The 72,089-nt window shown below is 34.6% G+C and overlaps 3 protein-coding genes across 3 annotated transcripts in view; 2 read left to right on the forward strand and 1 right to left on the reverse strand.

Annotated features, from left to right (window-relative positions):
• Positions 1-12,143, forward strand: part of LOC147398347 (putative alpha-mannosidase At5g13980) — a 15,312-nt gene extending 3,169 nt beyond the window's left edge. Inside the window, exons 9-29 of the mRNA XM_086447507.1 lie at positions 306-406; positions 485-578; positions 666-833; positions 929-1,015; positions 2,492-2,557; positions 2,651-2,707; positions 4,200-4,419; positions 4,540-4,679; positions 4,864-4,932; positions 5,064-5,123; positions 5,301-5,372; positions 6,268-6,315; positions 6,443-6,562; positions 6,765-6,830; positions 7,188-7,300; positions 7,469-7,553; positions 9,768-9,878; positions 9,963-10,058; positions 10,345-10,392; positions 11,160-11,228; positions 11,331-12,143. Coding sequence (XP_086303633.1) covers positions 306-406; positions 485-578; positions 666-833; positions 929-1,015; positions 2,492-2,557; positions 2,651-2,707; positions 4,200-4,419; positions 4,540-4,679; positions 4,864-4,932; positions 5,064-5,123; positions 5,301-5,372; positions 6,268-6,315; positions 6,443-6,562; positions 6,765-6,830; positions 7,188-7,300; positions 7,469-7,553; positions 9,768-9,878; positions 9,963-10,058; positions 10,345-10,392; positions 11,160-11,228; positions 11,331-11,537 — 2,097 coding nt within the window. The 3' untranslated portion in view covers positions 11,538-12,143. The remainder of the gene's footprint in view (positions 1-305; positions 407-484; positions 579-665; positions 834-928; positions 1,016-2,491; positions 2,558-2,650; positions 2,708-4,199; positions 4,420-4,539; positions 4,680-4,863; positions 4,933-5,063; positions 5,124-5,300; positions 5,373-6,267; positions 6,316-6,442; positions 6,563-6,764; positions 6,831-7,187; positions 7,301-7,468; positions 7,554-9,767; positions 9,879-9,962; positions 10,059-10,344; positions 10,393-11,159; positions 11,229-11,330) is intronic.
• Positions 12,144-22,197: 10,054 nt separating this feature from the next.
• On the forward strand, positions 22,198-47,793 carry LOC147398348 (alpha-mannosidase At3g26720-like). Its single transcript, XM_086447508.1, has 29 exons — positions 22,198-22,611; positions 22,731-22,814; positions 22,908-22,996; positions 23,132-23,306; positions 25,230-25,349; positions 25,522-25,605; positions 25,691-25,762; positions 26,245-26,358; positions 28,832-28,932; positions 29,028-29,121; positions 29,479-29,646; positions 29,735-29,824; positions 30,676-30,741; positions 30,871-30,927; positions 39,899-40,118; positions 40,237-40,376; positions 41,074-41,142; positions 41,292-41,351; positions 41,739-41,810; positions 42,909-42,956; positions 43,086-43,205; positions 43,491-43,556; positions 44,282-44,394; positions 44,538-44,622; positions 44,901-45,011; positions 45,092-45,187; positions 46,463-46,510; positions 47,300-47,368; positions 47,446-47,793. Exons 1-29 carry the CDS (start codon positions 22,417-22,419, stop codon positions 47,674-47,676), a joined length of 3,057 nt encoding a protein of 1,018 aa, XP_086303634.1. The 5' UTR covers positions 22,198-22,416; the 3' UTR covers positions 47,677-47,793.
• Positions 47,794-50,495: 2,702 nt separating this feature from the next.
• LOC147398349 (uncharacterized) lies at positions 50,496-53,798 on the reverse strand. Its single transcript, XM_086447509.1, has 2 exons — positions 53,710-53,798; positions 50,496-53,040 (listed from the first exon to the last, which is right to left on the reverse strand). The coding sequence occupies exon 2, from the start codon at positions 52,776-52,778 to the stop codon at positions 50,748-50,750; it is 2,031 nt and encodes a 676-aa protein (XP_086303635.1). The 5' UTR covers positions 52,779-53,040; positions 53,710-53,798; the 3' UTR covers positions 50,496-50,747.
• Positions 53,799-72,089: the final 18,291 nt, after the last annotated feature.

The following is a 72,089-nucleotide window of genomic DNA, read 5'->3' on the forward strand; positions in this document are numbered from 1 at the left end:
ATGGTTGCCGATAATGGCTGCAATGGGTAGAATATGATAAAACCATGTTCGATTTACTTAAACAGGCCTGGGTTGCATTGAAAATCTGTGTTTCCTCGTTTCAAAATGTACATGAAAACTGTATTAGTAGAGATTACAGAGGAAGGGTCGAGAGTCACAGTTAAATGGGTTGTGCTGTGCATGACCCCAACACAATGACAATGAGGATGGAGCGATGGACTTGACACACACACACACTTGGACAGTTAAGGAACTCTAATATTTCTTCATCGTTGTTAAAATCATTTGGTTTGTAATGCTTATAGGATGGGCGTGTTAATGCCCTTTATTCTACCCCATCCATTTACACCGATGCAAAATATGCAACAAACCAATCCTGGCCAATCAAGACAGATGACTTCTTCCCGTGAGTTGAATATTTTGAAAGTTGGAACCAGTTGTTTACCTATTTATTTTGTCATTTTACTAAGCATGCGTTCATCAGATATGCAGATCGTGCAAATGCATACTGGACAGGATACTTTACAAGTAGGCCATCCATCAAACGTTATGTTAGAATGATGAGTGGTTACTATTTGGTAAGGTTTTTATGCATCTTTAGTTTAACAAAAAGTACATTATCTCTTTGAAATCTTTGTTGCTCATGATTTTCTGTTTTTAATCAGGCAGCAAGGCAATTGGAATATTTTAAAGGGAGGAGTAATTTGAGGCCCAATACAGACACTTTGGCCGATGCATTAGCAATCGCTCAACATCACGATGCTGTTAGTGGAACAGAAAAACAACATGTAGCGAATGATTATGCAAAAAGACTATCAATAGGTTATGTTGAGGTGAAGCTTTACTTGTTCCATCTCAATATTCTTCTATTTTATTGTTATTGTTCTTTGGTTCGAAATGGTCACTCTATTTCACTATTTCTTTGCAGGCTGAGGCGTTGGTTGCATCTTCAATTGCCTGCTTGGCAGAGTCAAAAAATCGAAGTTGCGTGAAACCAATAACTAAATTTGAACAGGCAAGAATAAACAACCATTTCCTTAGTGATTTGTCTGTACATTCTAGTTTGAACATCAATATCACACCTGTGCTTCCAATCATATATGCTACTAGGAAATATAGGTTGGAACTCTGACATGATTTCATACTCAAATTAGTGCATTTATATTCATTTTAATTTATTGCATTATTATCTCTAACCATCACAAAAGCCCTAGCCCAATTATCTAGGTTTGGTCGAACTTGCTTCCACTCAATTCTATCCAAAATCTTCTCTTCTGTCAATTTCAAGCACCTTCCATATCTAATCTCAATACTTCGATCCACGTCCTTTTTGTCATTTTGGAGCATTCTTCTTTTTTTCTTTTTCTTTTTTTGGCTTATCGTGGGTATCCCCACCCTTAGGGTGAGACTAATCCCCAGGTCACACACACCGCCCCCTGAAAAGTTCTACATGCAACTGGTTGAGTCAAAGGTCAACCAGACCCTGGAGGGTGGCCCCAAGGAATTCATTGCTTCGTGGGGTTTTGAACACTTGACCTACCCTTCCTGAGGAGCTTATCAAGGCTCAGCTTGCCATTAAGCCAACCCCTTGGGGTTTCGTTTTGGAGCCTTCAATCCCACACATTCCTGTTAATTGGTGTTGCCAATGGTCTTTGTTGCACATAACCAAGCCATCTAATCGACTCTCCCTTAGTTATTACCTTTTGAGGCTACCACATTTTCACGAATCTGTTCATTTCTGATCTTATCGTTCCTTGTCTGTCCATTCATTCATCTCAACATCATAATCTCTGCTACACTCATTCTCTGACATATGTTGTTTCTCGATTGCCAACATCTTGCTCTATAATATGTACGGGTTTGGCTTCTTACTGCAGTCTTAACAAAAAAATAATCATTTGATTGTTATGCACTTGTTGTATGGCACTTAGAAGCATGCCTTCATTTCAATTCAGATCTAATTCTATATGCGATCACCTCATCAGTTTTTTTCATCCTTATAGATAATAAAACAAGACGATGGAAATAGTTGCTTCAGAGTATTTTCTAGACATGAACTTTTACTATAGCATCCTTCCGAGAAAACTTTTCTCACTGTTCTGTTTGTTGCGTTCACTTCCCTTCCCATAACAAGGTGACCTATGTCGAATAAGACAGATCAGCACTTTGTTCCATGTGATAATTATATTCCAGACTTAATTTCTTGGTCAACCATTTCTTACATTTTCTTATTAATATTATAATTTTGCAGAAACTACAAGGCAAAATAACACAAGTTTTTAGAAACCACAAGGGAAAATATAAAAAAGAATTCTGAAACTTGCTATTGGGTTGTTACTTGAGATGTAGACCAATAAAAAATGGATTTGGGTTTTCTCTTGATGTTGAATTTTGTTTCATTTTAAGCAAAAGTTTGGGACCAAGCAGCATATTCTCATTAATTTTGAATAAAAAAACACAGCTGGATTTTGACACGACTTTTCATTTTCAGTGTCCTCTTTTGAATATAAGTTATTGTCCTCCATCTGAAGTTGGTCTGCCTCCTGGTAAAAGCTTGGTAAGGCTAACATATCATTTCTTTTGTATTAAACAGAAACTCAGTAAGCTTGGTAAGACTTTTCTTTATCAAACTGCTTCTCCTCTTATGTAGGTTATTGTTGTCTACAATCCTCTTGGGTGGAAGAGGGAGGATGTAGTTCGAATTCCTGTAAGTCCTACTATTATGGTTTAATCTTTACCGAGTGCATAGCTAACCTCAAAAAGTTACCACATAATGTCTTTAGGTGGTGTTCCTGTTAACCAACCAACTACTCCAAAAGACCAATCTGTTGGAGAGGGAAAGAAAAATGAATATAAGAGGGGTCATGGAGCTTAACTGGGGTATGACACACCCAAAAGTGGAGAAAAATATACACTCAACACTCCCCCTCACCCATGAGGGTGGAAAGAATCAAACCCGTGACCTATACAAACCTAGCTCTCTAATACCACTCCAAAAGACCGATTTGTTGGAGAGGGAAAGAACTATGAATATAAGAGGGTCATGGGGATTAATTGGGGTATGACACAACCAAGAGTGGAGGGAAATAAGCACTAAACAGTTCCTTCTAATGTTCCAAATGTCCATAGATAATGCTGCGGATTTAAATTGAAGGTTCTTGTATGCTATGTTTACCCAGTCAACATAAAAAATGCTAGAAACCACATGCATAAAAGCTTTTAATTCAAGAATTCATGAAAAACTTGGAAGTAAAAAATATAGAGCATACTCTCTTCAAAACACCCCTTTAAGGAAATATTAAGCATTGGAAGAGAAACAGGAAATTACTTGCACAGAAACACCTAATTCAATTTCAAGAAAATAAAACATTAAAAAGCTGATGTAGATTCGCAAGCATACCTTCTTCAAACATAAATTTTTAAAATAAAACATATGCCACAGAAAATTCCTTTTATGAAGTGAGAAAACCATCTTCCAGTCCCTCTCTCAACACCTACTTGACAAATGAGAGTGATATACGGGCAAGGAGACTAAGAGTTTTCATGAGCTTTGCAAATAACTGATTTGATAGCCGAATTTGTGTATGTAGATCTTGGTTGGACACAGGGAACTCTACACCATTAGTTTTTTTACCTTTGGAGATCTACCCCTTAATCTTAATGCATTCCACCATTACGATCTGGATGTTACTTATGGTCTTCTACTATGCTCATTTCCTATGAGCGTAAACTGATTATAACTTGTCTTAAATAAACTTGGTGACAAAAAAAAGACATCAACCATTAGTACATTATGCAAATTTTATTAGCAAGCCCGCTGGGAAAGTAGGATATCAAACAACAAGAGGAAGTTATGTTATAGAGCTTGTCACTCTATAAAGAAGTTCATCCTTTTTTATTAGTACCTAACAAATGAAGAGTAATCCTTCAAATTAGGCATATGCTTCTATAATAACCCAACTCAATGGTTAGGTTGCATTTAGGTTCAGGTTTAGACATTCTCTTTCGATAAATCAACTTCAGACATTCTTGGTCCCATGCATGATCATCCTTTCGATGATCTTTGGATTTGATAAAACCTTTACAGGGAAACTAAAATATTAACGATAGCTTCTGCTGCTGCTTAAAATGTTTTTTTTTTTTTTCTGAAATGTTTTATCTATAAATTTATGTTTCTACTTACAAGGTCAAACTGACAGGTTATCAGTGAATCAGTTACTGTTCAGGATTCTAGTGGGAGGGAAATTGAATCGCAGCTCTTACCTCTCACTAATGCCTCTGTGGGCATAAGAAATTATTATGTTAAGGCATACTTGGGTAAATCCCCAAGTGATACGCCTAAGTATTGGCTCGCATTTTTGGCATCTGTACCCCCTCTTGGCTTCAGCACTTACATTGTCTCTGGTTCAAAAACGGCAGGTTCATCCATCTATTTTTCTTGTCTAATGCTTACATTCATGCAGAGCGGACAATACACTATTTTTCCAAGTTTACTAACTTTGAATTTTATGTTCTATTGCTTGTATGTTTATATTGAAGGTGCTAGTTCATCCATATCATCAGTATACACAACACAAGGAAGTGAGAACGGTACCATAGAAGTTGGGCAAGGAAATTTGAAGCTTATTTATGATGTAGATGAAGGAAAACTTACTCAATACATTAATAAGAGAAGCTTGGTGAGTTGTGTAATTGATTCTTTGTTTGTGTGATTTATTACTTCATTTTATTTTTGTGTATAATTATTCCTTTTTTATTATTTGTGTCTTCTTTTTGAACAATGTTTTTGCTTTGTTCTTATTCTTTATTTTTTTTAATGGATTTCTTCTATATGTCTTAGCTCTTTCATGTTTATTATTGAAGGTCAAAGCATTTGTAGAACAATCGTATAGTTTTTATGCTGGAAATGACGGAAGTGATCAAGACCCTCAGGTGGGTGGTCAGGGTTTTCTTTAGAAAAAATTCTCTTATATTGTAGCTTTTCTGCATCTCTATGGTATTTTTTTTTTCATTAATTTTTTATATTTATGATCGGTAATCATGTATATCTTTTGCTATTGAAGGCCTCTGGAGCATATATCTTTCGTCCAAATGGTACATATCCCATAAAATCTGAAGGACAGGTACTTATGTCCTCTCGTCATTGCATTCATAAGGGAAACTTAGTAGTTTCCTTGGGACCTTAAGAGGGGCACCTGACTTATGAAAATTAGGTGGTGTTCCAATCATTCCCCGTAGCTTGTTGATTGTCTAAGTTATGATGGTGTCCAAAAGTCTAAAATAATGTTCTATTGTTCCAGGTTCCTTTCACTGTTCTGCGGGGACCAGTACTAGATGAAGTGCATCAATGGATCAGTCCATGGATATATCAGGTGCTTTACCCAATCACAAGAATCTTGCAGCCTGTGTGCATAAACATAATTAGAGTCGTGATACTGACTCAAAAAAGACATAATCAACTGACGAGGCATGTGCACAGAACCATAGATTTTTCCTCTAGATGCACAAGGAAAAAAGATACATCAATTTTTTGCAATTCAATGTTTATATAAATTTTAATTTTTCAATGAATCAGGCCCAACAATGTATTATAACACTCGGTTAACATGTTTGACCCAAACTTTTTTCTCTATAGGGTCATGGCTATCATCCTATCTATAATGTCTTATGTGGGTTAGCCTAGAAGGACCAAAATAGATTAAGAAATGTACTTTCATCCCATGATGTATGATTTTATGGGTGAGTGGCAAAGCAGATTATTCAGACACTGGTCATGGATTATGGAACTCCGATTTCTGGGCACCTTGCAGATATAATTGCAAAATTCTACCACATGATACATGTATAACTCTGTTTTAGTTAAGAAGCCAAAACATTTCTACTATTCTTCTTATTGAGATCATTATATGGGATCCTTCAACTAATTTCCCCTACCCACATTTTCAGAAATGTTTCATGCAGAGTTTTCAACAAGAGAATCACGATAGAAATATTCCATGTCAGTTGCATGGGACTTGTGCAATGTAACAGACAAAAAGCATATTTGATTGCAAAAATTTTGTTTGACAAACTGTATTTAGTCTCTTTCTCTTGTCCAAGAATGAAATTTCTCATAGAAGACTCCAAAAAGCAGGTAGGGCCATTTCTCATAGTTCTCTAATTTTTTATTCAGAGGGAATAACAACCTGTATGTTGTTTCTTTGGGTTTTGTCTTACCTAGATTCGTGATAATTCTTTTCAGTAACACAATACTGCAAACATGTGCAGATCACTAGAGTGTACAAGGAAAAGGAGCATGCTGAAGTTGAGTTCACTGTAAGCCCTTCTTGTACATTTATCTCTATACTAACATATTCTTGTCAAATGTCAATGATACTTATTACTTGTATGTTGGCAATTTCATGTTGGAGCACTGTTTTATTGACGATAGCCTCAATTTTAGGTTGGGCCCATACCTGTCGAAGATGGAATAGGGAAAGAAATCACTACAAAAATTACAACTCCCATGAAGACTAATAAAACATTCTATACAGATTCAAATGGGCGGGACTTCATTAAAAGGGTAAGTTACATAGATGCCATTCAACATTATATTTGTATCCAATAATTTTATGACATTGATATTCAATGCAATGGCAAGGTCAAAATATTGAACTATTTTATCTTATTAGTGACAAGTTGTTTTACACACTTCAGTACTTAATAACTTAATTGTTTGATTATTTTTATCTTTTTTATGTTTAAACATTTTATTCGATTTGCAGATCCGAGACTATAGAACAGACTGGGACCTGCAAGTGAACCAACCTGTTGCCGGAAATTATTACCCAGTATGTTTGCGTTATAAGTTAAATTATTGTGCATTATGAATTCTGTTACAATTGACATTCTAGTTTCTACAATATTGTTGCCAACATGTTAGCCTTTGCATCAAACAAACAATATTTCTCAAAAACGAAACTTTTCCTACTTCAGCGCTCTACTTCACACAGCCTTCAATTGGAGGAGAAAAAAATGGTTGTTCAAAGATGAAACTTTGCTTCAAATATTGTAGTATTCTTTTTGTTCTGCACTCTTGTCACTCTTTCCTCTAACAAATCTACCATCCCAGAGGATTTTAATTTGATATCATTCATTTAAAAATAGTTGAAGCTCGATGAACATTATAACAAAGTTTATTCTGCCAGATTAACCTTGGAATCTATATGGAAGATAACTCGACAGAGCTCTCAGTTTTGGTAGACCGATCTGTGGGTGGATCCAGCATACTGGATGGAGAAATAGAGCTGATGCTCCATAGGTTTGTTCTTCCCTTTCCAATGCCATATTTTCTTCATGAATTACTTATAATCTACAAGCAGAAAATTCATAATAGTTTACTCTTAATAATTTTTTTTTCCTTTTTTTAGTGAGTTACTTTATGGATGATTTCTTAGATTTCTAACTTGGTTGTCCTTCTATCATATAGGAGGTTGCTTTATGATGATTCTAGAGGTGTTGCAGAATCACTAGATGAAACAGTCTGTGTACTTGACCAATGCACAGGGCTCACAGTAAGCACATATTACCTAGATCTTGTTCACAAACTCATGTGTGTCCATTTTCCAATATCCATCTTCTTATTTAAAGCTAGATGTGTAGTTATTGATAAAATCTAGGCTTGAATTAGTTGCATTTATATCTATTTTACTCTCTACGAACCATTCATACCAACTATGAATATAAGAAACATCCCATATGCAACCATGACAACTTGGAATTTTTCAAGCATCGTCTTGGTTCTTAATGATATTGAAACATATCTGCATGAGAGCTTGCAAGTTTTTGACTATGAGAACGCTTTTTTTTTGTTCAACCTTTCACTGATTAACCAATTTATTGTTTCCTATTGTTAACAAACTAACAACTCCAAAGGACCGATCTGTTGGAGAGTGGGGAGAACTACTAATATAAGAGGGTCATGGAACTTAACTGGTGTATGACACACCCAAGAGTGGAGGAAAGTGTACACTCAACACTTATTGGCACTAGAGTACTGACATGCCCCGTGTTAAAAAAAAAGAAGAAGAAGAAAAGGTATTCCAATTACAATGTTATTGTAAAGTAGGGCCATTAGCTTGAGAATCAGCTATAAGATAATGACAATCAAAGAATTTAGGCTGGCCTTGGGAACACACCTCATACATGTGTTTGGGTACTCTCCAATATACAACCAAAGATCTGGAAATGTTAACCTACTGATCCAATATCAGGACAATATATGTTACGAGTGTACAGTGCAAAACATCTTAAAAGCACACATTATTCTCGCAGCACTTGGTGAAAGTTTAGGCCAAATTTGATTAGGAAGTGATGTGCCTCCCAATTGATTCTGGAATCTGCAACCTTATAGATCTAAAATCTAGGTTTTGTAGTAGCTAACTTCCATGTTGTGCAGATTTCCAGCATCTAGGTCCATTTGGACCTAATAATTTGCATCACCATTTCAGACCATGAAACACGAATGGTTTTTTTTGGATAGCTGGAGATTTTTCAGAGTATAGTTCTTTGCTGACCTTTAATATCTCTGAAGTGTGCATCTTGTTCTGTACTGCTGAAAGTTAACTCTGAATCATTCTTATCATTTATTGAAAGTGTTCAATTGACAACTGTGGGAGGGATTTAGGTTTCTTATATGTCTAAAGGAAAATTCAGTCACTCTCTTATTTATTTTGTTGGAAATAAATAGTCCTGTTAGGACTTGGGAGACTTCTGAAAAGTGAACTTCAATCACAGAACTACAATAAAACCAATGAGGAGTTGGGAAGAGAGATGAAGTTAGTGGGAATTGAGAGGTCAAATAGAGATGAGTTTGGTATGACAAGACTCTCATGGAATTATTGTAGCCAATAAGCATTAAGACTTGACTGAAGGTGAAGTGAGAGATCTACTTAAAGAGGTCCTGACATGTATCAATCACATTTTCCTCGTAGCAATATATATATATATATATATATATATATTATATATATATATATATATATATATATATATATGGGTCACGTTCAAGGGCCAACTTTTTGGCAAAACATTTTTCAAAACATGAGTTAGAAGTTTTGGAATGGGCTGATTTTTGGTGAGGATGATCTCTACGGTGAGAAGATTATCCTCACCAAAAATCAGCCCATTCCAAAACTTCTAACCCATGTTTACAAGTTGAAAAATCGTGGACCGTCCATTTTTTGTAAACTATTTTTGATGGGGTTAGAAGTTTTGGAATGGGCTGATTTTTGGTGAGGATGATCTCCTCACCGTAGAGATCATCCTCACCAAAAATCAGCCCATTCCAAAACTTCTAACTCATGTTTTGAAAAATGTTTTGCCAAAAAGTTGGCCCTTGAACACCACCCTATATATATATTGCATCTGACAGGACCTTGGATACTTGCTAATACCATGAATGATATTGTATTTATTGAAAGTTGTATTATATTGACATTTTTGTATATCCGAAGCCCTTCCTAGCTTCCTCTTCCCTCATCATACTTGTCAAAGGAAGAAACTTTGCACTTTCTAACTCCATTTTATTCTCTACAATTCTTGGAAAACCTCATTAGTGCTTGTTAAACACGAGCTGCCACCAACCACAAGAGGCAGTGTGCATCTTTTGGTTTTAAAGCCAAATTTTGTTAATGAGAGTTAATTATATCTGCAGAGTTCTCAACATATAAAGGGTAGGCTGTTGTAGCAGTCACCTCTTATTGACTTAAATATGATTTCTTTTCCAGATTCAAGGAAACTTTTATCTCAGAATCAATCCTCTAGGTGAAGGTGCTAAGTGGCGTCGTTCATTTGGCCAAGAGATATATTCACCATTTCTCTTAGCATTCACTGAACAGGTGAAGGGGTAAAAAACCTTAAATTTGACTTGATCAAGTGTTGTGGATCTGTGAATTTTAGAGATGATTGCTTCTGCTTATCAGGACAGCGACAAATGGATGAGTGCTCATGTCACCACTTTTTCAGGGGTAGATCCCTCATACATTTTACCCGATAACATTGCAATAATAACCCTCCAGGTATGGGATTGGCCTTGCAATGAACACTAATTATATTGTCTTTTAAACTTGATTTGTTAAAGATATATAAATAAATAAAAAATGTTTCAAGTTTCTTGAACCACCATCATTAATTGCATTCTGGCTTGAAACAGTGCTATTCATATTTATAATTTCAAATATCTGTAAAATCTTGGCTCCCCGTAACATCCCAAATGAGCACTAGATTGAGTTCTATAAAATTTCTTGGTAACTTCTATTCCTTTAGCTTCTGATTAAAATTGTTCTTCTTTCCTGAACTCCACAGGAGCTCGAAGATGGAAAAGTTCTCCTTCGGTTAGCACACCTATATGAGGTCTTACTTCATCTCCTTTCTCAATTAGCCTTTGAACAATGCAATATCCTATTTGAGTGGATGCTGACTTAAAGTGTTCGTATTATCCCTCATTATATTCAAAAGTTCCTTTTTGATATAAATTTTTCCTCAGCATCTTTGTTTTTTTACTTATGTTAGACATTGGTTCTTACATTATGGATTTTGGGGGCTAATGGTTACTGTGAAGTTATTCACTTCCAATAAATCAAGTGCATTACTCCCTTTCTTGGCGGAGAAGGGATAAGTAAACTAGATGAAGTTATTGGTACCATTTTCTTTGTTCAAGGTGGTTTCAAATGGTTCTCTTTCTGGGAGAGTTGGGTGTTCTGGTGAATTTTTAGTTTGAAACTCAGAAGTGTGGTCATTGTTTGAATATTGTTTAGATATTTATTTTCCATATTTACTTCGAAGAGCTGAAATCTGCAAGAATTTTAGAGCTGAAAGTAGCAACAATGCATTATTCATCTGCTATTTTGAGTAATACAAAACTTATGATATAAATTCTAAGACCAAAAACTTTCTTAGCTACTCTTGAACAATAAAAGATATAAGGACCCGACATTCTTTGATGAGCATCATATTATTGCAAATCAAGTGTTGATTAACCATATAAGTGTTCTCATCCTTCATTAACAAATCTTAGATCCAATGGTGTTGGAGCCTTGAACGGTTCATTTGCCCAGTTTCATACTTCAAGAATCTATCTTATTAATCTGTTTTTTATTGTTTTGACTGAAATATGCAAGATGGGAGAGGACAAGGACCTTTCAGTAATGGCAACTGTGGAACTTAAGAAGCTATTCCCAGAAAAGAAGGTAAGAAAGCGAAGAGTCTTCTGCTTAAGACTAAACTTCCATGTTTATAATTTACCATTTGATCATTCTTATATTGTTTCATTATATTTTTATTATCTTCAGATCAGCAAAGTAACAGAGATGAGCCTATCTGCTAATCAAGAAAGAGCTGAAATGGAGAAAAAGAGACTTGTTTGGAAAGTAGAAGGTACTCCAAAGGAAGAAGGTAGTGTGGTGAGAGGAGGACCTATTGATTCAGGGAAACTGGTGGTGGAGTTGGGGCCAATGGAAATCCGTACCTTTGTCATTGATTTTGATCACATGTTCTAATTTCAAATGGTTCATCCATAAAAGCGAAAAAAAAGGAAAAAAAATTCATGGTTTGCTTATAAAACTCAGAAGGCATTGTTTTTTCTTGCGTCTGTAATGCCTTCTAAAATAATGTACAAGCCTCATCATCCCATTGAGATCGTAATTATTCTCTACTCTTCATTTGTTTGAATTCCATAAACTGGAAAACATGTAGGCAACATGATATTGGTTCGTTCGCTTAGTTCTTTTAGTTAAAATCAAAATGTTTTAGTACCTTTCTTATCCCAACACCACCACCACCACCACAAAACCTTTTATCCCAAAGATTTGGGTCGGCTAAACGAATCATGTTCCTCATTTTCATTTTATCCAGAGCCAAGTCTTTTGTTATTGAAAGAGAGTTCATAACTGCTTTCATCATCTGCATCCACCTTCTTTCAAATTGCTTCTCATTTTTTTAAGGACCTTCATCTTAAACATTTCTTCTAAATGGAGTTGTAATCAATCTTCTTTGAACATGCCAAAACCATCTAAATTGTCTTTCTATTAGTTAATTGCCTTTTGGAACTACTATATTTTTTGAATGCTTTCATTTCTAATTTTGTCTTTCCATTCTTGCCACTCATCCCTCTCAAAATCTTTATCTCTTCTAAGCTTCATTTATTAACATGGTGCTTCTTGACCATACGTCCAACATCCAGCTCCATAAATTAATCATAATTGGTTTTTTTTTTTTTTTTTAATGAAGGGTGGTCCAGAGCCGTAGGCCCGACTAGTAGGGGTGAGGCAACTGGCCTCTTAGAGCACCATTCTTGGCCTTACTATTGTATTATAATTTTTTTTCCTTTTAGTCCAATTGCTATGTGCTTGTCACATAGCATTGCAAAACCACACCTTCACTTAATATTCCAGATCTAATTCCATGGGAAACACCTTCATCAATCTCTCTGTCCTCATGTGTAACAGCATGTTAACGGGGTATTTGTAGGCCATCAACTTTTATTGGACATTCCTCATCTTGAGTTCTAGTACTAAATTTATACTCCACAAACTTGGTTTTGATTCTATTTATTATAAAGTTCTTGGACTCAAACATCTCTTTTTATAGTTTTGTACGGCTCTTTCTCTAGTCTCATCAACTAATAAAACATCATCCATAAATGACACAACCAAGGTACGTGCTCTTGGGTATGAATAGTTACTTCAGCCATAACAAGAGCAAAAAAATATAGACTCAAAGTTAATCCCTAATGTAAACAAATTGTAAGTGAGAATCATTCATCTCCACTCCATTTGCTCTCACAATAGTCATAACACATATACACACGCCCTTAATTATGTCAATGTATCCTTTCAAGACTCTTTTCTTTCCCAATACCCATCAAATTTTGCTCTCTAGGTATTTTATCCTATGTTTTTTCTAAGTCGATAAAAATCATATGGATGTCCTCTTTCTCTATACATCTCTATTGTTTTTCTGAGTAAAAAAAAAAAAAAAAAAAAACAAGATTGTCTCAGTGGTTATATACCTTGTAAACAATCAAATTGATTATTTAACATATTTGTTTTTTTGTCTTAACATTAGCTTAATCACTCTTCCCCATAATTTCATAGTGAGTCCCATTAGTTTAATACCCCAATAATTGGTGCAACCCTAAATATTTTATTATATATATAAGTACTACTGTAATATCCAAAAAAATAATTAAGTGTATAAATATAATAGTAGATGAATACAGGTGTGTTTGGTTAAATATAATTGATAATATATAAATATTTTATTCAAGAAACATTCGGAGGCCCTAAAAAAAGTAAAACATTTTTCAAAACATAGGTTGGAAGCTTCGGAATGGGCTGATTTTTTGTGAGGATGGTCTATGTGGTGAAGAGATCATCCTCACCAACAATCAGCTCATTCTAAAAATTCCCTAGTTTACAAGTTGAAGAATTGTGGACCATTTGATTTTTGAAAATCACTTTTGATGGGGTTAGCATTTTTAGAATAGACTGGTTTTTGGTGAATATGATCTCTTCGTCATAGATATCATCCTCACAAAAACTCAACCCATTCCGAAAGTTCTTACTTATACATTGAAAAATGTTTGGCTCTTTTTTAAGCCTCTGAATGCTACTCATCTTTTTATATCATTTTCTACACTTATAATCTTCTTCTTTTTTTCTCTTTAAGGGTAAGAAGGTAATTTCACCCCAGGGTAATTTAGTCACTTTGAAAATATCATTATGAGAAAAATATTTTGTCACATCCTTGATTTTGGAAGTTTGTAACTATCACCCATGGTTTATATCATGATCTGAAATCCAGGGGTGAGAAATTTTTTGAGATCTACCATTATAGTTTGATGGTAATTTTGGATACTCAAATTTTAATTTATCTTTTAAAAAAAGCGTAAAACAAAAGTTTTCACAGCTTGTTATATAATTGAGTTGAAAGTATATAGGAAAAATAATCAAGACCATTCAAAATATAAATTTTAAGTTATGGATTTTAGAGTAATCAAAGGTCAAGTTGTGAAAATTTATGTTTAGCGTTTTTTTTTTTTTTAAAGAGAAATTAAAATTTGAGTATCCAGAACTTCCATCGAATTATAATAATAGATCTCACAATATTTCTCTCACCCTTGGATTTTGGATTGTGATATAGATCATGGGTGACGGTTATGAACTTCCAGAATCAAGGGTGTGACAAATGATATCAAAGTCGAGGACGACTCTTCTTATTTGGTGGGGAGATTGTCACGGCCTCGCCGATGCACCATTAGTTGGATGTGGAAAGGGCTACGAAGATCAAAAGGGTTGAAGTGGAGTCGTCACTTGGCAAGGTGTAATGGTAGGAAAGAGTGTGATTAATCCCACATCGGTCAGGAAAATGTTCAAATCCTAGTCTATAAAATCAAACTAGACCCTACATATAATAACGCGTTTTAAAACAGTGCGAGCTTCAGCCCAAAATGAACAATATTGTATTATTGTGGATCTGAGGCATTATATATTTATTCTTTGACATGAGTTTGATAAACCCTTACAGTCAGAAAATCATAACTTAGTTTAAAAATAGGAATCTCTTTATATTAGGGACGTAACCATCATTTCCATTTGAGTAATTTGTATTTTTGGGAACCCCAATGTCAAAATTTTACATCGAAAAAAATATGAAAAATGCTTAGAATATAATTTTACAAAATATATCATATTTTCTTAATTTTAGGAGGTATAAAAGTTTTGGACTATTTTGTTCTTCACGTATTTTGTATGTCTTATATGTTTTCTATATAATTTACTTTATGATGATATTATATTTTATATGATATTTATATAATATTTGATGATATTGATAGCCATATTGGTTAAAAGTTGATCAATTTTGAAAAATGATATATTGATTTTTTTACACAAGGTCCAATGAAAAAGGATTTTTCTGGAATTTTCAAAAGTCAAAAGATCCCTCAAAATATTCTTTTTTGAAATTTAAATTATTGTTAAATTGTGAGAGAGAAAATGGGATGGTTAATTGATGTTTACTCCATAAATTTGAGAATTTTTTAATATGTAAAACTCTCTTTTGCCACGTGTCGCTTTTTATTGCATCAAATTTTATTTATTTCGATAAAAAATGTTACATGTGTTTTAATCTTTTTTTATATTATATTAAACTTTAAAATGTTTCATGTGGCTCAAAAATAAAAAATCAATGGCCATGATGAGGTAGAAAATATTTTAGCCTAAGTGGGTGTAAAGTATAGAATCAAGGTCATACTAATTTGTTAGGATCCTAGACTATTATTAGGGAATTAACAAAACAAACTTTTGAGGTTTTAAAAGCCCTAGAGGTCTCCCCAAATTCGTGCTCACTTTACCCCAATTCATAATACTTAAAAAACGATAATTATTTACTAGAAAAATATTATCAGAGAAGCACCTAAAACTTCTATTTGTTAAAGTCGTTTGCTCTCAGAAGAAACACAAAAATTCTTCATTTAATCAATGTCTTAAACATGCTTCATTTACAGACTAAATTATTAGGTAAGTACACACCTATACTTTTTCTTAATCTTTTTGTTATCATATTTTTTAAAGATTTTTGTGTATACTTTTTTGAAAAAAAAAAAAAAAAAATCAATGTGTTTCTATTTATAAATCATTTATAGAGAAGAATTTGTTAACGATAAATGGATCATGATAATGATGTTTGAAAAATGATATTTTGGCATTGGACTAATGGATCGATAAAAAACCCTAATTGTGCAAGTAAGAGCAAGAGTGCCTTAGGGTGAAATGTCTCAAACGTCCCGCAGAAGGCCTCGCGTTAGTGGGTTTATGACTTAATATTGCATTCTCCGTATTATGTGGGTGAGTCATTTTCTTGAACTATCTTTGCATGATATATTTTATTTATTTATTTATTCAATTTTTTTTTATATCAATTACACAATCGATAATTTACAAGATTATTCATTTACTCTATATGATTATTATCTCAATTAAGTCATGGGTAAGTATAATAGTACTATTGAGATTTTTCTCATATTATTTATTCAAAATTTTCAGATGCTCATCTCGAGGAGGTGTCTTAGTCAGATTTAAAAAAAATCATTTTTATATTTCAATCTTCGATTTTTTTAAAAATAAACTATGTGAAATAATAAACTATGTTGGGAATCTATTTATTTATTTATTTTTTTCTTTAACCTATGTATTAGATTATCATGAAGGAAGGTTTAGGTTGTTTTATTAAATTCTTTGAATAATGATTGATTGTTATTTTATTCTGAACATTGAGTAGATTAGGTCTTATTTGTATTGTACCTAATAAATTATTAGTTGTAGAATATTCTACTATAGTGGTTAGATAGATGACACAAATATTTTTTATAAAATCGGCAAAATTATTGAAATTGAATGAGTATTGAATTTTATATGTTTTTTTTTTTAAATAAACCATAGAAATTTGGATTTCTGCAATCTTTGCAAATAGACTCTATTTCAGCCCATTTTTCTCAATATATATATATATATATTAAATAGTCAAAATATAAAACTTTTAGGTTTATGTGTTAGTAGGGTTTAAAAATACGAGTTGGATATGAGTGTGTCCTCATCCATGTCCGAATTTTTTTATCTAGATTTATATGCTAATATGAATCTGACTCGAATCATACTAATTAAGACTATATTCGAACCATTTTACTTTAGATTCAATTCGATCAAATTAATTTATTTGATTCGGTTGGGTTGGATAATGTCAACTCGTTTAAGATTATTTCAAATAAAATTACTAAGATGTGACCAAATGGTGATTTGAACTTAATACCTCTCCATTTTGAAGAGAGGCTTTGACTACTACACCCAACTATTGTTAGTTGATGAAAGATGGTTTAAAAAATATAAAAATACATTTTGAAAAGTAATATATCATTTGGATCCTGGTGGTACAGGATTAAATCGTATCCGACCCTGTTCAAGGGACATCAACCCATATCCGAACCATATTTTAAATTGGATATACTTGATGAAACCAAACCTGCTAAATTCATATTTAAATCACTAGGATTTTGGATAAAATCTATACTATTTTAAGCCCTATGTGTTAGTTTTCCAACCCCACTGACGTTTGTAAAAGTATTGAGTATGTAATTCGTAACGATCATTTCTTTAAAATGTGTATATTATGTCCACAATGGGACAACACACATCTGTTAACTTTTCTGGATTTTCTCTCGTATTATCTTTTTTGACGTGTAACTATTATCTTTTTTTTTTTTTATATATTAAAAATACATTGAATTAAGAATCTAAATATTAGAGAATGCACCATTTCGAGGTGTATCAATGATCGAATAAAATCATTCATTTTCGATTGTCGATATTTACTTTTAGTATTGACTGTTATAAAAGGTATTTAAGTGTTAACCATGAAATTCCTTTTACTAAAATCATACAAATTTTTTTAGATAGTAAATAATTTATAATTTTTTGACCCTCAGTATTTGGATCTAAATCTTGACTTATGGATTATGGATCGGGTCGTGGACCCAGACTTTGGGGCATCACAACTATAATGTTTTTTCATCATTTGTCGGACATATTTTTAGTCTTTACAATATTATTGAATAGTTTAGTTAGTCAGGATAATCCAAAATTTCTTGTGCATTTCCATATTTTTATCAAAATACCATTTGCTAGACCCAAGTATATTTGGTGTCATCGTTTTAATAATTTATGAAAACAACCTCTGCTCCTTTTTCATAATCTCTTCATCTCTTACTGACACTCTCTCATCTTCGCTTTTAGTGCACTTAACTTTATTCATATCTCTTCTTTTTTTCTTCTAATTCAAGCCAACTTGTTGATATTTATCACCATCGTTATCACAACTTGTCGTATAGATCATTATATGCCCCATGCTTAGCTTCACTTACAACTCACTTCGCTCTTTTGATAGTTTCATATTTGTTTTAAAAAATTCTCAAATTTATACAACTTGTAATTAATCTTCTTTTATTTGATGAGCACTAGTACACCAACATTCAATTATTAAAAATGCTTATATTTGTGACTTTTTCCCATATACTCCCAAGGAACTATTTGACTACTCCATTAATGCATTTTCCTACCTCATCCCACATCATTGTGCTATCAACTTCTAAGTTCCACATTTCTTCCTTTCTCAATTATTTGAAAAGCCAAACTCTTTTCTCATTTTAGCTTCCTCCACCTTATTCTTCAACATCCATTATTTACTTATCTCTCTTCTGATTTTTTGATGTAAAATCTAAAACTACTAGCCTATCCTATGTAGTTAGACTCTCTCTCCGGAATAACTTTACAATTTTACATATTAATTGTTCATTCTCCTACATAGAAAAAAAAATGTATATTTGACGTTTTCTCCTAGTTAATCCAACCTAGGTTGCATGTGCACTAATTATGTTAATCATCTCTTTCTTTCTTATTAGTTTTATAACTATTAGTCGATCACCTATTCTCCTAACACCTACTAGTTTATCTTTCAAATCACTATCTACCATTATAGCTACACTAATCTAGTTCTAATTATGTTAATTTTTGTTTTATTCGGTGTATCCACTAATTATAAGCTCTTCCTTGTCAAAATCTCATGATCCAAGTGGTGAGACGAATCCTACAATCTTGGACTAACTTCTTTACTCACATTCATTTAGTCTAATGTGAGAAACTTAGTTTATTTCTCACCGCAATTAGGCATCGTAGCAATGTGTTATTTCCAAAGGTCTTAACTAACCATTGCCCACTTCCCACTATAGTCGGGCTTTGCTACAACATGTCGTTTCGGGAGAACATCTTATAATCATGAATAAAATGAGATGTCATATAAAAAATTCATGCAAAGGGGATGACATATTTTTACACCAACTACACTTGCGGGTTAAGAATGAAAACAAGTTAGAGCTAAGTAGAATTGTTTATGACCTACAGAAAAAAAAATATAATAATCATTTGTTTTTCTAGTTTATGAGCTAGTAACATTTTCAAGGAATATTATTAAGAGGGTGTTTGCCTGCAAACTTTTTTTATTATTAGAATTCTCCCAATCACCATAGTCATTCTATGTTTGGATTGCAGTGGTAACTAAGGGAGAACAAATGTCTCAAATTGTACTATCAAGTACCTATCTAATGTTGCTTAAAGTTAGCTCATGCCCACACATTTGAGCCCATCCACTATAGCACCAAATGATCACACCATACCCAATACTTCTTAACAAAGAAAACATAATTGTTCATCATCACTTTGGCCCCCCACCCATCTTATACACATAAGGGCCCACCAACTCATTCAATCCAAACAATTCAATGGTGGACCACTAATCGAATCTTGTGGGTTAGCACTACAATTAGGGCTATAAATGGATTGAACTAAAACTGAAATCTAATCCATTCCCATTTGAAAACTTTCGGATTTAGGTTTTAATAAGGCCCAATTTAATAATGTATCAAGTGGATTCGGATCACCCGTGTCCCAATTTGATAAGATGTGAGAAATATGAAAATTGTATCTTATATTTTGTGGGTCAGGATTAGTGGACTCATGAAATAGACGCATCCATTGCATTTATCCCACCATAGAGGGATTGGGATTTAATTGCACTAACAGGGGAATTTTAATTTTATTATCCTTCCAATATACTATTTCAACTTTTTTGTCTTTTCACTTCTATCCCATTTAGGAATACACTTTTAACTTTAATGCATTTCCTTTTCTCCCATTTTCTTCAATAATACTTTCCAATTTTACTATCTTTTCTCTACTAGCCCTCCAAATTTATCGCCTTCTTTTTCTTACCCCCTTACCCCAAAAGAGAATGTATATTACAAACTAAAATATATAAACACACGATCCCAACTATTCAAATATAAAATCCAGTTATAAGAGATATATTCCACAGATTTGTCATTTATGTTAAGGATACATATTAATTGTTTAACAATTGGGATTTGCCGCTTGTATATGCTAGAAGGTGGCATTTGCAAATGCACACTTATCAAAAGGGCTTAATTATAATAAAAACATTGATTAAAAGGTTTTTGAATATTACATAGTAAAAAAAGATTTTTTTTTTTTTTTTTTTGTAATTTTAAAAACTAACAACATGATTCTTAGGATTGTACGATGCAAGTTTTTTGACTTTTGACTAAAATGATTATAATTATATTAAATTTAAATGTCAAGGTGGGGGATTGGTGGGATCCAAAATTTGGTGGCCTACCACTTCTACTCCGCCTCCTGTCATTATAATTATAAGGAAGTTTAAGATGCCAACCTGTGTTTAATTATATATTTCAAAGGGTGCCAATATATGAAGTTTAGTATGCAACCACTCGTTGAAGGATGGTTTTGAAGATTTCATAGTATAAAGGGTTTTCATATTTATAATTAACTCTGAAAGCTACCTAAAGTGATTTTAGCAATGTGGGATTGTAATTTTCTTGATTATTAACTAAAATGACCCTCATTATATGAAGCTTAAATATAAAAGTAGGAGCATTTATGACTGCTAAAATTTTGGTATCAAACCACTTCAACTCCACCTTCTCTCATTATAATAGTAAGGAAGAAATTTAGGATTCCATGTGTTTAAACATATGAAGTTTACTTATATTTTGAATCATGTTACCAAGGGGGAAGCTAGGATTTTCTTTTCGTGGGGGCAAATTTATAGTTAATTGGAGGAAGATGAGGGAGTAGGGGCAACAGGGTCAAACGAGGCATGTCAGTAGTTCGAAATATAGCGGTATCTCAAATTTAAGCATAAATTCAAGGGTATCTTAAATACTCAAAAAAGTTGAGTGGGGGCAATTGCCCCCAATGTCTTCTTACTAGCTCTGCCCCTACGTGTTATACTGCCTGCGTTGGACACTGTTAAATATTAAGTTGACTTGGGATCCTTGTTAGCAATTCAGAATATGACAAAAATTTGATTCGTGAAAGATTCGAGTTCTATTCAATTTTGAATTACAAAAATCCAATCTAAAATTTGGTCAAACTTTCAATAAATGGAAAATATGTGGCATATGCTTCATACGTGTATTATCCATTTCGTTTCAAAAATTTGGAAACAAAAAATTCGGCCATATGATAGTGATGTTAATAGTGATAGTGATGATGAAATTGTTGATGGTAATAATGATGGTGGTGATAATGAGGACATTGAGATTTTTTTTTCTTTGACTAAGAGGGCATTGAGGTTATCGTTCCATTGATTTTTAAAAGAAGACTAAAGTCAAGAGACAATCATCAATTTGAAAAATTTAGGTGTAACTCAGACAAATGTAGAGGGCCATGTCATTATTTTTTTAAAAATAAAAGAGACATTTGTCACGTAAAAGGGTGGATTCCTCCAAAATTTTCAAACATGACAACTTCAAAGTCGACTTGTATCACACGTCACAACACTGCAACATGCAATAAGATATAGTAGCATTTTTTTTTCCCATTGAGTTTTATAAAAATTAACAAGAAATGATTTTTATTCTTTTCAAACTTAAAATCTATGAATTATTCAGAATAATTCGAATAATACTCTCATTTAAAAAAATAAAGATTTGTGAAATTTTGAAGAATTAAACGGGAGATTGCTAACAAGGCTTGGGATCACATAGATAACTAAAAATTTATTTCCTTGAGATACAACTTAAAAAATATACAGTTCTTTATACACTACCTCGTCAGTGTAGTATCGAACACAATGTCGCAGTCAAGCATTTTTCTTATATTTTATTTATCAAAGTGGATTTGATCATAATATTGAGATTTGATAAAAAGAAAAATCTGTCTAGCTTCGGATCCTTATCATATGAATTTGGATCCAATCCAATCCAATCCTTATCGGATTAATCTCAAATTAACCCTGATCCGATCCAGACCCAACCCATTGAAAGACATAGCTACAACCATGTGTTTGGGTGTCTTTCGGCCAATTGATAAGAACATCACAGAACCAGCTTAAATCATACAGGGCCCACCTTTTCATTGATTGTTAGATAAAAGGGTTAGGGCGCATTGAGGATGGTGAACCTGAGGTGTTGCAATTGTGGAGCCAATATTTTATTTAAATTTCTCCTTAAAATAGACAATTATGGATAAGATTTGTCTATAAATGTGATCGTTTTGTCCATGTTCCGAAGAGCCGAAGTCAGACAGTCATAGTCAGCTAGAGCCTGGAAGTACTAAGCTAACAAATTGAAAAAAAAAAAAAAAATTCCCATTTTCCGAAACAAATGTAACTCCTGTAAAACCCTAATGTGATTTCTTCATTGATTCATCCTCATCGATCTCATTTCATTCGAAATGGTTCAACTTCTTTGACTGATTCGAGCTTCGAAGTTGACCTGCAACATTAATGGCGATCTCAGTATTCTTTCTGCTATTTTTCGTGGGATTTTTCTCTGTAGAATCAAACTATATCGCTTACAACACTTCTCAGAAGATCGTTCCTGGAAAAGTTAATGTTCATTTGGTTCCTCACACTCACGATGATGTTGGATGGTTGAAGACAGTCGATCAGTACTACGTTGGCGCGAATAATTCGATTCGGGTATCTTTGATTATCTCACTCGTATTTATTGTTGTTCTGTTACTTTACTGTTTGCTTATCTAGTTTGAATTTCATGCAATTTAAATTTAAAATGCTTAATTGTTTAATTCGATTCGTAGGTAGCTTGTGTTCAGAATGTTTTGGATTCTGTAGTTTCGGCATTGTTGGCTGATAAGAATCGGAAATTCATTTATGTAGAGCAGGTAAGAATCAGATCGGTTTTTTTTTTTTTTTGGGTTCTGTTTTTGAATGAGTTGTGGTGCAATTTTTGTTTTGTTCAAATTCGATATATGCAGGCGTTTTTTCAGCGATGGTGGAGACAGCAGAGTGAGACAATCCAGGGTATAGTCAAGCAGCTCGTCAAATCGGGTCAACTAGAGTTCATGTAACAAATTATTTATTTGCATCACAGTTAGCTTAATAGAATTTTATTTATTTATTTTATGAATGAAAGCATTTTAGTTAATCTTTTATTTCAAATAGTATGGAAAATTGGGTTTTTGTTTGAGTGGTTTTGCAGAAATGGGGGGATGTGCATGCACGATGAGGCAACACCACATTACATTGATATGATCGATCAGACAACTCTTGGTCACCGATTTATCAAACAGGAGTTTGATCAAATTCCAAGAATTGGTTGGCAGATTGATCCATTCGGACATTCTGCTGTTCAAGCTTACTTGCTTGGTGCGGAGGTATTTCTTTCCATATTTTTTTTATGTTGTGGAAATTGTAATTTTATTTGAATAAAGAAGTTATGTGCAATAAATAATTCAATGTAGTTCACTATAAGTTGTGTAATCTTGGGATGTTCTGTCAGTGTCTAGTTGGAAATCGTGTAAAGGTGAAATGAAACAACCAAATCATAGCCAGGCAATTTGAGTGTAACCAAACTTGAGTTGAATGAAGTATCAGCAAGTAAAATATTCACAAAATTTCTCATACTCACCCTAGCAAAGAAAACAGTAGTTAAAATAGATTTATTGGTTTGTTGGTGACTTGGGAAAAAGTTTAGATAGATTTATCGATTTATTAAACAAAGGAACACAAATTAGGGGCAATCCAAGGGCTAGGATTGGACAAGTCATGGGGTTAGATTGATATAAGACCCAATTTTAGGGAATGAGTGTTAGGTGATTTTTTCCCCCAAGTTATTGATTCCAATGTTTTCAGACGCTAGGGTGTGAGGTGAGGCGTTGGGATCTCCAGTGCCTTGAGGTGTAAGCCTCAAAGCGTAAGGCGTAAGCCTCATGTGAATGATTTTTAACAAAAAATAAATAATATAAAATATATAAATAATTTAAATTAAAAATAAAAAAATAAGATAACCAACGTATACTTTTAATTTTAAAATTCCAAGTTTCAATCCCCATACTCAAATTCAAGTTTCAATCCCCTATAATTAAGAGTTGATAGCCAATATTCAATACTAAGCATGCTCATGATCCACCACTATAATGTATAAAATTAAAAAGTCCACGTCCACCACTAAAAAATAATCTCAAGAGCCAATCACTTTCTATCTTCTACCATATGAAATGCTTCTACATCATCCGTATCATCTTCTTCTTGATTTGATCATGTGGTATCATTTTCTAAAACATCCATAACAACCTATTTAGTGGTAATATAGGTATATAAAAATACTTACATGAAATTAATAGTAAATTAAAAAAAAAAATTGATTTACATCTGAGGCTTATGCCTCAACAAAATTACTTGCTCCTCAGTTGAGGTGTATGCCTTTTATACATCTCAACCATGCCTTATATGTTTGGTTGCCGCGCCTCGAGGCTTACGACTCAAGCACCTTTGAAAACACTGATTGATTCCATTGAGAGAGAGATAACATTCTAGCTCTTCTTCATTGGGTTAATGGAGTATGCTAATGATCACAAGTTGGATCGTGTGAGGAGTTCCTGCCAACGTCCACCACCATTTATCATAATCCGCCGATTCGACTCACTTGAATTCCCACCATTTTTTATGTTCAATATCATATTCTCTCTCACACTTACTCTCTCAGTCACTTTCTATCATCTTCTTGTTTTTTTGCTTGTTATCCCTACAGTAACTTTTATCCATTGAGTGATGGCCCTTCCACTAGACATCGTCGGTTCATTAAGCTGACTTTTGTCTCTACCTTGATGGGTGGGTCTTGCAATTAGGCTCCCTTCTACCTTAAAATTTTAGGGATTTTCAAGTTAGAGTCATAGTAGAATTCTCCAGATACATCACTAGCATTGGATGCTTTTTTTCTTAATGTAGAATTCACCAAGGAAGTATGACACGCTCTTGCTACCGCCATGTTACTAGTGCACACTATCTCATCCCACCCCACCCAACTCAACCTGAGCCACTTGTGTGTATCTAAAAAATTTCTCCCTAAATAGCCACTATCCTTCGAAGGGTTTTGATCCACAGAACAACCTTCTTACACAACCCCTCGGAAGATTTGCAACATAGGAAAACAAAAGAAAAACTCAGAGTAGAAAAGAATTTAACTAAAAAATTTTCATTTGCACAAATTAAGTTGTGAATTCAAGGAACATGTGAAATAATGCCTGAAACTTTATAAAATCAATTTCCATATTCTCAAGTGCTTTATAAAATTTCAGTTGGGTTTCGACTCTCTTTTCTTTGCTCGGATTGATTACCAAGACAGACAAAAGCGGAAAGATGATAAGACTCTTGAGGTTGTTTGGCGGGGATCAAAGTCCCTTGGTTCATCTTCACAGGTGGGTATGTTTGTCTAGCCTTTCAATATCTCAAATGTTATTCCTATATCTTCGCAGGTGGGATCAATCTCTTTACACTGCAATTTATGTTCTGTTTTCTGTTTTTTCACCTTGTCATTTCTATTTGAACTTTTCTTTTTTGCTATCTATTTTACACTAAACGCTTTTGCAGATTTTTACCGGTGTATTCCCCAAGCATTATGACCCTCCTGACGGTTTCTCATTTGAATTTAATGATGAAGACCCTCCTGTTCAGGTAGATCTTGTGTTAAGATCTTCAATATGCTTGAGTATCTTCTAGGGAATTCCTTTTTTATGTTTTATTTTCTCTTGTGTTGAAGGATGACATTTCCCTGTTTGACTACAACGTTCAAGAGAGGGTGAACGACTTTGTAGCTGCTGCTGTAGCACAGGTATGCAGGGAAATATTGTTGTCTCACTCTACATGTTTAGAATGATGATGGGGCTTGAGTTGCTATTATCTTACAGGTCACCTGCCATTGCAACATAACCTTTTGCATGGTTTCACGTATTTATGCGTATTTATTTTATCATGTTACTACTTACTACCAATGCCATAACCACATTGGTATATACTATTGCTGTATGTATTGTTTTGCCAACCCACCAATATATATCACGTTACCAATATTTTAACCTTGGCCTTAGTTTCTCATCATAAAAAAGTGATAGTAACCCAATATTGGCAGCCTTAAACCTTATTCCTTTTGGACCATGTTTTGATGATTAAAAGGAATCATTATTCATATTTGCTCAATCAACTCTTTATATGCAAGTCGCTATGGCTCAAAGCTGGGTTTCCTTTTAAAGTAAAATACTCACTTCAATGCATTTTCATATGGAATTGGAGCAAGCATTTCCTGTTCTTTTTCAGGCTAACGTAACCCGGACAAATCACATAATGTGGACCATGGGGACAGATTTTAAATATCAGTATGCAACTACATGGTTCAGGCAAATGGACAAGCTCATTCACTATGTCAACAAGGTATTAATGCTTTAGAAGCCTTCCCACAGACATGAAACATTTTGATAGATGCATAAATTGAGGTTAATCTATAAATTCTTAGGTTTAGGATTTGTATGTATGTATGTGTGCCCATTTATGTGCCTGTAGAGTCATATACTTAAACCCCGCCTTTGCCTCGCGCCCTCAAATTGAAGACTAATAAACCAGTTGAGGCTTAAGCCTTAAGATCAGAACACCCCCCCCCCCCCCCCCCTTGGGGAGTAAGCCTCAAACACCTCAAGACTTTTTTTTTTTAACAATGCTCATCTTATTACTTTATTCCAAAACTTTAAATTTTTTTTGCTGTTATGGTTTAAGAATAGTTATAAATCCATTAAAATGGTATCTTCACTCTACAGTAATGTTATTTGCTAGATAACAGGCCATAATATCATTATCTAAGTCTTATCCCAAAGGTTTGGGGGTTGCTGAATGAATCTTTCTCCACCATTCAATTCCATCTTGAGCAATATCTTCTGTTATTAAATATGTGTTCATATCACCTTTCACTACCTCAATTTCCACGCTCTTCTAGGTCATTCTCTCACTCTTTTATTATCTTCAACTTGCATATTCCTTTTAACTGGAGGTGTAATTGACCTTCATTGAAAGTGTCCAAACCATTTCAATTTACTTTCTCTTAGTTTCTTGTTTGATGGAGCTCCTCCAACATTTTCTCGAATGCATTCATTACTAATTTTATCTTTTTTAGAGTTTCAAGTTATCCACCTCAGCAGTCTCATCTCTACCATACTCAATATGTTAACATGATTCTTCTTGGTTACTCAACATTCAACTCCGTAAGGCATAGCTGGTTTTACTGTTGTCTTATTAAATGTTCCTTTAATTTAATTGGTACGCATTGGTCACATATCATTCCAGAAGTGCACTCCATTTTAACCATCTAGCTCTGATTTTACAGGGAACATCTTCCTTAGTCTCTCCACCCTTAAGAATAATAGACCCAAGACAATGAAAATGGTCTCTTCATGTTATTTCTAGACCAAAATATTTTCTTGGACATATCTCTTCAAGGATGTTAATATTAAATTTGCACTCCAAATACTAAGTCTTGGTTGTACTTATACTAAAGCCCTAGGACCCCAAAAGCTATCTAGATCAATAAAGATGTAGCTTTTTCCTCTTTTTTTCCTGAACTTCTCTATCATTTGTCCAAGTAGCAAGGTATTATATTTTGATTTCAGTGTATCTCAGTCAACCTGGAAATTGAAATATTGAGATTAGTGTGGAAATTAATAGTCTTAAAAAAATGATGGAAATGTTGTGGCAATTATGGAAATATTGATGAAATTTTATTAAAATTGTTGGAAAAGACAAAACAGACATTAAACGTACTCATAAGCATGGTTCAAAGTTCTGTTCCATTTCAGAATATTAGAAACATTGTGGTTTTGGTCAAGGCCAGAACAAAACATTGACCCTAAAGCGTTGAATGTTTCGGTTATGGCTTTTTTTTCCCCCTAACCAAAACATTGCCTCAAGAGTCGAGACAAGATTTTAAACATTGCTCTTAAGTCATAAAAAACAATAAAGATCAACTGCATTCCACTACCCATATGTGCAAGTTTTGAGGGTCCGGGAGTGAAAGACAATAATATTCTACATGGAAATGAGAATACTATTGTCACAGTAACTACATACACCTTAACATGGAAACAATTAGTTAATGGATAAATTATTAAGTATTATAATCTTGCATTATTATATTTTTATTTCTTAAATATGTATAAAGAAAATACTAATATGTTCAACTAATTAGAACATAGAAGAATAGCATGTGCGTGATCATATGAACATAATAATATGATTGTAATGCATCAAAAACAGATTATATATAGATGTCTAACTAACTCTAATTCATTTATAATAATAATTGAATATTATGTGCAATTTTTGTTTTGTGACTATTATTATTATGTATAGTTCACAAGTAAAAGGCAACATGTAAGTTCTGTTATTTTTACAAATTTATTTAAAATAGTTTTTCAATCAAAAAAATATATTTCAGTTGAGGTTTACTGTTGTTGAAATATTCTACTAAATTGCATTTTACCTAACTAGGAATATGGCCTTGATGTATGATCTACATGGCATAAAATCCAACTGGTTACCCATTTTATTGTTTGTAATGGACACTATTTTCAATATAACCTCCATTATAACAATTTTTCTAAATGTTATTTTAGCAAAATTTCAGAATTAATGGTTTTAAATTCATTGTAACTGTGTTAATTTTACACTGGAAAATAATGGCTATTATAACACCGTGAGAACTGTTATTATTATTATCATTGGAAATTTTTTATTTCCATTTCAGTTTTAAAATATTTTTGACATAATGGCTACAACAGCCCACTGTTAAACTGTTTTAGAGGATCCATTTAAACCTTCTCTGCTGCTACTAATACCATTTTATGTGAAATGCTGCCAGGATGGGCGTGTCAATGCTCTGTATTCAACCCCATCCATTTACACTGATGCAAAATACGCAACAAATGAGTCCTGGCCTGTCAAGACTGATGACTTCTTCCCGTGAGTCGAGTATTTTGAAAATGCAGTTGCTGTCATCTGTTCCCTTAGTTATTTATGTAATTACGCCGTGCTTAAGAATTATATTGCAATTGCAGATATGCAGATCATCCGCATGCTTATTGGACTGGATACTTTACCAGTAGGCCAGCCTTCAAAGGCTATGTCAGAATGATGAGTGGTTACTATTTGGTAAGGCTTTCATCCCTATTTTACTTAAAATTTAGGGTATTTTAGAAACACCCCGCTGTAAAATTGGTGATATTACGTTTACCCCCTTGCAAAATGCAAGATTAGGAATTTCCCCCTTGACCATAGGTCAATGTTACGGTTTCATGATGATTTAGAAAATATCAAAGTTTCACTGTTAAATCATCAAGAAAAAGGAATGTTGACTTACGGTCAAGGGGAAAATACCTAATCTTGCATTTTGCAAGGGGGTAAACCTAATATCAATTTTACAGAGGGGTGTTTCTAAAATACCCTTTTCTCAAGTTCTTCTAGCAATTTTAAATCTGTATTACTTATGAGTTTCTGGTTTATATTCAGGCGGCAAGGCAATTGGAATTTTTTACAGGGAGGAATAAGTTGGGGTCCAACACAGACAAATTGGCTGATGCTTTGGCAATTGCTCAACATCATGATGCAGTTACTGGTACAGAAAAGCAACATGTAGCTGATGATTATGCAAAGCGACTGTCAATGGGATATGTGGAGGTTAAATAATATTTTATTTGACCACTTTTCTGTATTGCTTTCTTTTGTTGTTTAAGCTCAAAAACTCTGCTTCACCATTTCATTGCAGGCGGAGGAGTTGGTTTCATCTTCGCTTGCGTGCTTAGCCGAGTTAACAACGAAAACTAGATGTGGGAACCCAGTGACAAAGCTTGAACAGGCAAAAAAACTATGAGCCTTTGCATTAAAGAGTTGTTTGTAATTCATGACATTCTGCAGTTTCATTTTTGTTTCAAGTTGCATTATAAGGATCCAATTATACGTCTAAGAAATATAAATTAGACATGAAATAATACTCGATGTGGGCTAATTTAAGATATTAATTGTTTGGTTATAGTAGAGATTGTTACTTCAACTTAGGTTGTGAAATAAGTTAAGCCCCTTTCCATAATACCTGAATGGAGTTTTTATTGGTAAGATTCAGACTCTTTACCTTTTGTTGTGGATCATATATACGAGTTTGTATATAAATTCTAGAAATGCAAGCTGGCACAAGTTTGTATGTGCCTTTTTGTTTACTAATGCTTATGATATAGAAATTGTAATGTGTCGAGTGATGTTATGGCCTCATGTGATAATTGACTTGGATCTAAGCTATGATCTAGATCAAGTTCGTCTTTGTCATTCTAATTTCTTAGTAATATAAATCTTTGAGAAAAACTTGAAGGAGGGGGGAGGGGGGCAAACAAGAGTTCTGAAACCTGCGGCCTTGAGACTTAGAGACCAATGAATTGAATCTTACAACATATTCTCTTTATCAGTTTTGAATTGAATATTTGAATGGAGGAATAGGATCTGTTCAACTGACTCTGTATAGTTGAGATTAGGCTTCTTATGATGGTCACGATATGATAATGGTCATTTTGATGAATTGAAAAATATAAGTTTGTTCATATCACTAAAATTAGGCCCGAACAATGTGCCTCTGCTTGCATAGACATCTATATATATATTTTTAAGTTCAAGTTGAAAGAACAGCTGAATCCCGATATATGAATTTTTGTCTTGCAGTGTCCCCTCTTGAATATAAGTTACTGTCCTCCATCAGAAGTTAATTTGTCTCCCGGGAAAAGCTTGGTAGGCCTAATAGTTATTCTCATATTTCTTTACGCTGTGTGTTGCCGCAGCCCGGGGGGGTTGAGATGGGTTTAACTCAGATACCTATGTATTTTGAAATTTATAACACATCTGTCCTCCCTTTTGTAGGTGGTTGTTGTATACAATCCTTTAGGATGGAAGAGAGTGGATATAATTCAAATTCCGGTAAGTATTTCATTCTGCTCCATGCCATCATCTTCTTTGGAGTACAGTTCCTCGTTAACTTTATAAACGTACTATGGAATGGTTTTAGTTCCTGTTCCTTCTAATTTTTATAGGGTGGATCCCTATGTTACTTGCTATGAATGAGACAAGGCTAGGGTATATATGCACATGGAATTTTCAAAGTGTCTAAGTAATACAAATGGGGAGGCTGTATATCCTATATAGAAGTATCAATACATAGTTGAGTTGAATTTATTCTGCATATGTTCTTCACCGAACTTCATCCTCATTTTAGATTTTTTTAGACTAGTTTAACCTTCTAATCTGCTGATTCACATCCATTGGTTCAAATGCATAGTAATGAAGCTATACTTTTCTATGCTATGACATAGAAAGCATAGTACACCTGCAAAAATGATTCTTCTTGTATCTGGACTAAAAAGCACCCTCGGTTTTTGTCTGAGTGTATAGAGGAGGAATTTTTATGGGTCTTTTTTTCTTGATTGGTGGAAATGTTCGCAAAAAGAAAAAAAAAACAAAAAATAGAAACTAAAAAGGAAACAAAAAATAAATTGAAATGAAACATATGAAAGTGTTTTTTTTTTTGTAAGTTTTACAATAAGATGGAATACAGGTACAGAATTCATTTTATTTTGGCCAAACGTGATCCCCTGCCAGTCTTTTGGCTTCATTTTGTCTGTCTGTTTTTCGGTAATGGTTGAATAAAACCATAGTAGGAGGATAAGAGAAAGAGAAAGAAGATGAAAGAAGGAAGAGAAAACTAAAGAGAAATGGCCTATTTTGACCCTCACTTATATATTTAATTTAAAAAAAAAAAACAATAACATCCTTATAACTCGTAAAATTACATAAGAGACCATTCCACAAAATAACTCAACACTCCCCCCTCATGTTGAGCATAGATGCTTATCATGTCCAGCTTGCTAAATGCACATTCTAAATTTGTCTTAATGACTCCTTTAGTGAGAATATTAGCTAACTGATTTCAGTCATTACGAATGGTAAACAAAGATCTCAAGAAACTATTGGGAATATTGTCATGTATTTTATTTATTTTTCCTAGTTTTCTATTATTTCTATGTAAGAGCATTTATGTCCATTCACATTGGTTAATATAAATATCCTGCCAAGCTCTTATTGTGAGACTTGGTAATTCTCCTTTTATAATTCTTCTTGGTATCAGAGTTCTAGAGGACCCATTGACCTCTCCTTGGGTTCTTCGACTTCGGTTTTGAGATCTTGAAGCTTCACCTCCCCTCTTCTCTTTTTTTTTTTTTTTTTTTCCCATCTATCTTTTAGACCTTGAGATCAAACTAATCTAGCAGTAGCTTCGTTAGAGAGTCACCCTTTTGGTTTTTTTTTTCCCCCCTTTTGGTTTGAGATACGCTAATCGCATGATGCGATAGGGATGATGGTTCCATAACAAAAGGCTATTTTACTGGGTTGCAACCAGACTGCTATGCGACTGCTGCGATAGGGCTGCAAGGTCTGGGTTGTGCCACCGCTGTTTTGGGTCTGTACAACAGCTCTAGGGTGTGCGATAGGGCTACTGGGCTGCTGCTTGTTTCGGTCTGTGCGACAGCTCTAGGGTGTGTGATAGGGCTGCTAGTTGGGCTGTGCTGTGCTGCTGCCTTTTTTGGTCAGTGCGAGAGCTCCAGACTGTGTGACTGTGCTGTGCGATGAGAGCAGCCCCTGTTCTATAATTTTTTTGGGTCATGTGACTGCCTCCACTGTTTTCTGGTTTGTATGGGTTGCTCCCTGCATTTTTTTGCAGATCACACATTGATTTCGGACTGCTAGAGACCTTCCTTCAAGCCAAAGCTTCTAGTTTATGCCTCGTCTCCTCTTCAAATTTATGGTGATTTCTTAATATATTAGACCTTCTCGGTGGATTTTCTTCTACTTCTCGCGCTCTAAGTGTATGTTGATTTGATCCTACACTATTTCGCCTTTAAATTGTAGTCTTTCTACATTTGATTATTGCCCTATTGCTTTTTTTTTTATCCATTTATTTTTGTGAAAGATGACATCGAACCAAGAAACCAATGACTCCAATAGTATTCTTGGGGCCAATTCCTCAGCCCAATGTATTATTGGTGCCCAATTGGATGCTTGAAATTTTTAGTCATGGTTCGGTCTATGAGACTCTATTTGGGCAGTAGAGGCAAATCTGGATGGCTTTGGGCACTATTAAACAATCACCTATTATTGATTCCAAGTTTGAACGATGGGAGATTGATAATTGTACTATTCTTGGATGATTGATTAATTCCATGGAGCAGCGTATCTATACAAACATGTACCATGAGACTGCCTCATCTTTGTGGTGAGCTCTCACTCATACATTTGTGCATGCTAGAAATGATTCGAGGATTTATGAGCTCTATAAAGACATTGCACATGCTACATAGGGGACTTAGAGTGTAGTTGATTATTTTGGATTTCTTCAGTCTCAATGGAAGGAGTTTACTCATTATGAGTCTATGGTTAAGTTATATGTTGAATTGTTGGGTATGTGGTTAAGTGGATTGCTCGACATTAGATATACCAGTTTCTCATGAGCTTACGTCCCGAGTTTGAGGCACTGCAGACCTAGATTCTTAACACCTCTCATTTGTTCTCTTATTTGAGACCTTTGTGACTATTGATAGCGATGAGCGTCGTCGCCGTATAGTCCCATATCAGAATCAAACTCGTAGTATTTTTTCTGCTCCAGCGACAGATTAGATGGCTCTTGCAACTAATTCAGGTTTTTCTGATTCTCGTGCCTAGGGATCTGAGAGTCGTGGCTGTGGTCGAGGTAGTGGTCTTATTTGCAGTCATTGTGGGAAGACTGGCCATGAAAAGGCTCAATGCTTCTAGCATTATCCTCATTTGTTGCGATCTATAACCACTCATTTAGGGCATATCGTTCCCCTTGCTGCCGTTGTGGATTTCTCACTAGCTCCTACCACTGGCCCTCATGTTCCCTCTGACACTATTGATCTAAAGCAGCTTTATATTCATATTGCTACTATTATACGTGATTAGATCTATATGCTCAGACTCGATCATCTTCGACTATGGCCTCAATTATCACGCCTCTATGTACATCCTTTGCATTTTATGTCACTCAGTCAGATCTTGTTCCCCTGACATGGGTTATTGATTCTGGTACTTTTGATCACATGACCGGTGCGTTTAACCTTTTTTACTTCTACTTTTCCTACTACTTATAGAGAGGTTCACCTTGTTAATGGGTCTCTTACACCTATACATAGCAAGGGTACCATCCCTTTATCTTCTGCTATTTATTTTGATTCTGTGCTTCATGTTCCTCACCTATCTGTTAACCTTTTTTCTATGAGTAGTATTACCAAATCTCCAAATTGCTTAGTGACATTTTTTCCTATTTACTATATTTTTTAGGACTTGACTTCGAGGAGGAGTTTTGATAATGGGTATAAGTGGGATGGGCTGTATTTGTTTGGATCTCCGCATACTATTGCTTTGGCTTCTGTGTTTCCCTCTTGCGGGAGTCATATTTTTTCTTCTCAGTTTTTAGATTTGTGGTATGCTCGCTTAGGACATGCTAATTTGTAATACTTATGTTCTCTATTTCTTATTTAAAAAAATTCCTGTTATGGACACAAATTTCAGTGCTCTGTGTGTGAGCTTTCTAAACACACACGTACTTCATATATTCCTCGTATGCATTGATTTAATAAAATGTTTAATTTAATTCATTCTGATGTGTGGGGGCCTTCCCCTCTTATTGCTTTTACTGGTCATCGATATTATGTTACATTTATAGATGATTATTCTTGTTGTATTTGGGTCTATTTCAGACGTTTTCGTTATGAAGTGCTCCTTATTTTTGCTAATTTTCTTAAAATGATTCAAACCTAATACAACATTATTGTTAAATCTTTTAAGCCTAATAACGAAAGGAAATATATTTTTGATGGGATTCGTTCTCATCTTCATGAGCATCGTATGCTTCCCCAGTTGACTTGTCCCTACACTCTTGAGTAGAACGCAAGAATTGCCACCTTATGAACATTGTTCGCTGTCTTCTTCGAGGAATGCATGTTCCTAAGTTATATTGGAATGTGGCAATCCTAATTGCGACTTTTCTTCTTAACTGTGTTCCGAGTCGCACCTTAGGGGGACAAGTGCTTCTCCATGTTCTTTGTCATTATAACACCCTCTTTCCTATTATATGCAGAGTCTTTAGGTTCACTTGTTTTGCTCAGTACAATATTCCTCATTGCACGAAATTAGATGACAAAGCCATTCGGTGTGTTTTCTTGGGTTACACCTTATGGTCAAAGGGGTTTCGATGTTATGATTCTCTTCGTGTCATACGTTCTCTTGATGTCACTTTTTTTGAAAATATTCCCTACTTTCATACCACATCTTCTTTGCAGGATCCTTCTCCGGTCTTCTCTCCATCTTTGCCAATGCTTTAGGTTTATTCTCATTACCTTCGTCCCTTTTCAACCTTGTCAATTTCCTCTATGGATTCATGTATATTCTTTCTTACCCCTATTCCTATCCTTTCTATATCTGATTCTCACTTACCTATTGCATTTCGTAAAGGTTAGCGGGGGTGTGTTACTGATCATCCTATTGCCCAGTTTGTTTCCTATCAAGTACTCTCTCCTTATCAGGCTTACTTTCCTGTCACTAATTTTATTCAAGTTTCCGATCTGATTCAGAGGCTTTACGAGATCCTCAGTGGACTGTAGCCATGATTGATGAGATGGATGTTTTGTAGAAGAATCATACTTAGGAGCTTATTCCCCTTCCCTCTGTGGAGTAGATTGTTAGTTGTAAATGGGTTTTCACTGTCAAGTATCTCGCGGATGACACTGTTGATTGATACAAAGCCCGTCTAGTTGCTAAAGGATTTACGCTGAATCCAGAAAAGGATTTTGGTGCTACATTTGCCCCTGTAGCTAAACTTCTTACTGTTCACCTCCTTATCTCTTTAACTGTATGTCATTCATAGTTTTTTCACCAACCGATGTGAAGAATGCCTTTTTGATTGGTGATCTGATTGAGGTTATCTATATGGACCCCCTCCTAGGTTTTGTTTTCAGGGGAGTATTTTGGAAATGTATGTCGTCTTCTCAAATCTCTGTATGACTTGAAATAGTTTTTTTGAGTCTGGTTTCAACACTTTTTTGAGGTCATTTTACTTATGGAGTTTTCCAGATGCCACTCAGATCATATATGCTTTGTTTGTCGAAGATTGGATGGTCGTTACGTTATTGCTCTAGTTTATGTAGATGATATTATCTTGATTGGAGATGATGCCCAGTAGATTGACATGGTAAAAATGATATTGGGTCGTGCTTTTGAGGTTAAAGACTTGGGTCTTCTTAATACTTCTTGGGGATAGAAATAGTCCGCTTTTACTGTGGTATTTCGTTATCCCGTTACAAATACACATTGGATCTTTTTCAAGACATTGGTATACTTGGTTGTCGTCCTGCTTCCTCTCCTATGGATCAAAATCATCACTTTCATGCCGAATCTAGCGATTTATTATTGATCCTTTTTATCAGAGACTCTTAGGCCGTCTGATTTATCTGACTAACACGAGACCAGATTTGACTTTTGCAATTAGTGTGGTCAGTCAGTTCATGCATGTTCCGTGTACTTTCTATTTTGATGTTGTTTATTGTATTCTTCATTACTTGAAGTTGTGCCTTGGTCTTGGGCTTTCTATTCATCCACTACTCAACTTCATTTGCCTTGTTTCATTAACACTGATCCCGCTGGTTCTATTACGGATAGGAGATCTACCTATGGTTTTTGTATTAGATCTACCTATGATTTTTGTATTTTTCATGGTAGTAACTTGATTTTATGGAAAAGTAAGAAACAATTGTAGTTTCACATTTTTCTGTTGAAGTTGAGTATCGAGCTATGGCCCTTGGCACATGTGAGCTTATTTGACTTCGATATTTGTTGATGGAGTTGGAATTTGTTGTTTCTGATTCCTCCACACTGTTTTGAGACAACAACTTTTCTATCATGCTTACTTCTGATTCCATCCTTCACGAGAGAACGAAACATATAGAGGTTGATGTTCACTTTCTCAAGGAGAAAGTTTGATCGGGTGCCCTTCAAATCGTATTTATATCTTCTTCAAATCAGCTTGCCAACATGCTTACGAAGTTTGTTGGACCTTCTGTCACTAACTTTCGTCTTATCAAGCTGGGTTTAGTTGATATTTTTCTCCAGCTTGGGGAGAGTATTGGGAATAATGTTGTGTATTTTATTTTTTTCCTGGCTTTCTATTATCTCCATGTAAGGGCATTTATGTCCATTCACATTGGTTAATATAAATATCCTACCAAGCTCTCATTGTGAGATTTGACAATTATCCTTTTACAATTCTTCTGAAACACTTACTCATGAAGTACTTGTCGACCTCCATGTGCTTAATACGATCATATTAAATTGTATTCTATCCTCTGCTAATGGCTATCTTTTTGTCACAAAATAGATTCAGGAGAGTATGCCTTAATTCTCAAATCACTCGACATAGCTTTTAGCCACTACAACTCTGCTACGCCATACACTAGACTTAGGCACCACAATTTGTTTCTTGCTCATCCCAGTAACCAAATTTCATCCTATAAAGTGTCATATCCTATAGTTGACCTTTTGTTATCTACATTATTAGCCCAATCTGCATCAATGTAAGCATTTATTTGTAAATGGTCATGATTGGCAAACAATATACCTTTTTAGGAGATGCCTACAGATACCCAAGATTCTTTCAACCGTTGCTAAGTGAGGGATCGGTGTAGCCTGCAGCAACTGACTCACCATGCTTGCTGCATGTGTTATGTCAGACCTTATTTGGGATTGGTACAGTAGCCTACCAACTAGCCTATGATACATCTCTTTGCTTCGTAGTAACTTCTCCTCACTTTAGCTCAACATATGGTTAAAATCAATAGGAGTGTCTATGTAGGCAATACTAGATGCAATGTGAATCAAGTCAAAGATTTCAATCTAAACAATAAATGAATTAGTATAAAAAAAATCTCCCTTCATGATTATCTCTGTTAATCAATTTGTCTGAATTTGATGAAGAGAGGTACAATAATCGCGAATTGCTTTCGCAATTCCAGATTCTTGGATCTTCACCCCTGATATCCTTAACTTTAATGCATTGACATCGTGTACTTATATTGTGCTCAACTATTAAAAAATTAAATCTTTTACACAGAAAAAAATGAGAGATTGTAGATAGCGAGTTATTGATTTAGTTGTCGTTTTCGAATAGGGATGCCCTCTATTTATATTACCTATGAGGTTGAAAATTAATTTGTGTATTTATAGATATTTCGAAAGTTGACCTAGTAATAAAGAGAATCCCTTACATGCATATGAAAAATGTGATTTCATTTAAAGAGAGTTCACATGAACGCTTACATGAGATAATCAAATGTAGTTTTCGTTTAATAAGGAACTTACATGAATCCATGCATGAGGTTTTATAGTTATAAAACAAAAAAAATTAAGTTGTTTAATTTAATAGGAAACTTCATGTGTAAATACATGCACAAGAGAATTTAACAATTTTTAAATTTCATTATTTAATGAATAAACTTCTCACATAAATTGCATGCATAAAAATAATGTTTCACATTTATTGTCGGAAAATCCTCTCATATAAATGCATAGCGTTTAAAGGATCTCACATGATTCTCAGGTCAATGGATCGGTGTGCATACACATAGAAAGATCATCAGAAACCTCATTCAATGAGGTCAAAATTATGTGACCAATCACGTATCTAGAGGGAGAAAACTTAGAGGATCTTCTGTATGATTCTCCAATATGTGCCAATACATACTCACATACCAATGAGACTACCTTGCCTTAATAGAAAAACTTGAATCTATAGGAAGGATCATTATGCATGTGAGGCAAGATCCATGAAAAATAAGTTGTCCCTAAACTCACTTCCTATAGCCTAGATCAAAATTTCAGGTTTACATCTGATGTTTTTAGATTTCCTTGATAGATCTACCATGGTCTAAAGTCTCCTGCAATGTTGCATCGGAACAAAAACATTCATATTGTATGAATGCTAAAACTAGTTACCCATAATACATAATGATCGCATAATCATATTATTTTAGTATAAATTTTGGGTTGTACCTAGAAGAGGTTGCTTGCTTACCCAAAAAAGGATCATGCCTTATGTAGTTCATGGATGGAAAAGATTGTTTCAAAATACAATTGATTTTTTTTTTTATAAGTAACGAAATTTATTAATAAAGTGGTCGAGAAGACTAACTAGAAAATTACAAAGAGGAAATTAAGGACAGGCAATACTACAAACCCATTCCCAACGAGCAACAAATCTGCAAAGAAAACACCCCTGGACTCCACAATAGCCTTGGACCAAAAGAAGAGACAAGAGAGAACCGACAAAACCACCTCCGACGATTCCACACCTTTATCTTCAAGGCACCTACTGTTCCGCTCTTTCAAAATTACCTAAGAAAGGGCAAATGGGAGTAGTCTCCACAGCACCCTCTTCTCCCCCAAGAAGGAGCTACCCCACTTTTGCCAGGACTGGAGAAGGGCCAGCACTGAAGAAGGAAGACACCCAACCACACCGAATCACACAAAGAAGGAGCTCCAATTGACTTAATGGACACAATAGTATTAACTGCTTACTAGTTGCATGGTATTTAGATTTCGACATATTTCCATGAAATATACCAAAATATTTCTATTTCCACAAGGTTCGACAAGAAAGTTACCCAACAATTTCTCTTTGTATGTATTTCTATGGAAATTACTATTTATTTCGTGATTTTTTTTATGGATGGTGAATAGTGTCTTTTGTGTTGATTAAACCTTGACAGAGAATGGACATATATTCATGGCACGTCTTTTCTAGTGACATGATTTTACTGAGATGTTTTTACAGGTTACTAGTAGATCAGTTACAGTTCGAGATTCCAGCGGAAGAGAAATTGTATCACAACTTATACCTATTGACAGTTCCTCTCTGAACATAAGAAACTGCTATGTTAAGGCATACTTGGGTAGATCCCCAAATGTCACACCTAGGTATTGGCTGGCATTTTCAGCCTCTGCACCACCTCTTGGTTTCAGCACTTACATAGTCTCAACTACAAAACGGGCAGGTTAATGCATCTAGTTTCTGTCCAGTGCTAATGTTCTTACAAAGAGGAACAAGAAACTATTTTTCTTAGCTACTGACATGCAACTTTATCCTCTATTGTTTCTCTTTTACAATTGCAGATACCGGTTCAACCGTATCAACACTACACACATCACTGGGAAGTGAACATGATACCATGGAAGTTGGGCAAGGAAATCTAAAGCTTATTTATTCTACAAAAGAAGGCAAACTTACTCATTACATTAATAGTAGAAGCCTGGTAAGTTATGGAGTTGACACTTTGTTTGCATGGTTCATTACATGTCTTAAACTAACGTTGTGGAATGGTAAATAGTACTCGTTATAACCAGAACTAACAGGATCTGTTCTGCTTTCCGGATAACACTGTCACATTAGGAGGGCATTTTACTTCAGATAATGAGTGCTATTTAAAAAAATAATGGTCGTTATGACTCACTGTTCAATTATTCATGCCATTTTGGAATGTTTTGGCAGAGCATGCTGGTTCCGGCTGAGACCGGAATGAAGCATTGCATGTTTCGGATTGTCTTGTAATGTTTTGGAATATCTTGTATTGTTTTGGTCAAGACCGCTTCCGTTTTTCTCCTGTCTGAAACATTGCTTCGAAATGAGATTTCAAACCTTTGTTATGCCATTATTTACTGTTATTTTGAAATAAAAGCTTTTACTTATATTTTGTTTGTTCAAATTTAACTTTGAAGGACTTTGTTTTGTTCCAAACAAATTCTAGTATCATCTGTAGTAGCCCCTGGCTATTGCTATTGCCCCATCCCGTAATGTTATTTTAAACCTTTTTATTATTTTACTTTATGCATCATTCATTAGTTTCTTTCTTTTCTCTAATCATTACAGAAATAGAGATTATTGTATGTAATGCATTGTTGTTTTTCTGGGGTTTACTGTATATCTAACATCTTCTCTGTTTATTTTTGAAGGTTAATACAAATATACAACAGTCTTACAGTTTTTATTCTGCAAATGATGGAAGCGACAAGGATGCTCAGGTATCATAGGAAAATGTTTTTATATATAACTATTTACATCAATTGGTTTTCCAATTTGGTTGCATTAAAGTCTTGATTTAAGATTAATTTATATTTAATATATATATTCTAGATTTGTTACCAAGTCAAGTTTGGCTATTTTGTTGAAGGGTTCTGGAGCATATATCTTCCGTCCAAATGGTACATTTTCCATCAAGTCTGAAGGACAGGTACATCATGCCTTCAGAAATAGTTAATGTATTTAGGCAACATAATCATTGCTATTTGTTTTGTTTCGAGGTTAGAAATTAGGGTTTGAGGAAGAATAAAAGAGAGAAAAACAAAAAAAGGGAGAACAAAGGGAGAGAAAGGGAGGTTCGGTCTCTTTCCAACCTTACCTTCTCTTAGTCATAATTATATATAAGAAAAATTGTAGTTACAATGCTGCTCCTTTTAAGTGAATATAAACAGAATGACTAAATTAATAAATAAAAAAGATATAAAGCTCATATAACTAATACTGTCAATAACTCTTGATGATGTATCACTTAAGAACGATACTAAAAATTGATTATTTATCTACATCATAATGCCTAATAGTCTTTTCATTGATCCAGGTTCCTTCGACTGTTTTTCGGGGACCAGTACTGGATGAAGTACATGAAAAGATCAATTCATGGATATCTCAGGTGCTTTACCTGGTCAATAAGATCATTGCAGTTTTGTGTATTTGTTTCTTACTGGCACTTTTTCCTGTCTTCTGTTTCAGCCCAGAATCATAACTATCACGTTAATGAAAATGATAGTACATCAACGATAAATGATAGTAGAAAATCAGTTTTCTAAGCAAACTTAAGCTAAGATCTTGGTAATGGGAGCAAATTTAGTAATATGTAAAACCACATCACTTATTTAAAATTCTTCTTGAAAGGTTTCTATTCAATTAGAGTGGCACAAGCATTGGAAATTGGGGCAAACACCACAAAATGTTGCATAAGATCAGAAAATATTCAATTCTCGTCCTTCCAAAAGGGAGAGGTCTTGAGTTCAAAACACCTCTTTCGCCACCCCCCTGGTTCTTTAAGAGGCCGATACACTTGTCATGTTGGAATGGGTGACTCACATGTCTATGGGAATAGTCGGACTAAGTCTGGATACCCATGTATCACAAAAAAAAAAATAATTCTCTTCCACATTTCATGAGGCATCATGGGATTTTTCAAAAGAGAACCTTTTGGTTAAGAAATTCTCCTCCAATGGATCTATAAAAGAAAAATAAAAAATAAAAAATAAAAAACTAAAAACTAAAAAAAGTAAAAATAGAGCACGAGTGGACTTGTGAGACAATACCATGAAATTTCTGGGGCAACTTAACGTTCTGAGTTTGAAAACCATCCAAAATCATAGACCTGCATTACTATCTTCCGGGACATGACTTGAAATTGAAGGGGATTTCATCCATATTGAATGTATATGATGAGATGAACTTCAAAAACAATCCATCAATTTTACCGTCACCATCATCAATTTGACACATGTTTGTAATGCCTGTCCCAAGAAAGCGGATGAACAAGCATTTCCAGGTTGATGATTTTAGTCATTAAAACAAGATTCTTTGTCGAGTCATATTCTTATTGTTCAGTTTGTTCTTAGTTCTTACAAACTATAGCTTCTTGCATTGTAACATACTAATGTTTGAGCTTTATAATATCATATATCTCATCTTAAAGTTTTGGACTGCCCTAGATTTCATTGTTGTTGTCATGAGTTACTGCAAACTTGTGTAGATCACCAGAGTTTACAAGGAAAAAGAGCATGCTGAAGTTGAGTTCACTGTAAGCCTTCCATCTTGTACACTTATCCTTTTATAAACAAAATTCCTCTGTGATATTAATACAGTAAATCACAAAGTGCTAGTAATTTCTTGTTGGGGTGTTGTTCATTGAGGATACCTGAAATTTTAGGTTGGGCCTATACCTATCGATGATGGAATCGGGAAAGAAATCGCTACTCAAATCACAACTGCCATGAAGACCAATAAAACATTCTATTCAGATTCTAATGGACGTGATTTTATTAAAAGGGTATGTTACATTCATATCATTATGTACTTACTTGTATTTCAATATGATGATGAGATGGGAGTTTTGAACATTTTTTGTTACTGTTTTGATGTTGCTAGTGACATTTCGGAGTTGATTCTCCTGTGAAGTTCAATATTATGGAAAATAATGTAATTTGTAAGCACTCAGGATAGATAACCATAGAAGAAAATTTTAATATTTGAAAGCTTACTTTGGCAAATGTGCATAAGTTTGATACTTTGTATTTGTACAAGTAATTCAATTTAATGTTTTATTTGGTTGCAGATTCGAGATTATAGAACAGATTGGGACCTGCAAGTGTACGAACCTGTTGCTGGAAACTATTACCCTGTATGTTTTCCTTACTTTATCTTTACCGTTACAACGAGAGAAGGCAGACTAGGAGTGGTTCGACACCAAATTTTGGATCCCACAAATGACCCCACATTTACATTTAAAACTTAATATAACAAAAACCAAGAAAATAGCTGCCCTCAATGCTAGAATCACGTTGGTTAGTATTCAAAATTACAAAATATCCTTTTTTTACCATGTAATCTTCATAAACCCCTTTCATCAATATTTTAAATTACAGATAAACCCTTTTAAGATGTGCTTTTGCACATGCCACCTTCTAGTGTTCCTCTAATGACAAATGAGGTCTTTAGCGTATATTGTTTACTCTGAAATTAAGTATTATGGTGGATTTCTTCTCCCCATATTCTTAACCCCGGGGAACATTTGGGTTGTGCTTGTTCATTATAATAGCAAATATATTGAACTGAACAATGAGGAAGTGAATCAGTAATTTTCAAATTCAAGCAGACGACTTCTTGGCCTTGTGTTTTATTATCTTGGGCATGATGATATTCTGAAAACATAAATTTTACATATTTCAGAAATATGCTTATCCAAATAACCTTTCCTCTATTGCAAATGTCCCTCTTTCAAGTCCTTGTTTTTAACACACACTTTTGCTGGGTTCTTAAGTCTTTTGCTGGTATTGTCATCAGAAATGATTTGAAATATTTCATAACCTATTTTGGCTACACGTTAACCAAGTTTTTATTTTTCAGATAAATCTTGGAATTTACATGGATGATGGCATAACAGAACTCTCAGTTTTGGTGGATCGTTCTGTGGGTGGATCCAGCTTAGTGGATGGACAGATAGAGCTGATGCTTCATAGGTTCTTCCCTTTCTAATGCTTCATTTTGTTTGTGAATTATGTCCATCTGTAAAAATGCAGAGAATACATGATTATTAATTAGCTTCCTTCATCGACTGTACCTAGTCTTCTGAATTATGACAGTTTTTCTTTGTATCAAATAGGAGGTTTCAACATGATGATTCTAGAGGTGTTGGAGAGGTATTAAATGAATCAGTCTGCATTCTCGACAAATGCACGGGATTAACAGTAAGAACATCTTACCCAACTCCTATTCACGAGTTTGTATATGGTGAACACTTTCTTTAAGGAAGTTGTGAAATTGTTTTCATGAAAACCGGACTCAACTAAATTGTTTTTTTATTTATTTAAATTCATTGTATTCTTTATGAATTGTTTATATGCAACGTTAAAAAAGATCGGTTATCTTGTTTGTTGTTAGTAGTCCATAGGTAGCTTTAACTAGAACTATGCCCACCAGTGAATTAAACAGCCATATCTTATTATTCCAAATATCTTTTCTACAGATCCGTGGAAAATTTTATTTAAGAATTGATCCCCTAGGAGACGGTGCTAAGTGGCGACGTTCGGTTGGCCAAGAGATATATTCTCCATTTCTTTTAGCCTTCACTGAACAGGTGAAAGAAAAACCTTAAAATTTAATTATTTCCTTTGCATGTGTTGTCTAATGCTTGGGTGATTGGCTTCCATTTTGCAGGATGGAGATAGCTGGACGGGTTCACATTTACCAACTTTTTCAGGCATGGATCCTTCCTACAGCTTACCAGATAATGTTGCAATGATCACCCTCCAGGTACACCCACATCTTTTTGGATGGAAATCATGCCCATAGTTAACAAGAAATATTTGAAAGGACAAATAGATTGAAGAAATCTATGTGGAAAATTAAATTAAAAATCATATTAACTTTTGACTCCGGATCTACCGGTGGTATGCTTGTACATGTGGCATGCACGTGAAGGTAGGGCTTGCCATCCAATGGATTGCTTCTCTGAGATCTACTCCAAAAAATTGACTTGATCAGATGATCATATCCTTCTGATTTGTGTACCATTTTCCATACTGTTTTTTCCTAAGTTTTTTTGGATGGGCTAAAAGAATGCATCCTATTGGATGGTACAAGCATCTGCAAAGTTGATTTCTTGCCTAGGATGTATCGTGGGTGTGAATAGTCGAATGGTCGATTCACCCCTTGCACAAGTCATACCGACTCCTATGCCATTGGTAAACCATTCTTATGTTCTACCCAATGGGAACCTTTTATATCTTTTTTATTTTCATAACTAGAACTAATGGCGAAGATTATTAGATCCTGAGAAATGATTATTTTGCAAAAGCGTACCTGTTCATCCAGCTACCGATTCTATGACCCTATTTGGATATATTGTGCTTTCCTGACTTTGTTCAGCCCTAGCCCAGTCAATATTAGTTTTGAACCAAGCAGTGCGTTGAACTAGTTCTGTTATTGTTACTGTTTGGTTAACCGAGGAAGAAAGAAGGAAAGAAAGATTGAAAGAAAGTAATCCAAAATTCAGACTGGAAAATCTGAAATCCACAAAACTTATCATTCTGCCCTTAGGTCTCTTCAAGCTTGATTGGCAACTATTATTTATGAAGAGCAGCGCTGACTCTTTAAGTCTGTGAATGAAGACCGACTCTTCGGAGTCGGTGGGTTTAAATGGTAGAGTCGTAGAGAAAACCAAGGTCCATCTTTCTAACAAACTACTACTTGTAAAGTATATGGCGCTTAAACGCAGCTGCCAGAATTCCTATTTAAATTCGACTAATACTAGGAGGAACAAGCCACTAAATTCAAGCTTTAATCCATGCATGAGTGTTTTTGCCAACAGCACTTTACTTACCTTTGATTCCAAATCAATCTACACAAATCTCGTTGTGCATATTTTTAGCTTCCATAAAATATTGGAAAGAGTTAAATGAAGTATTGGAAATAAACTTAATCACCGACATCTCAAAGGAGAATTGATTTGAGGGAAATAGTTTATACACTTATTCTTGTTATTTATTAAAATTAAAAAAAATTATCTTTGCTATTTGATATCTGCAGGAGCTTGAAAACGGCAAAGTTCTTCTTCGGTTGGCACACTTGTACGAGGTATTAATATTCTCTTTCTTAGCTAGCTGTTAAAAATTGTAATATCCACTTTGGCTGCATGCCAGCTTTAAAATGTTTCAGCAATCCCTTAGTTTCTTTGGAAATTTAATCATTCCTAAATCATCACAAGCATCTCCATATTTTACTCCATATAGCTTGGATGAGGCGATTTTCTTCTTCAAATCCATTGGTTTTTTAATGGTTTCCTTGTTTGGATGTTTGGCATATTTTCTCACATGGGTTGATACCAGACTTTTGGATTAAGGTTTTTATGATGATGTTGGCGTGCTTTCTCCTATTTTGACGAGAAGTTCTATATCTAGATTTACTTTTGAAAATAGGATTTCATGTTAAACTCCATGGTAAGATATTGTTTTACAGACGCACTATAGCACCAAATCTTATCAGAACTCTGCAGTTAAGTGTGCTAGGGCAAGAGTAGTACTAGGATAGATGATCTCTTGGGATGTCCTCATTGCACCTCTCCTTTAAATTGGGATTAAACAAAGAAGTGATATTACTTTTCTGACACTTGAGCTAATTAAAACTTATGACTTTGCGAGACTGGATGGTCATAGTGAATTTAAAACCCCCAGATTGAATTCCAGCTACTACTTGATGAACTGCACTTGATCTGTCAAACTAAGTGTTATTGTTGGTCAACAATATTCACATGGATCTTGGATTCAATATCCTTAAGTCACTAAGATAATTCATCAGTTTTTGTTTCCACTTGAAAAGCTTTGTATACCAACTCTATTGTTTGTTATGTCCACTTAAAAATGCAAGATCGGTGAAGACATGGACCTTTCGGCAATGGCAACGGTGGAACTAAAGAAGTTGTTCCGAGACAAGAAGGTAAGAGTGGTAGGTACTTGACACTGAACTAGTTTCTATATCGACTTCCATTAACCATGCTTTGCACTGTTTGACAGATCCGCAAAGTAACAGAGACTAGCTTATCTGCTAATCAAGAAAGAACAGAGATGGAGAAGAAGAGATTGCGTTGGAAAGTAGAAGCCTCTGCCAAGGATGAACCAAAGCTGGCAAGGGGAGGACCTGTTGATCCTACAGCTTTGGTGGTGGAGTTAGCCCCAATGGAAATCCGCACCTTCATCATCGATTTCAACTACATTGTCTTCCTCCACGATGTGGTTGATTCCTGAAACATAAAATAGCCTAATGTTTCCTGAAGTGGTTAGGGAAGTAATCGTATATTTTAATGTTTCTAATAACAGTACCTCGTTTATGCTGGAAGTTAAGGGAATGAACTTTGTGATTCATAGTGAGCTAAAATTTGGATTGATTAGATTATCCTAATTACGGCTATGTAATTATGTAACAAATGGCTGAGATGGGAAGAGAAATACTTTCTCTAAGGATCATATCTTCCCATCTCAGTGTCCAATGGTGGACACCAGATTTTTTTTGTTCCTATGGTCTTCAATCGTTTTTAAGGAAATACAAGAGAAGTAACAACTCAGCCCTCTTGAACTGATGGCTAAGATCAGATATGTTAAAAAAATAAAAAATCTCAAAACTTTTTATTTTTAATCCAATCAACTGTTTGAAAATGGACGGTCATTAAACTTCTAAATTTAAACGATTGGATTTAATCATCTTGATGATGTGGCACACCCTCAATCATTGATTATAGCTACAAGAAAATCGGGTTGCAGAGGATTTGCTCTTGTGATCGGAATTCATTTTCCCTCCTCGGATGGAAAATTTTGGGCTGGAAATTGTAATTCAAGAGAAATGTCTCGTTTGAATAAAAAGTAGATGGTAATTATGAAAGAAAGTAATTTTTAGAAAATGAAAATTATTTTCTTTTTTGGGTATGTTTGATTACATGGAAAATACTCTTGGCAAACGATTTGTCATGGTTGATATTTTCTTGTGTTTGACAACGAAATTATTTTTAGTTTCCTTTGTAGAGATATACCTATCCGTTGCAATTTACTTACAAAAACTCCCTTACTTTATAATTTGGCTAGCATGACTACCATAATAAGATTTTAAATCTTACTAAGGGTTGTTGGACCTACATGGATTATCAAATTGGAAATCCAATAATGAAACCCTTTCCTTATTAACATAGTACGATTTTGAACCTTACGAAAGGTCATTTTGCTCAAATGGATTACCACATCAGAAATCTAACATTGCAGCCCTTAAGTTAAATAAAAAGACTCAAATAAAAAAATTCAAAAAATAATTTCTTTTTGAATTATATCCCGGTTTTGAAAATAGACAGCTACCGAACTTCCACATAACTCCCAAAGTTAAAAATGAAGTTCAACTGTGAAAATAACTTTTTTATTTTATTTTATTTTTCATTTAAAATTTATAGAATTTTGTTCACTACAACCTGAAGCATCATATCATGTTTTTGGATGCCAAGCGGTGTTCACAAGGACTCTTAATATGGGTAAAATTCTTAATTGGTAAGGCTAGGGGGACTCCAATATCACAACCTTCTAGATTTAAGAGGATATTGTTTAATTTCTTCACAAATAAATCATACAATTTTAAATAGTTTTGTCATGATTTTTTTACATTTACTATAAAAGTCAATGAAGATAATATTTTTTTACCATGTCACCACTCTAATAATAGAAAATAATTTTTCCCAAATTTTTTCATGATATGCTCAAAACAGTGGAAAATGATTTACCCAAGCAAATCATTTACTTGACAAATGATTTGCCTGACAATATTTTCCGTGCAATCAAACATGGCCTTAATTTTTTAAGAAGTCAAGATTTTATCTTTTTAAAGTCATTTTTTGAAAATAAAACCCAAAGAAGAATTAAAAATAAAAAAATAAAAAAAAGAAGAAGATAAATTTGGTAGAAAATAACTTTTAAAATGAACCCAAACAAACCATTTTATTTTTCAACTTTTAGAAGTTAAAAAAAAAAAAAAAAACTTTTTGAAGTGTTTCCAAACAGATTCCTAAATATGCTCTTAAGTAAAATTTGTATTTTCTAACGGACTTCATTTTCTCACCCATTTTGCATGCACAACAAAACATGAGATCAATTTCCCAAAAGTTACTATGGTTGATCTCCCAACCCATGAATTTTTGTCCATCCCTTGATTGATCAACAAATGAAAAAAAAAAATCAAGCTTGATTACTTCGTTTCAGAGCATGATCGATGACAAATACTGAAACTAATGGGTCTTGAGAGTTTTTCACAATAGCGTGGCTAAACAAACATTCATGAACTAGACTGGAAGAGTATTGAATTGTAGAATGTGGATTCAGCCACCCAACAAATGCAAAATCACAAAATGGGTACAAGTGAGAAACTGCTCAGATCAGCTTCCCATTTCAGTGTTTGTGGAAACCTCAAGGAACAAGTTTAGGCCTTCTTGGACAAAAATGCCATTGTTTTCTCTGTACATAGTTACTTATGACGCCATGTAAATGATTCTCCTGAAAATGTAAATAAAACGATAACCCACTTCACCATTTGTTAAGGCTCGTGGAAGGAGCGTAATAGTAGGATCTTTGAAGAGAAGTCTTTGAGTACTCCAGAACTTATTCTAGCAAGTTTGGGTCTTAGCTTCTTGTGGTCAAAAAATTATAATGAAACGAAAAGGGTCCTCTTTGCAGGCAGATTTCTTAGGAAGATGGGATCGGGTTTGTAGAATTACGAGAGATTGATTTTTTTATGTACTGTTTTCGCTTGATTGGGTAACTCTTATTTATCAAAAAAAACACGTACCAATGTCTCAAATTGTTCAATCCCAGGTTTCCTCTGTGAAGCTTCACACTGCTCTTTTTGATTTGATTTAATATGACCATGAGCTAAGTACTAGAAAAATAGAGACATTCTATTGCCACACCAACTTTTATAAGAACACCCCAATTCATATGATATCAAAGAAGAAATTAGCAAACATCTTGGTTAGTAAAAATTGGTGTGTCAATAGATGCACTCAAAAAATATTTTCCATTACTTTTGGATCCCTTACTTACTAGTTCCACATCCTTTTGGTATTTTGTTGATCTTAGTAGCAAAGCACAAAGAAATCAGATACAAAAAATATTCATTCTAAGACACACACAGCAGAAAGATTTTTACGAGTGGCGTATAAATACACATATATAAAGGGCAGTAGACAGTATAATTGTAGGTAGTAGAGGATGTTCATTCTTTTATCAAGAACCCAAGCAAGTTCTGTCGTTAATCTTAGTAGCTCAGCAGTTGAGAAGGTTTGAGAGAACTAGTTGGTTAGCTTCGAAGGCAATGCACTGGGCTCCACATGCAAAGAACCTTTGGCGATACCATAGTTTTCGATTCCTGGAACACTGAAGGATGGTATCTGGTGAGAAAAACTAAGCATTTCAGATGTTGGAACTGCCCGGATCAACTCAAACCCATCATGCAGTTGTCTCTGAAAGAAAGTCATAAAGCCTTCCACCTCTATTAAGCTGGCTATTTTCATCTCAGCATCCTCTGAGAAATCTGAAATTATCTCAACAACCTGGCATTGGTAACAACTAAAATCAGATAGTTTCCATTTGGCATTCCATTTCTTGTACGTCGCCCAAATCTCACCTTTCTTGGGGTAAATCCTGTATAAAGATTTATGTTCACTATATTCACAAGTTACTAAATGTGAGAACCGAGACATTGACATGTCGAGTGTGATTCTTGAAGCTCTGAATAATCCACAACCAAATGGTAGATCCTCTTTGACCCAATGGGTTTCAACATCATGCATCAGATGAGGTTCCAAGAACGTCACATTAACTTCGCTCCCTGAAGCCACATTGTTTACTTTGGTGTATCGACGAGGCATAGAATCAGGACCATCATACACGGCCCATATCTGATCTGAGCAAAAATCTTTCCGTGACCATTTAGGCTTCAAGGATATTGTCTCCGGATTGGAAATTACGTGAGGAGAAAGTGAATGGTGAGCGGTAGAGCTAGAGCAATCACTAGAACTCCCTCCCTCTAATGGTTTCGTTGTACCATGAACCAAATCCCCGGGCACGGCCAATGGGTCGATTTCAATCATCCCATCTGATATTTTGTCCATTTCTCCACCCATAAATCTAAATATTGGCACAGAATGTGAAAACTTCAACAAGTGGCCCGCGGGAATTTGAAAAGAGAATTCATTTCCTTCGTTCAAACATCTTTGGAAAATACTTCTGAATCCGGCAACCTTTTCCAAGCATGCAACCTTCACTCCCGTGTCCTTCGAATAACTTGTGAGGATTTCTACCATTTGGAATCTGCATCCTTTTCTTGTTGTGGGATCAGAACACCAAATGAAGGGATGCCAATCTCTATAAAGTACCCAAACCTCACCTTTTTGGGGATAAATTTCGAGTTTCTCATCTGTAAGGCCTTTAACTTGAGAGACCATATGTGAAAACTTTGTTTGTACACCCACCACTACATTACTTCTCTCAGGTTCAAAGTATCCACAGGCGACAGGCAAACCCACCTCACACCATTTTCTCTCGTGTTCGGTAACAGGGGAGGGTCTCAACCATGTAACATGCATTTTGAATGGTGCGTGTCTAATGCTTTTGATTTGAATGTAGCTTCGTGGCATGTTTTCTTGATCATAAGTCGCCCAAATCTGGCCAACTGCCAATAGCTCAACCTTTCTATTATTATCAAAGTCATAAAAGTCTGAACCTGATCCATTACAGCCCATAGACATGGGAGAGTTCAGCATCCCATTCTCTGAAAAAAGATCATTTCTATTGAAATTTCTTAACCTATCTGAAGTCTCACTTGCAACCCTTTCATACCCAAAAGAACTTTGTGAAGAAGCTTTAGTTTCCTTATTCATGATTTTAAGATTAGACTGATCTTGCATAAGACCCCAACTTGTAACCCTCTTTGAATCAAACATCAAACGTTTTGTTCTATTTGAAAGCACGGAGAATGCATTCTGGATGAGCGTCAGGGCAGTTTCGGTTCCAGGGAACGTGTTCTTGATGGGTTCCAAGACAGTGGTAAGTTTCTGATACTTGGATTTTATGTGAGACTCATCTGCTGCCACATTGATCTGGAGAACCCAATACCAGTCAATCTCAATGCCCGGTAACCCAAAGTCAGTTGTACATAGTATGTCACACACAGTTATCATCTCCGAGATGTTATCGAGTGTTGGATAAAGATTCCGAATTTTGATTAACTTATCCCGAGCACCCTTGTAATCATTGTTTTTTATCATCATTTCAGCAATCTCCTTTTCTCGTATAGCTGCCTCCAACTTGGTGTAGTCCATCTCTTTATATAACCAAATCTTTCCTTCCTTTTTTCAAAATATTCAAGTCGAAGTTTTATTCGATATCGTCAACAAAAGCAGTTAATCATCATTAGTCCAACTAATCTGCCTCCAGCTCGGTCAGTCCATCTTTCTTTTGTTTTCTCAAATTCAAATCAAAGTTCTCAGAATTCCACGGAATTCATATTTAGAATTTTCGACATAAGCAACTAATCACTATTATCCCAGGTTCAAAGTTATACTCTTGAAATCCAACTTGGGTCTGAAAACATTCAAAAGAACAATGGGGCAAACAAAAATAAAAATAAAAATTAGAGACACCATTGAAGATATTCTTCCATCAACATTCTATAGATACAGCTAATAACAGTAAAAATATAACAAAAATAACACCAAAGCCTAAAAATTTGAGCAAAACCACCAAAATTCTAAATGGGTTTAAAATTTCAACGAAAAAAAATGGAAAATTAAACCTAACTAGCACTTTGAATTAACATTCTACAGTGTTCAAATGGCTGTTTGGATGTCATTTTTTCAGCAGAAATGAGGTACCTTTAGGAACTTTTTCACTAAAAAAATCTTCCTTTTTTTTTTTTAAAACACCAAAAATGGCGATCCAAACAAGCCCTGAACTCCCAATTACAATGTTAGAAAATCAAATTTTCAGTTAGTGTCAATAAAATCAATTTTTGGGAAAGATAGAATTAGAGGAAGAAACAAAGGAGAGGTCAAGAGAAGGGCAAACATAAATTCTAAATGTCAATAGGAAAATAAATTGGTTTTGTAAGAATCATAGAAGAAAATCGTAGAAAAAAAAATGTTCTTCAAATCTGAAAAAAAAAAAAAAAAAAATCCTAGAAGTCAAATGTATGAAAAATTCAAAGTAAGGGTTAGAGTAAGAAAAAAATATAATTTGCAAGAGAAGACTTACAGTATCTGTAAAGTTGTGATTTTCTTGAAGAGAAGTGGAGAAGAGTGACAGACGGATCACAGTAGTGACACTCGACACGCCTAATGTGGTCTATGTCGTTTTATATTTTCTCCAAGTACTAAAAGTAAAATACTAATTTCCTAGAGATCAGCATGTTTTTTCCTTCGACATTAACATTTGAGAGATTCTATTGCAACACGAAATTTTACTTACAACACGCCAATCCATTTGAAATGGTTATCTACCTTAAGGTTGGTGTGTTAGAAGTAAATAATGGTGTATTAATAGAAACTATGTAACATTTGGATGTTAGAAGGAAAGTCCAGAAGTACACCATAAATTTACCCCTGCGTGGTGCCATGTTCATGGTTTTTTTTAGTAATAAAAGATGGGAAATGTTCAGCAACAAACATTTTGGCAAAACATTTTTCAAAACATGGGTTAGAGGTTTTGGAATGGGCTGATTTTTGGTGAGGATGATCACTATGGTGAGGAGATCATTATCACCAAAAATCAGCCCATTCCAAAACTTCTAACCCCATCAAAAATGGTTTACAAAAAATGGACGGTTCACGATTTTTCAACTTGTAAATTGGGGCTAGAAGTTTTGGAATGGGCTGATTTTTGGTGAGGATGATCTCCTCACCGTAGAGATCATCCTCACCAAAAATCAACCCATTCCAAAACCTCATGTTTTGAAAAATGTTTTGCCAAAATGTTTGTTGTTGAACGGGACCCATAAAAGATTGGTTAATACTTTGTCCAATTCAAATCCGAAGAAGAATTTGTAACTCTTTACCTTTTTTGAATTATTCACGATTAATTTGTTATTCAAAGAAAAAAATGACCAGAGAGCTGTACAAAGAGGAGCGAAAAACATGAGCCAACTTTTTTATAATTTTCTTTCTATCTTAAACTCGCATGATAATATTTTTCTTATTCTCTCATGATAACTCAAGACTAACATTTGATAATTATTAATAGGTCAGGATCCCTTGACTCCTAAGAATGACTCATAATAAAAACACATAATCCCAATCCTTTAAGGGTATGTTTGATTGCACATGAAAAATAAGATGGAAAATCAATTTTCATGGAAAATAACATTTTTCAAGTATTTGATTGTACATGAAAATAAAAATTCATTTTCCACCTTAATAAAAAAGTCCACTAAAACATGAATTTCACTTTTGTACCCATATTGATGGAAAAGTGAATTTCACCTATAGCTTTCATCCCCAATTTTTCCTCATTCATATATATTTTTTTCCTCTCGCCACCACCACCATCACAATAACCTCGTCGTCGTCACCATTGTCGTTGTCGTCGTCATCACCATCTCCGACCACTTTCTTTCTCTCTCTCTCTCTTCTTCTTATTCTCCATCCCTCACCTCCGTCGCTACCACCACCACGTTCTTCCCTCATCTTCCTCACTTACCCCCGCCCCCACCACATCCTCCCTCCTTCCTCCTCATCTTCTTCTTCCTCTCCCCCTCTTCTCATCTTCTTTCTCCTCATCCTCTTCTCTTTTTTTTTTTTTTTTTTTCTTTTTCCTCATATAATTTTTTCATGATTTTAACCAAGTAAAATCAAATAATAGAATTTGATTTTCCAACCCTACCTATTTTCTACCACTATTTTTTCATGGATTTCAAATTTTATTGAAAGTCACTTTCCATGTAATCAAACATATCCTAAATGCAAAATTCAATGATTGAGATTTATCTTCGGTATAAGTATCTCTGAGATTTGTGTTATCAAGATATTCATAAACCTCAATCATTGGATTTTGTGTTTAAAGGGTTGGGATCATGTGTTTTTTTCATGAGTCATTATTAGGAGTCAACGGATCCTAACCCATTATTAATAATCATCTAATCCCAAGACTATTGATTAATAGATTAGTTTTTTTGGAGCTAGGATTTTGCCATTTAGCGGCAACTAAGAGTGAGAAAATAAAAGTTGTAGGGGTGGGGGGAAATCTATCACAAAAACTCACTAATCCTTAGATTTTGAAAAATTCTTTCTTGTGAAGGCAAGTGTGCCCATAGTCCTCTATATAATTTTTTCATTCTTTCTTTGTCTCATCTCCTTAGATTTTTTTTGAAAGGAGTCTTGGTGGCTCACTTAAGGTAAGAGGAAAAACACAAATTTCCTAGAAATCAATACATGGTTGAGGGTAGTGTTTCTCTAGTCTTAAAAATGGGGTTTTGCTAACATGTGCCCTAAGGGTACAAGTTAAGGTGCAATAAATACACATTGGGAATAAACATTTGAGGGTATTTTGGTAAAAAAAATCAGGGTATTTTTGATACAAAATTCAATTTCCAAAGTGTAATTATTGAATTTTAACATGTGCTCGTAGGGATCGTGTTGTAGAGGTCAATTTTGTGATAAATTGACCTCGATCACGATTTCATCATTAAATCTATAAAATAATATAAAAAATATGGAAAAAAAAAATAACACAATAGTTTTTTACGTGATTCGGCACACGTGCATATATTCATGGGTTCAGGGAGTCGTTTCACTATAAATTGAATTTATTATATGACCTCTTCCCCTTTTACAATGACCTCGAGGCCTTTAAATAAAAAAATCCTAAAAAGAATTTTAATCTTACTTAAATTATAATTGATTATATTACCCTTTATCCAAATTAATAATTATATAAAAGGTAAATAATCATTTTTAATTAGGATTCTTCCCTAATAAGATAGAGTCCTCTTCAAATGATGTGACGTGATCGTCTCAAAATATGTGTTGATGGTGCGAATGAACGGTCCAGATGGAAGACGATTTTATACCTTCACATAACCCCTTTCAAAAGTGGAGATTGATTTATCGAGATCCATTTTTGAGAAATACGACTTAAGTGAGCACCATCTCTGACTTTCGAACTAGTAAGGTTCTTGATCCCCCCAAACTCATTTTTCACAAATTTGATCTTTTTTGTATGTTAGATTGGGATCCTAGAATGATCTAAGGTTTTCTGTCTAATAAATTGACCAACTTGATGGTCGAGTTTGGTTCCTTAGGAGGACGAAAATCTCTTTTATATTTTGAGTACCGACCAACAAAGATGTTTGATTCTCTCAATGAATCGAGCTTAAATCTTGTTGAACCTATTCAACCTCAAGAGTAGGGTTCAATTTCCTCCTTGAATTGAGTTGCCTTATTTATCCATTCTAACTTTGTTCTTTCATTAGATAATGACTATGTTTTTTTATTGGGTTGAGCCACCTTACTCAACCATTTTAACCATGTTCTATGAACAGAATAAGGTTTGGTTCTCTTGATGAATCAAATTTAAATACTTAAACTTTTTTGAACCTACTCAATCTCAAGAGTAGGGCTTGGTTTCCTTCATGACTAGTGCCTTAACCTTCTTGAATCTACTAAACCTCAAGAGTAAAGCTCGGTTCTCTTAATGAACTGAGACTTAACCTTCTTGAACCCACTTAAACTCATATGAGTAGGGCTTGATTCCCTCAATGAACTGAGTGTTAACCTTCTTGAACTTGCTCAACTTCATATGAGTAGAATTCAGTTCCCTCAATGAATCGAGTATTAACATTCTTAAACCTACTCAACTCAACTTCGTATGAGTAGGGCTCAATTCCCTCAAAAAATCGAGACTTAATTTTTTTGAACCTATTCAACCTCATATGAATAGGGTTCAATTACCTCAATCAATCGAGTCTTAACCTTCTTAGACCTACCTAACATGTAGACATCCCAATTTAAACGGGCTCATACTCGAAAGGGCCCAAAAATACTAATTTTTCAACAAAGTGCATCAATAGGTCTCAAAGGCCCCAATCAGTGAAAAATAACATTTTGATCGAGTCGATGCTCCTAAGACCTCCTAATGATTTAATGGGCCCATTTGAAAAAACTCGGTACACTCTCATCTACCACGTTCCACTTTTAAAATCTAAAAAATATCAATTTCCCGACAAAATTTGTCAATGGACCTCAAGGGCCCTAAGCCCATCTAAGGCCCATAAACTCTCAATCCTTCAAAAATCAATTTCTTACCTTCCCCCCTAACCCAAAACTTAATCCCACATCACCTAAAATCTAAAGCCAACCAAAACCCTCTTAACCATTTCCAAGGTAACTCCCATCCAATTTCTAAATCCTAACATTACAAAGCTCACAAATCATTATCCATATCCAATTCATATCCAACCCACAACCCTAACCTATAAACCATCATCCATATCAAACCAATCACCACTTTATCATCAAAAGGTGACACATGTCATCGTCCACTCTTACCTCCTTTATCCAATCACCTATCCCCATCAATTTTCTTTAAACAATCCATCTAACATTTCATTTCTCTCCAAAAATCATCTCAACCCATATCCTACCCTAACCTAACCTATCTCCCTTCTCTAACACCATCAACCACCTACATCACAACCCATATCTTCTATACCCTAACCCATCACCTTCCCTAAAATACTTCACCAACTTACATCACAACCCACACCTCCCATCATTATCACAAAACTAACCTATACCCTTTTCTTTAATCAAACAACCACCATCACCAATCAACATATCTCATTACCTCACTCTTTCATTACCTTTATCACATATCATCATCTTCTTAATTCTTCCAACATCCAACCAACAAACCTCTTAAACAACCCATTACTTTAATCTAGACACCCACCTCCTCACCCAACTTAACACTCAATCAAATACCTAACACCTTACATCCCCATTCTCTCCATGAACCATCACTCATCTCACCTCACCAAACCCTCTACCCAAATGGATTTGGGTAGGATCCAAACCATTTGAATCTAAACATCACCTATTTCCACTCATTACACAATTACCCTCTCTTTAACTTCAAATTTCATATCCTTAAAACCTATGTCATTATCTATTCTCCCAATCCTTCACCTCATTAAACCCCTAAAATACCCTCAAAACACCTATAAATACCCCTTATCTCCTTCCAAAAATAGTTACCAAGTCTTACCAATTTTCCCTTAAAAAACCTCCCCTACCAAGTCTTACCAATTCTCCCTTACTAAGTCTCATTAAAAAAATTGATTCTCTAATCATCTCTTCTTTATTCTCACATTAATCTTCTAAAAAGAAAATACATTCTCACATGCTACTAAGGACCTAAGAAGACATTGAAAAAGAAGAGAAAAAAAAAGCCAGATTGAAACTTCAAGGTAGTTCAAAAAATTTTCCCTTTCTCTCTCTCTATCCTTTCCTCATCCCTCCTCTATAATCCCTCTCCTTTCTTTAATTTGTATTTTAGAAAGTCTCTAAGATGCAATGTTCCCCCTTCCCTATCTCCGATAGATCGGATTTTGGTTCGGTTGAAAGTATAGGGGTTGTAATCCTTTTTTAAAATAAAATCGATTTTAATCCCTAAATAATTTTAAAGCAATTGGAATTCGGATCCTTCTCAATCCATGAGGATGAACCCCTATCCATTAGCCAACACTTTTCAAAAGTATGTCATGTGAAGGCTAAATTTCTATATGGGTCATCTCCTTTGATGAGATGTTTCCTATAGTTTAAGCCGATATTAAATTCCTACTACAAGTCACCGACACGTGGTATTTTATTTTTTGCAATTTTATTCAAAAATGACCAAGTTCTTTGAGGTTACTGCCACTTGACAAGGATAAAAGGGTGCCTAACACATTCCCTTTTCTCCAATCGAGTCGCTTACCCCGATCTCGAGGTTGATCGGTACCTTATCCATTGTGAGTCACCACGTGCCAAAACGACATATTTTTTCAAACATATGCATCGGGTGACCATTTACACCCACTTACAATATGAATGGTGGGGACTCCAAACTTTAGTAGATGTGGCCATCGTAATCGAAAATCACGTATCTACACAACCCATATAAGTAGGATTCGGCTTTCTCAACGTACTGAGTCTTAACCTTCTTGAACCAACTCAACCTCATATGAATAGGGCTCTATTCCCTTAATGAATTGAATATTAATATTCTTGATCCTATTTAACCTTATATGAGTAGGGTTCGATTCCTTCAATGGACCAAACTACCTTTGAATAATACGAGACAACCCAAAAGATAATTGTCTTTACTGTTAACATAAGCCCATTAAACTTATTTAAAGCAGAAATCTGATAACATAACATAGATCTCCTATTAACAATTTAAATAAATCCATATACTTATTAAAATCATACTTATGAAACCTTTTTAAGTATGCCCGAGTCATAATTCTTGATTAATTATACTCGGATTAAGCCCCACGTAGAATTTACCTCACAAACCAGGCTTAAATTGAGCTCCCCGTGTATACCACTATGGGTAAAAAAATTAAATAATGAACCAAACCTCTTAACTCAATGGATTCCCTAGACTCAATCGAATTGGGCAAGAGATTATCTCGCAACCTTATTTATAAAGCCAACCTAATTAACAAAAATTGGCTCAGCACTATTAAAAACCCTCGAGCAATTTACTTGTTCGACACAATATGTTGGTTGACTCGGTTGAGTCGACAATTAAGTAACTCAAAGCACTGAGTGGATTTGCATTAAGTTTCCAATTTATACCGTTTTACCCAGTCAAACTCCCAAAAAATAAAATTGACTCGCTTGCACTTAGCCCCCATGTCATTTTTATGCCAAGTTAACTCAAGTAATAAATTAGATCACATGGCAACTTATTATGGGCATGACCTAAACCCCTAAGCAACAGAATCGCATGGCACTATAGTTGGTCCCCTAACCTTATTTGTAAAGTTGACCCAACTAACAAATTGGATCGACGTGATTAAATCCCAAGCAATTTATTCACTTGGTGTGATTTGGTGGGAATTGGGCCAATTTCCTTGTTACCATGTATTTCCTTATAGAACAATGTGAATTTCAAAATTGTAACACCCCGGATTTTCAACTCATATCTCGAGGAAATTAAATGGTGAGATTTGGAAGAAAATATCGAATGAAAGACTTAGAGTAAAATACTCGAATATTGCTATGATTAATTTTGAGGAAAACTGACTTCGCCATTAGATTCAAAAGGATCGGAATATATACATTAGCCTGTAAGCAAGTCCGAATTCGAATTCGGATAGAGAAGTTATAGAATCCTCGAATTTCGTGTTAAGTGGGACCCAAAACAGTGGAATTTCGTTAGAGCGAGAATCGAAAAGATTTGATGACACCATTAGATCCGAATCGAAAAATTATTCAAAATGGTATATTCGTTTGTCGTTTTCCGAGTCCGAATAGTTAAGTTACGATCGAAACTAGAAATGATGGGGAAATTACAAGTATACCCTCAGCTTTATTATAAAAGAAATCTTATTTCTTTTATTTCATTTCATTTCTCTTCTTCTCCAAGGAAACCAAACGACAGCCACTTCTCCACCCTAGGGTTCGACCCATTTCCGTCAAGTTCTAGCCCGAATGAAGCCGAGTTGAACCTCGACGAAGAAGACAAAGTTGTCGGCCACGTCGAGAGCTACAACTTCACCACCTTTGGTTGTTCATTCTTGTTCGTTTTCTCCATCCTCCATCAAAAACCAGCCGGGTAGCTCGAGTAAACCTCCACATCTTCCGTCCGAGGACTTCATCGAGTTAGGAGCTAGGTCTATGCTTCATTATAGAGGAGAAGGAGAACGTCATTGTCGGATACCTTGCGAACCCTTGCTCATTTGGCATCCAAGTCAGCCCAACCTCGACTCTCGAGCCACCAACCTTGATCATTGTGTGAGTTTATCACGTTCGACGTTCACAACCAAGTAAGGGACTTCCAATTCTTATTGGTAGCTTTAGATTTCTGAAACTTGCATTTAGGGATTTTGTTAAAAATGTGTTGTTTGTTTTAAATCATAGAGATTTTGTTTGAATGGAAATTCATGCTAGAAATAAAGATTTGAGGTGTTTAATCTATGTTTTAAATGTTGAATTCGTGGCTAGATTGAGGGATTTGAGGAATTGAACAAAGATCCAAAGAAGGGATCGAAAAACCCAAAAATCGCGAGTGAGGTTCAGGCTGTAGGTGGGAAGGGTCGGTGCCACCGGCACCTACCGAAGGCATTCTGTCGGTCCCACCGACAGAATGAGGTTTCTGCCACCGACGAAACCAAATAACGCGAGAAAATTTTGTTCTGTCGGCAGGACCGTCGGTCGCACCGACATCTGTCGAAGACCAATCTGTCGGTTCCACCGATAGAATCTTGTTCCTGCCGCCGACAAGCCACCGACAGACACAGTTTTGATCAGAACAGTGTTCTGACTCTTGGTTTGACCTCCTCACACCTTATACACTATTTCTCACCCTTTATTTCATTAAAAACATTTAAGTAAATGTCCTCTTTAATTTTTACTTTCCATTTACTTTAAGTTCTTAATGAAATTAAGGTTTTACCCCCCATTTCGGAACCATGGGAATGGTTTTAAGATCCAAATCTCAAAGGATCAAAATCCGAATTTTGGTTTCAAGAACAAAACGTAATTTTCGACGTTTTCGGCAAGTTTTCAAAATGAAATAACTTTCGCGTTTCTTTGAATTAGATTACAAAAACTATATGGTGTCGAATCTCATGATCGAGACTTTCATTTCGAAAAACCCGTTTTCAATTTCGAGAACTTTGAAAAATTGAGTTTCTGACACTTAGCCAAATTTTCACCAGCTTTCTCTATTTTTTTAACAGCTTTGGTCCCGAGCATCGCCGGTACCTTGTTTTTGAATAAACTTCGGAGGTTTTCAATGGAAAGATCAAAAGAATGACTTTGAAAGATTGAAAATGAATGGTTGATTTGAAAGGATGAAAAATGAGAATGTTGAGAGAATGGGAAAAGGGAATGAACGGTAAAATGTCAGAATCACACCCGAGGGGTGATGTCTGCATTTTACATTGTATGTTGTGTGTAGGTTGGTGAAAGGATATCCAGGTTATTAATGAAAGGGTTGCATGTTTATTTCCGATTATGTTAGCGCTTGCGCTGAGTACTGTTATTTATTTTAGGCCGCGTGGTCACGGTTGCATGGTAGGAACTGGATATCCGTTCTCAACCCTGTTCTATTAATTTCTCTTTTGTTTAAATGAAAAATCATATATGTACGTAGCTATTTTGTGAGCTGTTAAAGGGTTTGTGAATGCCTGAAGGGATAGTGTGTCACATCATCCGGAGGGGTGCACTATCCTGGGATGTACGGTAGGGACCACCAAACTCATACGTGGTATGGGATGCGTATGAGAGTGGAGTCACAACTGGAATCCGGGTCCATTCCTTTCTTATCTTTACCAGTGAACGTGTTTTGTAAAGGTGGTCGTATACGAGTGGAGTGTCATTTGGGAATCACATGCACGCCTGATAGGCATAGACGAAGATGATTAGTAAGTGATCACTAACAATCTAGTAGTAGTCGAACGTTCTGACACATCGAAAAGAGACCCATTGCTTACGGTCACGTCAAACGGCCAGCCTGAGCCGGATAAATGGTTCCACAAGCGTGGTAGACACGACCAGCCACAAAATCAGGAACTACGATGTTATTGAGGAATATCATGTCCCGACTGGGAGCGATCCAGTCGTGAATCCCAACTCTTTAATTCCAATACTCCACCACTTGTATTATGTATCTGTTGTTATATTTCGAATTACAAACTGAAAAGCATGTCTATCGTTTTAATGTTGTCAATCTTATTTGCATAAAATGATAAATGTATGATGAGTATGGATGATTGATGCTATGTGTAATTTTTAAAATTGTTTAGTTGCTCATCCCTGGCTATATGTACCAGTTGATCGTATTTTATCTTGTAAAACCTTGCATGTATTAAAATGTTCAGTATGCTTTATTCGATCATGCTTAGGAAGGGTTATTAGTAGGAATTGGCTGTGGACTTGCTGGGTAACCATTGTTACTCACCCTTTCCTTCCTATTTTTTTAGTTTCAGCATTTGCAGCTACTGAGGCAGGCGTAGAGTCAATAAGGGAGGAGTATCTGGTCGATCAGATCGACGATCAGAGTTTATTGCCGGGTGAGCACTAGGGCCACATCCCTTAGTGTTGTCGGTTTCACCCAGGATGTATTTAGTTTTTGGATTGAGAGTTTAGGCCTATGTTAGAGTGAGAGTATTTTGTAAGCCTGTATATGATTAGATCTTCCGCACTCTGATCTATTTACATATTAGATGTAATTAGTCTTCCGCTGTTATTTTCCTGTATCTACATTTTTATATACAGGTTTTGTTATAAATTGGTTTATCAGGTTTGAGTTCCGTGGAACGCTAACATAAATAGAGGAGACCATGCCGAAATTTCGAGGTGCCACCTAGTACCTTGGGATTTGGCCTTGGGATTTGTGTTAGCGTTTGGCGGGGCGCCACAAAAATACTTTGATATCGATGCATACGCCCACACCTCAATTCACCTTTTTAATTTTTATTACTATTTCTATATACTTCATTGAACAAGCCATGTAATAAAATTAAATTTTATATATTTACCTTTTTAATTTAAATAATATGTCACGCCCCGAAATCCCAACACGAATCCCTATGATTTATCAGTCGGAATCTTGAGGTATGAGGTAACCAATCACACAACCTGTTAGAGCATTCACAAGTAGTAATACTTATGAAAAAGAAAATATACGCATAAAAAATAAACATTTGACTAACATCTATATGAGAGTTTAAAGTAAGCGGAAAAAAATCGACAAACACCGATATAAGTTAAGAACCTCAATCTCATAATTCATTATGTTACAAAAATTTCTAAACTAACATGTTTCTTATCTACTAACAAATATCACTAGGATTCCCTACTAATCCACAAAGATACGATGGTGGCAAGACATCAATTTGTTCTTCCTCGAGGACCTCCTCAAAAAACTCCTCATAGTACGACTCTTCAATAGTTGAATAATCTGAAAGGAAAATGATAGGGTGAGTAACAGGAGAATGTTACTCAGCAGGGTGAACGTTGTTCTAACACTGAGTCATACATGCACGAGTAATCATTTGAACAGTTAAATAATACAAGTTTTTCATAATGTAACATACGATAAATATCTAAGCATACTCAATAAACAGTTAAATAATTTCAACCTATCATTTCTATCATTTAAAGTAACCTATGCATCTTTCAAATAAAAATATCTATCAAACATCACAAAATAAAGAAAAAAAATACATAATAAGAACATGATGGTGTAGTCGATAAGAGAGAAAAGGAAAATGTCGATATAATCGCCTCGGTTATGGTAATCGTTATTCCAGATTTCCAATCTGACGTAGAATCCCATCGTTATAATATGATTTTGTGACCGGTCTAGCATACTACAGTTGGATGACCATTTATCCAGTTCAGACTGGCCATTGACCAAGAACCCAATACTGAGTTCAACTAATAGTGAGGTCGACTGTTTGATGACTATAGACTAACAGTGATCATTAACTAGCTCAGGAGACCCTCGCATCGAAGCCTATCAAGAGACAATGCATGTGAACCCCACCTAGCTTTATACTATACAGAGACCGCCTTTACATACAATGTTCTCCAAAAAATAAGTAGGAAAAATTTTCGGATCTCATAAGTTATAATATGCGCTAAGGTATCCCATACTACCGAAGAGCATATGACATCTAGCGCTATCTTAGATTGACGCGCCATTTCTAAATATACAGCAACACGTCACTCTTTATGGGTTTTCTACGAATCTTTTCTAGTAAACAAAATAGTTTATTTGTATATAGTATATCATTTCTTTATTCGAAAATACAAATAAAGTCTGGTAGTACCCTCCAGTGACAGTTATTTATCATTTCTATCCATCAACCATCTCATCCCTCTATCTATCTATCACGTTTTATGTGGCATGGCCACTACGTAGAGCTGGAGGCACTGTCCCATCAATCAGTCGAGAACATACGTTCTCTCTATCCATTTATCAATTAAATCAATCAATCTATCATCTAATTTTCTACATATCTATCAAAGTAATTTCACCTTTAAAGTAATTTGAAATCTATAAAGCATCAATCAATTTCATTCGATGGTTTTGTTGAGTCAAAAGACTCGAAAAAAAAGATAAAATCATAAGACATAAAAGTTGAAAATCTATGAAAATTTGACTATGTGTTGAAAAAATAATTTTTCAAAGTCGAAATTGAAAACGAGTTATTTCTTTTCTTTTCTTTTTTTTTTATATCCATTCTTAATGTTTTGAAATGGGAAGGTAAAATCTTTATTTTATTAAAGAACTTAAAGTAATACTTAAGTGTTTTTAATGAAATAAGGTAGGAAATGGGTATACATACTATATGGAAGAAATACAAAAAAAAAATTGGAACCAAACTCAACATTCGGATACTTTTTGAATTGTTGATTTTTCGTCAAAACTTGACAAAAATTGATACAAACCTTACATTACTCATAAAATGCATCAAATACATCAAATGAACTAAAATTAATAAAAAATAACTATGCAAACATAATCTAATACGTTCAAATATGTAAGTATATGATGAAACAATCGATCTATTGAAGATCACATGGATTTTTTATGAAATTATTGCATAACTAGAAGGTAGAAGGGAAGGCAACCTACATTGAGCTATATTCGACGGTTGAATGGAGTTTAAGATCGCCTCCAGCTAATTTTCAAATTTTTTCTCCGACGAAAATCACATTTCTTTACGTCCATACGTAGTCCTTGATGACGTGCACGACTTTCCTTCTTGCAGCAAAGCTTGAATCATTCTAATTTGGTGTAGATTTGAGTTACAAATTTTGAGAAAAAATGGATGAGTTTTGTTTGAAGAGAAGAATAAGAAGAAATTAGATTTTTCTAATAGAATTTAGATATTTATGATTTAAGTGGGACGTAAGCGTCATTTCGGGGATTTTGTTGAAATCGAATTCGAACGTACTTATAGGGTAAAATATATTTTTCAATCATTTTGAATCCAATGGCAAAGTCAAATTTCTTTAAAGATTAACATAACAAAATATGATTATTTTACCTTAAGTTCCTTTATTAGAATTTCTCCAAATTTCACTATTTTATTTTCTCGAGATACTAATTAGAATTCAAGGTATTACATAATACTTGATAATATCAGAGTTTCTTGTATCTTTTGAGTAAAGAACTCTTATTGTAGTGTATATAGATTCCTATGGAATACCTTTGTTATAACCTTTGATGTGGGAGTGCACGAGTCCCCAAGCATTATAACTTATCTTACCACAACTTGTGTGGTACTTTTCCCATCTCAATCCTTTTCGAAATAGTGTGGCAAGTATAGATCTGCAACAGTTCCCGACCAACTCGTCTAAGGGGATCGAGTCCAATTTGGAGCCATTACCATCCTTTGACATGGACATGTGAGTATCGTTGGAGGCCTGACAATATTATTGCTGTGTGCAAGTCTTGGTATTTATATAGGAATCTATGTGTGACTAATCTTTCTGGAAAATTTGATGTGTTGTTAATTAGAGGACATGAAACATGAAATTGGTATGATGGTTTTATTTATTGAAAGAACTCACAAAAGAGTGATTTAAATGTTCCTGGATATATATTTTAGAGAACCTTGTATTTCAAAGTGATGACATTCCTCTTAACAATTTTCTATAAAGGAAAACTAATAAAATGACTTAAATGCAGGGTCTTCAAAGTTTTACTTAAAGCCATTATTTTTTTAATTAAATTTATCTTCCACCTCTATGCTCTTTTTAGAGGTCAATTTTTGTGATAAATCGACTTCAATCATGATTTCATTATTAAATCCCTAAAATAATATAAAAAAATTGGAAAAGAGATAACATAAGGGTTTTTTTACGTGGTTCGACAAACGTGCTTACGTCTACGAGCTTGGAGAGTCATTTCACTATAAATTGAGTTTATTACATGGCCTCCTCACCTCAGTCTCCCCCTTTTGTTCTCTCCCCCCTTTTCTCCCTTTTACAATGACCTCAAGGTCTTTAAATAAAAAAATCTAAAAAGAATCCTAATTTTATTTAAATTACAATTGATTATATTACCCCTTATCCAAATTAATAATTACATAAAAGGGGAAGAATCATCTTAAATTGAGATTCTTCCATAATAAGATAGAGTCTTCTCCTAATGATGTCATATGACTATCTTGGGATGCGTGTTGATAGTGCCAATGAATGATCCAGAAGGGAGACAATTTTATCCCTACACATATGTTAAAAAATCCTTATATATGATATATTATTTTAGAATACAAGAATTGAAATGTTTGACGAACATCGTAGAAGTATCAAGGATTTTTGGTTTGTAGGACACATTTATTAAGGTTGGATTGTTTTTTATTTATACCCCAAGTCAATCATATAACTCATCAACATGTAAGCAAAATTGAATGGTACTTCAAGTTGCATAAGCAAATAGGAGAAATAGATTGACATTATATATTTTAGAAGAATTGATTTACAAAAGGACAAGTTCATAAATTGAAACTAACAATGTTGGTTTTGAGAAAAGGGGGGGCGGGGGGGGGGGGGGGGGGATATTAGAATAATAAATCATTAGAAGATTGAGGAGTTTTCTAAATACATGGGGTGATAATTGTGAATAGTACAATATGATAAGTATCTATATACACATGAACTTTAAAAGTTTTTAGAGTGTTTAACTCGAATTATTCTTGTATTATTTTTTTTGTAGTTGTTCACCTTTTTGACTGAATTTGTAAATGAATTATTAAATGTATATTTCTAATTGTACTTGAACTAATCTGGAAATGAATTTTTTTTTTTTTTTGATACATTGAATTGCTAACTATATGGAAGTGCTTCGATAACAAGTGCTTTTAGGGTGATTTAGACATACCCTTCCACATTTTCAATCATATTTGGGTTAACTCTTGTATTCTCAATTTGATGTCATGCCCTTGACCTCAACCGATGCCCTTGCCTTAAAAATGTAAAAACAATTCCTTGATTTTTCTTCACCAAAAGTAATCATCTTCAGCATCTTGGGAAAAATAATTACCTTACCCCTTCACTCTTGAAAGTTTTTTTACCTTCTTAAACCTTAATATTCTATCTACAACAACCAATTCTCCGAAACAATATAAGATTTTTGACGTAGAAGATGTTGGAATTTTGGATAGAGAAATCTAGGATTTCTTAGCAGGTGTTAAGGCGAGGTTGAAAACAATGGATTGAATATAAGGTTTAATACATTAAAAATAATTTATCATAGAGGTTGAAGAGCCTAAAGATAATTGATTTTGGAAAAAAAATTAAGGGTTTTTTACGAGAGTTGCTATTGTCACATCAACTGTGTGCAAGTCTTGGTGACTTACATAGGAATTGGTGTTTGACTAATCTTTTTGGAAAATTTGATGTGTTGTTAATTGGAGAGTAGGAAACATGAAATTGGTATGATGGTTTTTTTTTAGATGAAACAACTCACAAAAGAGTGATTTAAATATGTCCCTGGATGTATATTTTAGAGAACCTTGTATTTCAAACTAACGACATTTCCTCTTGGCATTGGTCTATCAGGGAAAACTAATAAAATAACTTAAATACCCTTTTATCTTCAATGTTTTACCAAAAGCCCTTGTTTTTTTTAAATATTAAATTTGTCTTTCACCTCTATGCTCTTTGTAGAGGTTGATTTTTTGATAAATCAACATCGATTACGATTTCATCATTAAATCCATAAAATAATTGAAAAAACATGAAAAAGAGATAACATAAGAGTTTTTTATGTGGTTCGATAAATGTGCCTACATCCACGGGTTCGGAGAGTCATTTCACTATAAATCTCACAGTTACATGACCTTCTTACTTCGATTTCCTCCTTCTCCTCAGTTTTTTCCTCTCCCTTTACAATGGCCTCAAGGTTTTTAAATAAAAAAAATCCTAAAAAGATTTATAATCTTATTTAAATTAAAATTGACCTAGTTACCCTTATCTAAATTAGTAATTATATAAAATGGAAAGAATCCTCTTAAATTGAAATTGTTCTCTAATAAGATAAAGTCATCTTCAAATGATTTCACGTGATTGCCTCAGAATATGTGTTGATGGTGCAAATGAACAATGCAAATGGGAGACGATTTTATCCTTCCACATAATCATATCTCAAAAGTTGATGTATTGAGATATGTCTTCGAGAAATACTTCTGAATTTAATGAACACTATTTTTTATTTTTGAACTAGGATAATTCTTGATTCCTCGAGTTGATTTTTTTGCAAATTTGACCTTTCCTGTAAATTAGATTTTTGAGACTTAACTTTTTGGAACCTACTCAACCTCATATGAGTAGGGCTTAGTTCCCATAATGAATTGAGTGTTAACCTTATTGAACCTACTCAACTTCATATGAGTGGGGTTGGGTTCCTTGAATGAATCAAGTCTTAATCTTATTGGGCTTTTTTGGATCTACTCAACCTCATATGAGTAGGGGCACAGTTCACTCAACAAATCGAGTTGTTACCTTTTTGGACCTACTCAACCTCATATGAGTAAGGCTCGGTTCCCTCAACGAATCGAGTCTTAATCTTATTGGACCTTTTTGGCATGCTCAACCTGTACACACCCCATTTTTGCATCCGCCTGATTAATCAAGTCGTCAACCCGATCGCAAAGGTTTCCAATGATGGATGTTTATTCCAATGCTTTATTTTGTTACCAGATATGTTTCAGAAATCCGGATGAGGTATCTCGAATTGACAAAACTTAGAAACCACGCTACACTAGGAAAATACGATCCCAGAAACATATAAATCATCATCTTGCAAACCAAAAAGAAGCTTCACGTTAAAAATTATTAAAAATGATCAAATTACCAAAATACCCCTAACATCAAAACAACCCTAGAGCCTACGTTACGATTAGAAAAACTCATTCAAACACATAAAATAACAAATCGAAATCAAATAAATCATTTCGTCAATTTTCACATAATTCGACAAAATTATGAAAATGCCCCTCATCAAGTTCACGACCATTTCATATAAAAAATTTCATAAATGACAAAAACCAACACTCCCATTGAATTCCTTACGAAAAACTAATTCTAAAACATCTTGGAACATTGAAAAACGACTTAAAACGTAAAAAATCCTTTCCGAGGGCAAAATGGTAATTTCACAATTTGTATAATTAAAAATTGTGAAATTAATAAATAAATCATTAAATAATGTAAAGTGAAACATTAATAAAATTAATTATAAAATTTAAACAAAAAAATTGATCAATCAGGCTTTCAAGAAAAATTATTGATGGTTCGCAAGATATTTTTTTAAAGACCCCTCCATTTGGGGGTCCAAAGAATCAAAGATATAATAGAAGGGGGTTCTCCAAAAATTTAAAGTCAATCAAGTAAGACTAAAGTCAAGATATTAACGTCAATCAAATAAGACTAAAGTCAAAATTAAAGTCAATTAAGTAAGATTAGAGTCAAGTATTAAAGTCAATCTCATAAGACTAAAGTCAAAACCCTAATCTAAACTAATCAAGTCAATCTCATAAGACTAAGGTCAAAACCCTAAATCAAAATCCTAATCTAAACTAATCAAGTCAATCTCATAAGACTAAAGTCAAAAGTCTAAATTAAAACCCTAAAGACTAAGTCAAAACCCTAATTGAAACCCTAAAAGAAACCCTAATCAAACCCTAATGCTTCTAAAAACTTTATAAATAGGAGCCTCCACACCCTATTTTCGGATCAAAGAAAAAATCCTAGGAAAAGTAGGTGAAGAAGCCTCAACAACCTCTCCAAAATCTTAATTTTGGAGCCTTAATTCCTTACCTAACACCCCTGCTATGATTTTAGCCTAAAAAACATCCAAAAACCTCTAAAAAACATCCCAAAAATCCACAACAAATTCGAAGCACCCAGATCCAAGAAGGAGATACCTTACCTCGGAGATCAGAAATCAGATCCGGAGATAAAACAAAGTAAGGAATACGGTACAAGGAGCCGTTTTCACCAGATCTGAGGGAATAACACTTTTGCAGATTGAAGGTAAGCTTTTTTTAATTATTTTTTAATCTAGGTTTGTCATTAGCGATGTAGATTTATTTGGGATAAGTAGAGACCGACAATGGCCGGGCGGGATTGGTGCCTAACACCTTCCAACCCCGTAACATGATCCCCGGATTCAGATTTTCTGTAGTAGATTAGTTTTTATCCATTTTAGAGTTAGTTTGGTTCCTAGACCATAATAACTAGGTGGCGACTCCCAAACTTCAAGGGTCAAAAACGGATCCGCGCACCCCGCGGATCGAGGGTGCTTTCACAACCTCATATGAGTAGGATTTGGTTCCCTCAACAAACCGAGTCTTAATCTTATTGAAATTTTTTGGGCTTACTCAATCTCAAATGAGTAGGGCTTAGTTC

The sequence above is a fragment of the Akebia trifoliata genome, chromosome 7 (assembly GCF_017979445.1).
Source record: "Akebia trifoliata isolate Shusen 1 chromosome 7, ASM1797944v1, whole genome shotgun sequence".
Taxonomy (NCBI): Eukaryota; Viridiplantae; Streptophyta; class Magnoliopsida; order Ranunculales; family Lardizabalaceae; genus Akebia; species Akebia trifoliata.

Excerpts from the sequence above, each read along its gene's own strand:
- LOC147398348 (XM_086447508.1), top strand. The coding sequence starts at position 22,417 with ATGGCGATCTCAGTATTCTTTCTGCTATTTTTCGTGGGATTTTTCTCT. Across the intron at positions 22,815-22,907 it reads AATTCATTTATGTAGAGCAG|GCGTTTTTTCAGCGATGGTG; the intron begins GTAAGAATCAGA and ends CGATATATGCAG. Across the intron at positions 29,122-29,478 it reads TGATGAGTGGTTACTATTTG|GCGGCAAGGCAATTGGAATT; the intron begins GTAAGGCTTTCA and ends GTTTATATTCAG.
- LOC147398349 (XM_086447509.1), bottom strand. The coding sequence starts at position 52,778 with ATGGACTACACCAAGTTGGAGGCAGCTATACGAGAAAAGGAGATTGCT.